Source organism: Lissotriton helveticus, chromosome 6 (genome assembly GCF_964261635.1).
Source record: "Lissotriton helveticus chromosome 6, aLisHel1.1, whole genome shotgun sequence".
Classification (NCBI taxonomy): domain Eukaryota; kingdom Metazoa; phylum Chordata; class Amphibia; order Caudata; family Salamandridae; genus Lissotriton; species Lissotriton helveticus.
The window spans coordinates 1,537,129,774-1,537,201,862 of NC_136067.1; positions in this window are offsets into that span (position 1 = coordinate 1,537,129,774).

The window sequence follows — 72,089 nt, forward strand, 5'->3', positions numbered from 1 at the left end:
TCCAGAACTGGGGGTACCATCACAAGGCCACTCTGCATGGCATGAACATTAGTGAATGCATGCACACATTGAGGTTCCTAGTCTCCATGATAATCACACTAAAGCATGATGCTTCAACACAAATGCATCGACAGCACTGTGTAATTCAGAAATTGTACAGGGCACTGATGTGGCATATCCACTAATCAGTGTGAAGCAACTGCAGCATGTAAGTAGGCTGATGTTCAATGTTTGACTGTGCAGCCACTGAACCTACTCTGTGGGTCACACTGACTATGACTACAGGGGCACCCTGAAATGTCATCACAAGCGTACACAGTCCTGGCATCTACAAGGCTAACAACCGTTGGTTATGTTTCCCCGAAAAAGTAGCACAACCCACTCACACATACAAGTACAGGCCTAGGACAGAGTCACAATGCAACACACACACTCCCACGACCTGGAAACAGCTTGTCTGTCAGTGTTTGTCAGCAGCCCACATCCAAAAGCACATACTGCAGCATCATGACTGACACCACCCTGCCCTACTGCTCCCTTCATGGTGACTTACCACGACATTGGGGCCACCAAACAGGCGTGGGTACTGTGCCAGCACCTCGTTCACAAGGACATCCAGCTCCTCACTCGTGAATGGACTGGCACGGATCTTATCTGTTCTTGACATCCCTGTGGATATGGCAGACCTGTGGCGGAAGTGAGTTGTGAGGGGTCCCAGGCAGCAGGCTCTTGAAGCAGCAGGACAGGGTCCCAGGCAGCAGGCTCTTGCAGCAGCAGGACAGGGTCCCAGGCAGCAGGCTCTTGAAGCAGCAGGACAGGGTCCCAGGCAGCAGGACAGGGTCCCAGGCAGCAGGCTCTTGAAGCAGCAGGACAGGGTCCCAGGCAGAAGGCTCTTGAAGCAGCAGGACAGGGTCCCAGGCAGCAGGACAGGGTCCCAGGCAGCAGGACAGGGTCCCAGGCAGCAGGCTCTTGAAGCAGCAGGACAGGGTCCCAGGCAGCAGGCTCTTGAAGCAGCAGGACAGGGTCCCAGGCAGCAGGCTCTTGAAGCAGCAGCAGCAGCAGGAGATGGTCCCAGGCAGCAGGCTCTCTGAGCAGTGGGAATGTGAGGCTCACTCCCACCGATTTATAGCCCCCTGGGGTCGTTAGGAAGCTTAAAATCTGCTACAATTGGTTGTCCGGATCTGCCTTATTCAAAAGCATCCAATGACCGCCTCCGCGGCAGCGGAGCACAGCTTCCGCGATTTTCAAATCTGCATCATGCCACCGCGATCATCCATGCCATTGGCTGTTTGCAATGCTCCACGGCGGCGACGCACCGCGGGTGCCCGGGATGCGCTACCGCGATGGTGCATCATTCAAAAGCATCCAATGACCGCCTCCGCGGCAGCGGAGCACAGCTTCCGCGATTTTCATATCTGCATCATGCCGCCGCGATCATCCATGCCATTGGCTGTATGCAATGCTCCACGTCGGTGACGCACCGCGGGTGCCCGGCGGTAGGTACCGCGACTCATGCGGCGGAGCATACCCACCGCCATGTGCACAAGTCCATGTGCCAATGGCTACCTTGGCTGGGTAGATGGTGGTGCTTTGGGTCACACCACCGGGACCCGGCGGTAGGTACCGCGACTCATGCGGCGGAGCATACCCACCGCCATGTACACAAGTCCATGTGCCAATGGCTACCTTGGCTGGGTAGATGGTGGTGCTGGGGTCACACCGCCGGGGCCCGGCGGTAGGTACCGCGACTCATGCGGCGGAGCATACCCACCGCCATGTACACAAGTCCATGTGCCAATGGCTACCTTGGCTGGGTAGATGGTGGTGCTGGGGTCACACCGCCGGGGCCCGGCGGTAGGTACCGCGACTCATGCGGCGGAGCATACCCACCGCCATGTACACAAGTCCATGTGCCAATGGCTACCTTGGCTGGGTAGATGGTGGTGCTGGGGTCACACCGCCGGGGCCCGGCGGTAGGTACCGCGACTCATGCGGCGGAGCATACCCACCGCCATGTACACAAGTCCATGTGCCAATGGCTACCTTGGCTGGGTAGATGGTGGTGCTGGGGTCACACCGCCGGGGACCGGCGGTAGGTACTACCATTTTAGTACACATTGCTGTGTATGTCAATCCTGGACACTGTATCAGCACCCTGCAGCTACATGGTGTAGGGCACATCATTGCACACACGATGCCACACAGCCATGTCATCCACAGGAGGGCGCACGTTCATTGTGAGCCACTTTTGCCTGTGTTTCTGCCATTTTTGTAAGGGTTTTGATGGCTGATGATGATTGACAGACGTCAGGTGCTCTACATTGATGTCGTGACGTTTAATGTGTTGTTGGTCAGTGCAGACCTTGACCTGGCTGGTGTCACTGCATTGTATCGTTCCTGACTTGTGCATTCACAACTGATCATGCACACAAACGGAAGTGTCCCTGCTACTGTGATCATTGTGTTAATGAATGGTTGCAGAATGTACCTGATGCATTGAGGTATGGCAGGTACAGCAGATGGGTATGACAGACATGTTAAGTCACATTACATTGGCTGGTCTTGTTGCACCATGTCTGCACATGTCAAATGTTCAACCATTATATCCGCATTCACATTCCCCGATGTGTTACTGTCACTTGGGTATTGTCACTGGAGAGGCCTGCCCTCTGTGTGTAGCTATTGGCCAGCCATGTAACCAGATGTGCCATGCATCTCTCTGGCCCTTGTTCTTTTCCCATTACATCATTGATGCTTTGTGCTATGGCCATCTCATGATGCTTGTCACTGACCTATTCATTTTACTCCTCAACTAGGAGGAGGCCGAATCTCCTACGTCAGTTGACTGTGCTTGAGGACATGGAGAATGAGGCAATCATCAGGAAATTCAGGCTGGACAGACCAACATTGAAGATCGTGTGTGATCTATTGGAGCCCCACCTGCAGCCTCGCCGTCACTATCCTACGGCATTCACACCCACCTACAAGGTGATGGCAGCACTACACTTCTTTGCGACTGGTTCCTTCCAAGAGACCGTGGCAAACGCTGGGGGGATGTCGCAGTCCATGGTCAGCATGGTGCTGAGGGATGTACTTGAGGCCATGATGATATATCGCAATTGCTACATACATTTCCCCAGGGGACGTGAATTGGCTGCCGTTAAGGGGGACTTCTATCCACTTGGGCGCATCCCACATGTAGTCGGTGCCATAGATTGCACACATGTAGCTCTGGTGGCACCGCAGGCGACAGAGCACATTTATCAGAACCGCAAACACTACCACTCCATGAATGTGCAGGTGGTGTGCCTTGCGGACATGACAATATCACATGTGTGTGCAAAGTATCCCGGTTCGGCCCATGATTCGTACATTATGAGGAACAGCATGGTGCCACGGATGATGGAGAATCTGCATCCCGAACGTGCCTGGATTGTGGGTGAGTATCACTACTGCTATCACGTGCTGTGTGTCACTGGCTTTACTGTGGCCGTACAACATTGCAATGGGTGTGTATCATTCACAGGTGACTCTGCATATCCCAGTAGGCCATGGCTGATGAGCCCACTCCGAAATCCCCGGACACCAGCAGACATCCGCTACAATGAGGCCCATGGCAGGACACGACGGGTAATCGAATGGACTTTCGGCCTGCTGAAGTCAAGGTTCCGGTGCCTTGACATGACCAGAGGCGCACTCGCATACTCGCCTGGGAAGGTGTGCAAGATCGTTGTGGCATGCTGTATGCTGAACAACCTGGCCATCCACAAGGGGGTCCCCTGCTCCTGGACGATGGTGAGGAACCAAGGCCACAACATGCTCAGGGACCAGAATCCAGTGATGAGGACAGTGGAGAGCAGGAAGGAGTTGACCTACGCCAGCAGATAATCCAACGCTACTTCACTTGAAGGTGTGTGACGAGTTACAACGTGTACATACTCTGGTGTGGTTGCTTTTGTTGTGAATGGATATGCGCAGATGTTCCCGATAGCCACATGTTCTGTCACCTATGTATGGTATTGGTGGAATTGACGTTACGTACGGAGATGTATGCTGGACCATATTTGTGCGTATCTGCTATACAATGTGTAGTATGCCTGTGATATTTTGGATATTTTTGGAGCAGTGATCTGTGTGTGTTGCCACGATGGGACCAGTGACTGTAGTTCTGTTGTGTCTCCCTAGGTGCTACAGAGTGTTCCTGCCCTGAATACTGTACATCATGTTTACACATCATGGACATTATCAACAATGTTAATACTGCACTAAAGAATTCACTACACAAAATCTGGAGTGTCAGGTATTTTATTTTCGGAGTGGACATGTGAATTGTGCGGGAATATTTACAGGAAGGTGGGGAATGAGCAGTGAGTTGACAGTCATGGTCGCAGAGATGCAAGAGTAGACACCACATGGATGTGGTGACCCAGTCCAACAGACAGGTGCCATTGCCAAGGCAATGTGGGGAAAGACAGTCCAAACAGTGAATGCTGTTGGGGAGAGGGTTGTCTTCACGGCTGGCTCCGTGACTGGCGTGTGGCAGGTGCTTTGCCTCCAGAGACTCCCAGGCTCTTCTTTGGACGCCCCCTAGATCTTTTTGGCGGTGGGGGGCCTGCTGAATGGCCAGCGGCGTCAGAGGACTCGCCCCTCTCTGTTGGCGCAGGGGAGGATGGTGGACTGTCATCCTTCTGCACAACAGGAGGGGACGGCGGTGGTGGTTGGGACACAGGCCTGTCCCTCTGCAACACCACTTGCTGGCCCATGAGGTCCACCATCTGTCCCAGGCGGTTATCGATGGACCTCATCAGCAGGATGAGCTCCCTTAATAGTTCATCCGACCGGCCACTTTATCCCTGGACCTCTTGGTAGGCCTCCACAACTCTGGTGAAGTGGTCCAGGGATGGTGTCCACTCCTCCTGAGGTCTGGTGTTTACCCTGGCCCTCCCACCTGCTCAGCTGCAACGGACCTCTTCCCTCGCCACTGGTGCGCCACGCACTGCCTCCTTGCCCTCCACAGGTGTTGCTGTGGGCTGGTCATCCCTAGGGACAGGGAGGGTGCTGCAGGTGGTACTGGTGGTAGTGGTGGTGTTGGTGGCAGTGGCGGCGGTGGTGGTTGCGATGGAGGCAGAGGCCGTGACAGCAGGGGTCTGCTGTGTTGTTGTTGCAGCAGAGGTGGTGTTGGCGAGGATGGGGGCCTGGGACCTCTGGGTCTGTGGCACACCAGGTGGGCCGGCCTGGAGCTCATCGTCCAAACTGTCCTGGGAGTCCGCATCTGTGAGTCCATGTGCCGGAGGTGGAGACTGGCTCGGCTGGTCATTAGTGTGGTCCCCAGCAGTGAGTTCTTCATCACCTGTGGAGTAGATGGGGAGTGGTCAGTGTTTCCGTCATCTGCGTATCATCATCTGTCTGTACACTTGTTATATATGCTGTCATCAGTTGGACAATTCATGGCAACACAGTGTTACATTTCATAGTGCACAGTGACATCATGGAGTCTTACAGGTTGAATGTCAATGCATTGCTTCCTATAGTTATTTGATTTCTACACACACACACTTCATGAAGAATTGCGGTTGTTACATACCTGTAAGGTGAGTGTGCAGGGTGCAATGTCTGACACTTGCTCCTAGGTGGGGGAGGCCTCCCTGCTGCTGGGCTGTGGGCCAGGGGGCATGCTGGGAGTAGTGGTACAGGCCTCCCATCACACACACTCCCAGTGAAGATGGCTACCAACCTGTAGGTTTGTTTGTTAAACAGTGTAATGGCTGACACTTGCTCCTGGGTGGGGGAGACCTCCCTGTTGCTGGGCTGTGGGCTAGGGGGTATGCTGGGAGTAGTGGTACAGGCCTCCCACCCACAAACACCCTCCAAGTGAAGATCGCTACCTACCTGTAGGTTTGTTTGTTAAACAGTGCAATGGCTGACACTTGCTCCTGGGTGGGGGAGGCCTCCCTGCTGCTGGGCTGTGGGCCAGGGGGCATGCTGGGAGTAGTGGTACAGGCCTCCCATCACACACCCTCCCAGTGAAGATGGCTACCAACCTGTAGGTTTGTTTGTTAAACAGTGCAATGGCTGACACTTGCTCCTGGGTGGGGGAGGCCTCCCTGCTGCTGGACTGTGGGCCAGGGGGCATGATGGGAGTAGTGGTACAGGCCTCCCACCCACAAACACCCTCCAAGTGAAGATGGCTACCTACCTGTAGGTTTGTTTGTTAAACAGTGCAATGGCTGACACTTGCTCCTGGGTGGGGGAGGCCTCCCTGCTGCTGGGCTGTGGGCCAGGGGGCATGCTGGGAGTAGTGGTACAGGCCTCTCATCACACACCCTCCCAGTGAAGATGGCTACCAACCTGTAGGTTTGTTTGTTAAACAGTGCAATGGCTGACACTTGCTCCTGGGTGGGGGAGGCCTCCCTGCTGCTGGGCTGTGGGCCAGGGGGAATGCTGGGAGTAGTGGTACAGGCCTCCCACCCACAAACACCCTCCAAGTGAAGATGGCTACCTACCTGTAGGTTTGTTTGTTAGACAGTGCAATGGCTGACACTTGCTCCTGGGTGGGGGAGGCCTCCCTGCTGCTGGGTTGTGGGCCAGGGGGCATGCTGGGAGTAGTGGTACAGACCTCCCACCCACAAACACCCTCCAAGTGAAGATGGCTACCTACCTGTAGGTTTGTTTGTTAAACAGTGCAATGGCTGACACTTGCTCCTGGGTGGGGAGGCCTCCCTGCTGCTGGGCTGTGGGCCAGGGGGCATGCTGGGAGTAGTGGTACAGGCCTCCCACCACACACCCTCCCAGTGAAGATGGCTACCAACCTGTAGGTTTTTTGTTAAACAGTGCAATGGCTGACACTTGCTCCTGGGTGGGGGAGGCCTCCCTGCTGCTGGGCTGTGGGCCAGGGGCTATGGTGTGAGTTGTTGTACTGACCTTCCTCCCCCATACAGGCCTCCTCAGCAGACTGGCTGGCTACATGTTGGGTAGGGATGGACAGTGTTTGGTGGTTGGGTATTGCAAGGAGGTAAATCTCAATGTGGTGGTAAACATTTGTCTGTACTTACCAGCCTCCGCTCCCCCGGCTACTCCTGTGAGACTCTCAGGTAGCAGGATGGCAAGCACCTTCTCCTCCCATGGTGTGAATGTCTTCTGTGGGATGGGAGGGCCACTGCCAGTCACGTTTGCCAGAGTCCAGTTCTTGCTCCTCTTCTCCTTGACAACCCTCTTGAGATCATGCCACCGCTTTATGATCTCCTTCTTGGATCTTGGGGTGGCCCCAACTGCATTCACCCTTTGGACTATCCTTTCCCACATTTGTGTCCTGGTGGCTAATGGTGTCTGTTGGACTAGGTTACCAAATAGTTGTGGCTCTACTCTCACAATCTCGTTGACCATGACTGTCAACTCACTCTCGGTGAATTTTGGAATTTTTTGTGATGTCATGGTATGTGGGGGTTGAGGTGTTTGTGGGTGCAGGGGTGTGTGGGTGCAGGGGTGTGGTGATGAGGTGTGTTGTGTGCTGGGGGTTTGTTTGTGATGGTGTGATGGTGGTGTTGATGGTGGTGGTGGGTGGGTGTGGTGTGCTATTTTGCCTCTCCTCTCAGATGTGGTGTATGGCCTTCTGTTCTGGAAAGATGCAAAGGATTGTGGTGAGTGGAGGGGGTGGCTTTGTACTCAGCTGTGTGGGTGTGTCCAATTGGATTGTGGTTGTCAGGTGTGTTGTGGGTGTGGTTCTGTAGTTTTGTATATTTGTTAGAGTAATTTAGGTATCTGTGTGTGTGTGTGTTGTATATTTTGGGGGCAGGGCTACTTTGTTTATGCAGTATTTGGCATCACTGCGGTGCTTTCACATCGACCGCCATGTATTTCATGTTCGTCCGCTGCGGTGGCTTTGCTGCTGCTTGTCCGCCATTTCTCCCATTCACTCCTGGCTGCGACCGCGGCGGTCGGTGTCGGCGGTCCCGCCCGCGACACCCTCGGGGATATCGTAATTTCCCGTGCGGTGTCTCCGCTTTCCCTGTGGACGGTTTTGTCTTTTCCGCTGCTTTTCCGACCGCCGCGGTCGGAGTTTTGGCATCACCGCACACGTCGGGCGGTTTCATTTTCACCGCGACCGCCGCGGTCGGTCTGTAGTGGCGGTCGATCCTAATTTGACCGCCGGTTTAACCGCCTCCATGGCGGACGGTTGTTTTCTGCCTCCATGGCGGGCGGGGTGGTTTTCCGCCCGCTATCCTAATAGGCCCCCAAGTATTTAAACTTACAGTACTTATAAAATAACCAAGATACGGTGCCCCAAGTTCTTTATGTACTATATATGTAGGGGTGGAGTTTGTTACAGCAAGCAATCTTCGTAAGAACTTAGGGGCATATTATCAAGGGATCTATCTCCGCTTTTTTGGCTTTAAAAGCCAAGAAAGCAGAGATAAAATTATCTCCCTATCAGCAACAGGGTGCTAACACGCAAATTCACTTGTTGGCACCCTTTTTCTCTACACTTCCCCTTGCATCTCTAATGAGATGCAAAGGGGGCGTTCCAGAGAAAAATAATAGGAGAAATGTTGTTAAGCGACATTTCTCCTGTTATCAAGGAGTTCGCTAACCCTGTTAGTGATAAAAAAAAGCAGCGCTAACCGCGGTTAGCACTGCTTTTTTTACACCTGGTATTTTCCTCACTTAGCCATGATATCCTATGGAAGGTGGATATCATGGCTAAGTTTGTGAGCCCCTATTATCAAGCTAACGCCAAACTTCGAGAGATTATCGTTGGTTTTCCAGCGATAATCTCTCATTTGGCAGTTAGCGCGAGGATTTTTATCACTTCTGAGATAAACCTTGCTAATAGCAAGTTATCTCTGCGATAATTTCCGCCGATGCTTAGCGTTAAAAAATTCGTTGCTAAGCATCGTTAGCGATAAATATCGCTAATCGTTGGTAATATGCCCCTTATTTTCTTGGGTTTGGAGGGATGAACAATTGCCGCCCCCCAAAGTGCTGCTCCGTAACAAGTTACATTTACACATTTACTACTATATAAGACTGCCTGTGTCGACCTTATAAGTTTTAATTTGCATTGTTCAATCTGGGTTCTCCAGTGTCCTTGTGCGTTGTAAACTAACCGCAGATATACAAATGAATTTGTTTCTTTAATAGGAACATTATTTACATGGTGAATCTTTGTTTTTGATTTCCCTTGTCCACACACCATCAAAAAGGTTTTATTAAAGTTTAATGCAAGGTCCCTGTCCTGCATAAATTCAGCACATTTTTCTATCAGGGACTGTAATCCATTTGCAGTTCTTGATAAAAAAAAAACTGCGTCATCCACATAGAGTAAAATTGGAACAGAGCATTTACCTACTCTTGGGGTGTCAGCATTTGTATTTTCTAACTCTGCATCCACTCCGTTTACATATGAGGAAAATAAAAGGGGGGCAAGGACACAGCCCTGTCTAATTCCCCGAGTTACCCTAAAACTTGATGTGCGCTCTCCTGCAACCCCGTAATGCACTCTAGTACTCAGACGACTATACAATTGTGAACGATAATTCACAATGTCATTTGGTGCCCCCATGTTAATCAATGTTTCCCATAATTTAGAGTGATTTACTAGGTCAAAGGCACATGTGAGGTGATGTAAGTGACCCTTTTTCGCAATTAGTCAATTTGCTGCTGTTTTCTTTGTTTTCTGGATTTCCTGTGAAATGGAGATTCAACCTCATAGATCGATTCTCCAAGTCCTTACGCTTAGCCTTGAGCATTTCCATTTGCTTTTCATATTTCTGTATAGAGACCTGCTGTCAAATTTCTGCATCCTAAAGATCAGAGACCTGATGCACCACAATTTCCACACGTTCTACAAACAGATTAATTACTGTCCCAAACCTTATAATTGATTTGTGATGCTAATTTTTGGCTGGCGAAACAACTGCTTGATTTCCTATAGTTTGTACAGATTTCTTCCAAGCACATGCATAATTGGTGGACTTCAACTGCAGGCTCCACAATTTGGAGCTTTGTGTGACACATCTGCAGTTTTTCAGCAAGCAGGTACTTTATGAGGGCTTAGATATTAAGGTGGCACAACAATCAATACAGGATTTAAGCATTAAGAAATTAACAGATTAGTGTAATGCCAGGTTATTTTTGGTGTGACCATGAAGTAGGTGGGGAGGTAGAGGAGACACAAGTTTGGCTGAATCCTGATGGAGGACATAAAGTGTAGGTTAAATGAAGTAGGAAAAATGCACATGGAGTCTTTACTCTTTCACACAATGCACATTATCAGATATTTTGCACTTTCATTTTATTTCATAATTTACTGTGACGCGCAGTGTATTTTTTAGGTAGGTTCTACTTCTATTTTCTTTTTTTTTTTAACATAGGATGAAATTGAAAGGCTCTAGGCTAAGAACGAATCTGGAATATAGCATAATAGCATTCTGTATGTTTCAGCAATACAGTATTAAAATTGAAGGAATTATTTGATATGAATAATTTAAAAGTGTTTTCACTCGATGAAAACAGTTTGAATAATGGCTTTAAATTCATGGAGGTTGAGTACTGCTGATGTTTTACAATCCAGCAACAATTTTCTTTTAAGGATTCATATCCTGAAAAGCAGGCAGCAGAATGTTCCCATGCTTAAATACTGGGCAGAGATCACATTTTGTTAGGCTTGTGTATAATCGTCATTATGCTGGTATAACCTTGCATAATTTTGGTATTTTTATGTTACCCTTGTTGCGCAAAGTTCACAAAATTATGCTAATATGACAAGTCAGGAAATTAAAAATTTACAGCTGACATGCCATAGGTGGTAAAATTCACTATGAACAATGAGAACAACAAAACTTGAGCAACATTTGTTTGGGATGCTTTTGTTCTTTTTTCAGCGCAAAACGTATTCTAGCGTCCACAGTGAACACGAGTTTGCATTTCACACTAAAATACAGTCCAAAATACCAGTTTCCCATTTTATTTAAATAAGTGTAATTTCACAAAATTCGGCTGAAATGTTGCTAAATTACATAAAAGTAAATTATACAAATTTTGCACATCCCTATTTTTTTCTTTTTCAAATGCCACCCATCGAAGGTTCACAATATATTTTTCAAAGACTTCAGATTTGAAAATATACAACTGTTTGGATGATAAAGAAGGGTACTGCTTACAGGTTAATTGCATTATTTTGATTTAGCAACCGACTCTGGCAAATTTTCACACACTTTTAGAAGATAAACCTTCTTTTTTATTTTTTTTTCATTAATGTACTGAATGGGAAAATAATCAGGGGAGGGGATTTCAGTCTAATACAGAACCCAATAGTAGATGGACTTTATTGTTTCTATGACTAAAAGGTTAATCTGGTATCATAGGTCTTGAAGTGCTTTTGTCTTGGCAACTAATGTCTTCTAGGAGATAAGCTCATCTAAAATCAGACAGCTTTCCTTCTGATTATAGGCAGCTTTTGAAATATGGTCACAATAGTATTTGGATTTCAGCAATTGAAGTTTGATTTTATATTTTTTATGCTCTTCACTGTGTAAAGTGTTGAACTTTGATGGTATAGATCTACTATTCTCACTCCAATTTAATCAACATTTGGAAAGTGTTAGACTTTAAACCATGTAGATTTACTTGTATCCCTCTAGCATAGGCCATATTAGGGAAAGCATTGGACTTTGAGGGAATAGATGTACTATTGACCCTCTTGTTTAAGCCACACTTGGGAAAGTGTTGGACTATGAGGGGTGTAAATATACTATGCAAACTCCAGTTTAAGCCACTTTGGGGTAAATGTTGACCTTGAGGTATATAGATTTACTAAAACCATTCAATATCAGCCACATTGGAGAAAGTGCTAGACTCTGAGTGGTGTAGAAGAGTAACTCATTTGATGGCAGCATGGAAAAAGCTTCATTAAGCATTACAGCTTTGTTTGCAATTGCAAAGAATGATACCGTATGTTGGCCGGTAGAATGCATGTCATGACTGTCATTGCCACAGGGTTGGAAACCCTACCTAAAAATGACTGACATTGACCACCTTGGATGGCACATTGGTCCAATTCTAACAGTTAACCAGGGAGACAAGGGTCATGATGTTTGAAGACATCACCTAGAGGATGTTCCTCTAGCCCTGGTTAAGCTTCAGTGCCATGAGGAGAGGGATGGGAAGTGTTGTTCCAACTGGTGGGAATTTGCCAGTCCCTACCAGTACCTGTTTGACAGGAAGAAAGCTACCTCTTTAAAGCTACCTGTCCTGGTCACTACTTTCTCTGAACGCCAGAATCATGGGAGCCCCATTCCCCACTGAGGGGAAAAGCAGCTCCTAGGCAGGGTCACTTCCGATTGGGAACAGCCAGAAAAAGATGAGCACACAGATGTGCTGTCTGAAGGGAACTCCGAGGATCTGGAAACTCCTGTTGGTTTGAACTGCGACAACCAGTCGGCATTTGTGGGGGCCAGAAGAAAGAACCAGTAGTGGCCCAGCTCTAGGTAAGGTAAGCTGAAATCTAAGAGTGCTCAGCATGGGTTTCACATGTCTAAGTACAAAGTGCACTGGGAGAATTACTTTATTAATAGTGAGCCAATTGAACTGTCTCTGAAAAAACCCCACCATAGATTGACAGTTTTTAGCAGCTATCAATCTGAGATTCTCACATTAGGCACAAGATAACCAGGCCACAACCCGGAACAGGGTAAAACTAGGGCCTTTGCTTTGTTCATCACCCAGAAACATAGTTCATTTGGGCTTGTAATACGTGTCAGCTGTTGGGGAAAAGCAGGACGGAAGTCTAATGTTCTATTAGTTCTCCTCCCTGTGAATGGGGTGCCCTTCCAGTTGGTAGAATTGGATATCGTTCATCCCTGGATCTCCCCAGTATCAATGGCATTTATTTTATATTGGAAGCTGTTGGTTCCATAACAAAATTCCAGGAGGTTATGGTCTTGTGTTTTATCACCAAACAATTAGTGACGTTAGATCTGAAGCATGTGTACTGTAGTAGTTGAATTCCAAGAGGTCATTTCAGACTAGGACACTAAGTTTATTTGTGAACAGAAGAAACACCCTAGCATTAGTTATCATTAATAAACCAATGGGCTCTGTGAAAGGTTAACTGGGACCTTGAAGACAAATCTGGGGCCTTCTTTAAAAAGCAGGGCAAGGCAGTGGGAGAAGTATTTATCCTACTGCTCTCTGATTTTTGCACAATGCCATATGATTCTCCTGGGTTCATTCACTTTTAATTCCTGTACAGCTGTTTGATGAAGAGGTATCTCCAGTAAAGCATGGCTGACTGTGAAGTATTGTACCAAAAATCAGAACCAAACTATTCTGACCGAAATACATTGTCCTAAATATAAAAAAGATTGCCCCTTAGGAGTTAATAATAGAAAAGCTAGACACAATGGAGAAATAGTTCTGTGAAAGCTATTTAGGATACAACATTTCTGTCAAATTATATTTTTCCTAAGAGTATGTTAACATACAACCAGCTGAGGGTATAAGCATAAAGGCAAGATTTAGGAGTCGTCACCTATGTCTTTGACCATACTGAAGCACCATAAAGATTTCAAGTCCTTGGTAATAGGACGCTTGCAGAGGTTCACCAGAAGCAGAACTTTTGATATGACCGCCATGAACATAGCGATACCAAAGGGGATGATGGACGGAGCGTATGAGAAAATCAAACACTCACCCCCAGTCAACTGATCTGGGTTTAATCCATGCCAGCTTCTATGCGGAGAGACAGGAGGTTTTGTTGCAGGATAACATGCAAACTGCTTTGACTGGGCCACACAAAGTGATGGAAAAAGTATCATTTGAGCATGATAAAGGTGACTTGAGGAGACCCTGTGTGTCCACTGTCAAGAAGCCCAGATGAGGAGGTTGAACAGTAACTTGACCTCCTGGAAAGCTGCTGACAGAGTTCCAAAACTGAGTCTGTAAAGATTCAAGGATCTCACCATGCCCCAATTGGAGGGAGTCGCAGCAGGTGCTCCACATATTCAAAGACACTTTGTCTAGCCAGAGTGACATAGTGAAGGGCACTGATGACAATGCTGACAGTGGTGGTGTCATACCACTACATTCTCATCCTTACCAAGTATCAGCTCGATCTCTCATGGACATGAAGCACACCTGGATACCCTCACTGGTGACATGCAGTGCTCTACAAATCTACTGATTGCTTGATTGCCTGAAGCAGGAGATAGAGGATAATTTGGCCTGTGGGTTATCATGAAGTCCAGCACTGACTGGGCAAATCCAGTTCTACTTCCCAAGGCAGATGGGACTACCAAGTTTTGAACAGACTGAAACAATTCACCAAGGCCAATGCCTGTCCCTTGCCAAAGGTGAATAATTTAATAGAGTCTCTGTGACTATCCTAGATGATCTTTATAATGAACTTGACTGAGGTGGAAGGTTAAGCTCACTAATCAACACTGGTCATGTACACTTTCACTTATCTTCTGGAACTGTTTGTGTACACTGCCATGATGTTTGGTATGAAAAAATCCCCTAGAAGTTTCCAGAGCCTCAATATCCATGTGCTATCTAATCTGGAGCCCTTGCCTATATAAATTGTGTTGTTTGTCTCAGCCATTATGGACAATCCTATTTTTCAGCATATCCAAACTATATTCAACATAATCAGTGCAGCAGTACTGGAGAAGGTGAAATACCTTGGCCATGTAGTGGGTCGGCCTATCTGTAGACAATATAAACAAAGGTGGAAGCGTTGCAGTGCCTCACACTGGGTAAGAGGTTAGGACTTTTTGGGGAATAACAAGCTTCATTAGAGGGTTCATCCCATATTTATGCTCTGTAGCAGCACATCTGGCAGGGCTGCTGGAGGAGAAAATGTCCTAGATGGTAAAGCGGAACTTGGCTTGTCAAGATAAAGTTAATTGGGGCTATCATGGGAACTCTCTTTTGGACTTCTAGCCTCTCAACCCCAATACAAGAAGGTCATTTATTATTATCTAGACTGATGCATCTGATATGGGCATTGGGGCAGTCATTAGCCAGTAAGAGAAGACGGACAGGAAGAGTGAATTGTGTAGCTGTCCTGTAAGCGACTGCTCAGGAAAGAAGCTTGCTCAGTGTCTGAAGCTGACCATGATGATGGACTTGACGAAGCTGCAGCCCTATTAATGTGTTCAGACTGACACCAGCTCACTGACATGGATAGACTCATTATTCATGAGAGGCCAATTATGCTGTAAGGGCATAAGTTTACTTTAGAACACTGCCCGGGCAGCAGGTATGCCAATGCTAAGGAGTCTGTCACACAGTTCACGGGGTTGCTGGTAGGAGCTCAAGCCCATAAGGGCCTCACCTTTGCCCAATTCCAATCTGGGGGGGGGGTGTCCGGTCACATTCTATGTGTCTGGAGTTCTGTCCTTAAAGTACTTTACTCTCTGTTTGCTGTCCACTAGAAAATGTCAATGGGCTATATTTAGAGGTTAGAGGACAGGATACTCCATCACAAATGTGACGAATATCCCCTATGCAGTATTACAGATCCCGTAGGAAATAATGCACTTGTAATACCGGCAACAGGATATCCATCATGTTTGTGATGGAGTATCTCATCTTCTGAACTCTAAATCAGGCCCTATGTCCATTTCTAACTATGTGTGAAATGTTTACAGGCCTAGGAAAGGACAGCATGTCTCCTTTAAACTAAATGTAAGGTTTGGACAAATGAGAGAGACTCAGGCTTTGTGATGAAGGGATGTCTAGAGTTATTTGGGCTTGTTTTGTATCTTGTACCACTTCTCCATTTTGGGTTTAGCAAAACCTGTTCTCCACTGAGGTAACAAAATGGAGGTCAGGTAAGAGACGGACGGGTAGGAACTTTCTGTCATACACATTTGTAGGGAGGGGACCCACCACTATGTCCACACTAGAGTAAGCTTGCCTAATGAGAGTTTAGGATGTCACCCCCTGTGAGTCTCACTTCTTAGCCCATCAATACTCCATGGTGTTATGGTGAACAAACTCACTCAATGGTATATCTTGCTTTGCAAGGCATGTAAGACTCTCTTGGTCTTCCAGTATTTTATTGAAGAAGGGACAATGTTGTCTGTGCTTCCTCGCAGTACAATTCCCTGGCTGTATTGCATACCCTATGTGCTCTGCGTGGTAGGAAAGCTAGCTTGGGGCCTGTAAACCATGCCCGTCTTTATATTCCCATGTATGCAATCTGATTCATTATTCACAATTATATGTCTTGTGATTGGTGTTGGAGCTTGAAATATAGAGTATATTTTTGGGGAACCGAAATGTCTGCCCTATTGCCTGTGTTTATTCCTTGTTGGTTGACTTATGATTTTGCAGAGTATAAAGGAAACTTTCTTAGAGATTGGTTGTCCCATGACCTCAAGTACATTTTATGTAGCACAGACATCCGTCACTCTAGGCATCTGGCTCAAACGTAAGGTTCTTTTGAACATCACTGTACATGTTCACTAATATACAGCTTTGGTATGCTTATGTGTCCTACCCATCACCAAATATGTGGTGCAACCTAACCAGTTAGTCTGTCATTACCCGCGGACCAGAGCAGATATTACTTCAGTGTGTTCTCTGAACACAACCCTATTAAAACGCATTTAGCATTTGGAAAATAAGCATATTCATATTAACAGGACACTCTTTCATTTCCATGACTGTAATTTGTTTATATAAGAAACACAATAAAATATTGGGCTAAATGTTTGTAATAAAAATGATGTAATCCTAAAATGTTTCTTTATTCACTTAGGCAATTTGAATCAGTCCCTGAAAAAGTGAATACTAGGCACTTTTTAGACTGTGAGCCAGACGATGGAAATGACTCACTTCAGGAAGGTGGGGATAATTACATACTTATCTTATGGTTGGCCAACCTCAAAGGATTCTGCATGGCCTCGCCTCTGTTGTATTAGTGAGTGAAGGAAATTCTGTGTCTAGTCCATACTTCAAAACGGAGTCATGTGCGTTCTCTTGTAATCTTTAGTGTGTGCAAAATATTCTGTTTTGTAAGACGTGGAAAAAAGGAGACTGGAGTCCTAAATAGATGTTTAAACTGTTGAAGGTTGCCGCAAGAAGATTTAACTAAAGGGAAATAACATCAGAAGCCACTTGCCCGCTTTTCTGGAAGAAAATGCGTTTATCCAACGCCACTAAAGTTGCAAACTCAGAAAAGTTTAAAGTTGTTTTTGAATTCTGGTTTGCACACCACAGCATCTGTTCAGTAGATTGGAATATAAGCCTGAAACAGATAAAGATTTGCAATGCAAATATAGAAATGATGCAGTTTACGGAAAACTTCCTTTAGGACCAAGCCGGAATCATGATGTGCCTTCACAGTGGCGGCAACAGAACTAAAGCGTCTTTAGCCCACATTCGTTCAGCACGCAAGTCATTACAATAAATTGCTTCAGGGGGCTCATTGGTGAAATTGCGTTTGATTTAAAGTCCAACACCTTCCATACTGTTGTGCAGAGTGGAGTTGGAATAAAACTATTCCAAAATCCTGCGCCCCCCTAAGGCAAGTCGTTATAATGACTTGCGTGCTGAACGAATGTGTGCTAAAGAAGCCTGTGTTCAACACGTGGAATTCCTTCAGACACTTGCAGTTTACTGATGCTCACTGAATTTTGGGGCATATTATCAAGGGGCTTTATCTCCGCTTTTTTGGCTTTAAAAGCCAAGAAAGCGGAGATAAAATTATCTCCCTATTACCAAGCTGTCGCTAACACCAGTTAGCGACAGCTAATAGGAGAAAGTGACCATCTTGGGCCCCGCTTTGCATGTCAGTGATATTTATCACTCATGACATGCAAAGTGGGCGTGCCAAGATGTTAGCGACTGAAAACAGTCGCTAACATCGCTATCTCCTATTACCAACTTTTGGAGATATTTTCGCTAAGCGCGAATATCTCCAAAAGCTAACACTTGCCCAGGAGCAGTTCTTAGCCATGTTATCCAATGGGAGGTGGATAACATGTCTAAGAGCATTTGCTCGATAATGCATGAATATCGCTGACTTTTCAGCGATATTCATGCATTGCGGCCGTTTTTTATCGCATTTGCGATAAACCTTGCTAATAGCAAGGTTTATCAGCGATAAAAATCGCCGATTTGCGGCGATAATTTTTGTCTCTAAATAAGTTAGAGACAAACATTATCTCTATTGCCCCTATGTCTGTTATTTCCTCTCATTAAAGGGAGACAGACCTACCAAAGAAATGGACTAGTGTGGGGGATCATAACCTTTTGACTTCTGTGGATCCCCTCTTAATTATTTCCGGAATCTGGGGGGACCCCCTCAATCATTATTTGAAACTGAGGACCCACCCCCTCTATTGAGTCTTAACTGGAAGGAGAGGAACAAGGACTAAGCAATATTGATGTCTTGAACCTCATAACAATACACAAATGTGCAGATGCACACATTCATCAAACAACAACACCAATTATGAAATATTTTTTATTAAATTCAAAAACTAAACCAACGAATGGGCTCTGTGAAAGTTCAACTGGAGCTTTGAAGACAAATCCAGGGTCTTCTTTAAAAAGCAAAATTGAAACTTTAATTTTAATAGCAAGGCTGAAGCTTTTCAAAATTTAAATCAAGCCATCCAATGTCCATATTATCCCCTGTTTGATGCACTTGCACTGGCCCCATGAATCAATCTGAGGATACAAAATTAGGGCCTTCTTCACTAAAATAAACGTAGATGTTTGTGCAAATTTATGATTGTTTGCTGTTTATTTTATGAGTAGTACCTTTATGACTGCAGAGTGTACATACATAAAAAGATAGGCTAGTCCTATATTTTTATGTGTGGGGACTCGAGGAGTCTTAAAGATACGATTGTTAAAATACATTTGTGACTGGCAAACAATCGTAAACTTACACAAAAGTGTACGTTGAGTAAGGCCTTTAATATTTTGCCTCAATTTTCTAATTCCTTCACATTTAGGGAATGTTTTAAAATGTAGTCACAGACCCCCTGAGTAGGCATCATGGACCCCAGGGGTTTCCGTACCACAGGCTAAGAGTGCTGGAATAGAGGCACTCTCTGCATTAGAAGCTAAGTTGCAAGGTGTAAATGTAACCAGTTGTCTCAACTCTACTCTTGGGGGTTGTTTAGAAACCCCAGCCATTGCTTTTGTGCTGTTCTGATGGCATTGCTGGAAAGCAGATATTTTATTTCAGTAATGATGAAAATATTTCAAGTATATTTATTAACTTTGTTATTAACCTACAATATTAAGCTTACAAATCATCATGAGAGCAAATCACAATCTACACACACAGTTAAAGACAAAATGTAAACGTTTTAAAACATCTGCAATAGTTTCTAATAAGATAAAAGAAAAATTCAGTATTGGTAATCAAAGCTATAGCTTCATTGAAATTCATAACATTAGGGTGCAGAAATAGCAGCCACAGGAAAGTGTGATTTAGTTAATACACCTTGCGGTAAACAAACAGTGCATGGACAAATGATTTAATAAAACTGTTGGACAATAGACATAAACATTCTTTATGCAGCTCATATGTAGGATATCATCCCAGCGGTTCAATTTGGAATGCCTCATTCTATTTTATCTTCTACTATCAGACAATTTCATGGGTCCCACTTGCACTTCAGATACCAAACACAGGGGCTGATTACAATGGTAGTGAAGCCGCCACCGTCAGGCTGCTGGTGGCGGGTTCACCGCCATTTTAAAGCCAATTACCTCCCACCAGATTAGGATGGTGTGTCTGGCGGGCGGAAAGCCCGTCCGCCATGGGTCCGACCACACCGCATCCATAGAATGGTGGCGGTGCCTAAAAGGCACTGTCTGCCAGATCAGGATGCTGGATCCCCGCCCGCCTTTCCATGGCGGTTGAAGCTGGCGGGGATGTACTTTGGGGGCTGATTGCATGCCCGCTTTGTGCAGGGGAAGTTGGTGTGTGCACTTGAGGGGCATCTATGGTGCCCACCTACATTTTGCTGCACGTAATGCAGGGAAATGTAAACAGTGCTTTTTTCAACATTGCCGTGGGTGCTGCAGCAAGCAGTACCCACCATAATGTTAAACTTGCCGTTTGCGGCCGCCGTGGTGGTAGTCCCATCCTAATTTAATTTGCGGGACTGCTGCCTTATAGGCGGGTGGTCCCCGTCTCCGGGACGATGGCGGACGGACTGAAGTCCGTCTCCCATCATAATGACCCCCACAATCCCTGGTTATGACTATAAGAGCTGTTTATCGCACCTAATAAGTAATTATACCATGGGGTATGTTATTTATTGGGTACAATAAATTACACCTATTACAAGTTTCTAGGAAATAATATGAGGGTTTTGGTTTTAAATGCAACAAAATCTGCATGCTACAGTAATTACCTTACACATTCCCCTGTTTGACCTGTCAAAATTTTACAAAGAGTGAAGTTTTTACCGCATCCAATAATATTGTATACAATTCAAAATTGTGACCTGTGCATAAACAGAGGTTTATGCACAGGTTGGAAAACACCAACGCACTAGCAATCAAGCTTAATGCATGACAAGGTGGTTAGCACAATATGCATCAGTATCTGTCATGTAAATTTGAACAACATTCTTAACAATGTCTGTGTTTTGTACCTACTGGTTTACCCTGTCAGCAACTACACCCAATGCAGTTGCCCAGTATAAAGATGCTTATTTTTTTAGGTGAAACTGAAGCCCATTGATTGGTAACTAGGCTCACACCTAAAACCTGTTTGAGAATCGAATCTGAAGTGATCATTAAAGGATGTGAAATCTCTCACTACAGAGCATGGGTAGTTGCAAATCTGTGAGCTGAAAGTAAGCCTATTATGATGTGGGGTCGATCTCCTCTCACAGGCTGTCCGTAGCAGTCAATCCGACAATTTGACTCAACTGTCTGACCTCCACATTATGATGCATTCAATCAGACTGTGTGGCCTGGGGGAAAGACTACACCTCCAATAGGATCGGAGATTCCATTGGGGTGTTGGTTGGACAGATAATCCCCTAAAGGAGGCAATGCCTGCTCAGGCACCACGATCAGGATTATGATGTCTGTTTCGACAGCCTATCCATGTCAGCCTTTCTGGCACAAGGCTTGGGGGGACCTGTGGTGCCCACAAACATATATGTATTGTGTGGCAGGCAGCCCATGGTGCCTGCCACATGGTGTATGGATGTTTTAAAAGTGTATTTTTTGTATTGCAGCTTGTGCTGCAGCGCGCAGCACAAGCCACAATAGAAAAATTACACTTTTAGACTGCTGTGAAGGTTGGTGCATCGTAATTATGGAAGCGGGTCCACCGACTCCTTGTCAGGCGGTCCTGTTTCCACTATGATGTCGGTTAGATGCTCATCTGTCTGACATTTTAATGGGCTCCAATATTCTTTTTAACTCAGTAGTGACTTATTGAGTCATATTACCTCTCTCCTTGGGTCTGATTCACAAGGGGCAATCTTAAATATTGGTCATTTGACCCAGCAGAATTAGTCCTTCTTTGCTGCAAATTTTTGACTTCGGGGATTCACAAACAATCTCAGACGCCCTAAAGGAAATCTAAGCCATTTGTAGCTATCCTGATGTAACTCAATGCATAAAATATGTACATGTGGATTTATCACCATGTTGAAAATTTACAATTGTAAATATTGTGTTCTTACATAGTTAACATTTTAGCGCTTCACAGAAATGATGTGAGCCTAACATTATAGCTCATCCTATACATTTCTCTTGAACCCGAGAACTTTGGATCTGCCCAGAGGCGATAACTCACTGAAGTCTCAATGGCACTATTCTTGTCTGTTCCATAGTAAGGGTCAGTCCGGAGAATGCTCAGACATGCAAGTGTACCTACAGGGTCATTTTTAAGGGGGCCGCCAATTTGGTTCTGATAAATCAAGAGCTAAAAATCGCTCTTATACACAAATCTGGTGTAGGAAAATGTAAATGAAATCTAGTAATAATTACTAACACATTAGCAGAGGTGAATGGTAAAACTGAGATTGCAATGAAAATACCCGTCTTACAAAAACACCCCTCGAATCCTGCATTATTTCTGCGGTATTCAGAAAAATATACTCAGCCCTACTCCCTTCTATATTGTTTGCTGTAAGAGCAGCAATCTCATTTTGTTCCAGTCTAAGGGCCAGATTTATATACTGGCAGACGGACTATTGTTCATCCAGGGTGATAGAATAAATTACTCTGCCGCCCTGGTGGAGGGACTGCCCGCCAGATTTGTAAACGACTTCCAAGCAGGCAATCATTTATGAAGCACCAGTAGAAAAACCTGTCAGGACAGTTCCTGTCAGTGTATTTCGCAGCTTAGTGTAGTACTCCTTCAACATGAGAGAGCTATGTACCAAACAGTTTTTTTAATATTTTTTTTTCAAAACAAGAAATGCCAAAAGAGGATTTTCTTTTTGAAAATAAAAAAAGACAGTTCTCCCCTCACCTTGGGAGTCCTCTCCAATGCTGAGCGGATCATTTAACAGTTTTCACTACACCTTACCATCAACGCTTTCTGTCCGTGATTGTCAGTGAAAACTGACCTCTATTTCTGCCCATCTAAATTTGATGGGAGGAATAACAGGTCTTCCTCTGAACTTCGTTGGGCTGTTGGAGCGATTTAATCTTGACAGCAATGGAATATTCTCCGCAGTGATTGATCCTAAACTCAGCCTGCCTATCAATTTGGCGGGTAGACCATTATTTTGATGATATGTACACTCTATCCCCATTGTGATGGATTATACATACCACCAAGATATATATGAGTCCCAAGTGAGTGGGATGAGCAATATGCAAAGAAAGAAGCTAAAGTTCCTAAAACACAATCTTGGATTTTCATGGAACCCTGCAACAGACAATATTTTTATATGAAATATCCTGTCCCTGCCTCCCATTTAATAAGGATTATTTCACTCCAATTCCCACGAGGAAAATCTTTGTGCTCCTAACGCTGACATTGAGGAGAATTACCTTCAATCCACAACTTCCAATTTAATAGGTGTTCCACTGCTCCTGCAAAGCAGCCTTTCTGCACATGCTCACAATGTCAGAATGTCTCCTGCATTTTTAAATATGTAAGATCAACCATACTGGCCGATTTTTTAGGGCTAATAAATAAACTGCATAATGCTAAAATTCAATATATCCCACCTATTTCTGTGAATCTGAATACACAAAAGAGTGTCCTTGCAAATTGCTGTTTTTACACACATAAGTGGAACCTGGACGTACAGAAAGTTTTGTTAATTTTGTCAGATTTGCAAATATTCCTAATGTTTGAAAACCAATGCAATCCTAACTGTGTGATTTTGAGAATAACAGTGACTGAAGGCTAAAGAATAACATTTTGAGAATATCGATGGTGAATGTTAAGAATTACAGTCGTCAATCTCGCGTAGGGGTGAGCTTTATATTGATACTCCTAATACAATATAATAGGGCCACTCCTGTAAGTTGTGTCTAAAAATTTCAATACATATGACTCAGTAGAAAGGATGTGCCTGGCGCCAAAAAAGCTAAAAAATGTTAACTAGATTTCTTTTCGGATGTAACTCCATATTTCAGCCCATTCCACCGAAAAACAAGAAGGAGCCTATTTATGAAAACACCTACTGCGAATGTCAGAGTAGCATGTGTTTCCATTATAACAGACATGCGTTACATCAATAAATTCACATATGGTGAACTATTAATTTTACTTGTGTAATTAATGAGGTTCCCATTCTTGGTAACACCTAGACACAAAGAGAGGCCAATAAAAAAAAAAATGGTAGCGTAATCATATTTGAGAAAAATTACAGTACTTTGTAAAGTATATCACAATGATATTCTAAATATTGAACATGATATATATTCCTGCGATGTACTTTTACTTGATTTAATATGTTTATAACTATAAATACCAATTACATTTTAATGTTAAAAAAGCATAACAAGTTATGAACACAAAGGCATAACCGCCACAACTTCTTTAAAACTTACAAGGGCATACATCAACAAAATAAGGGGGAGTGTTAGTAAGGATTCATAGTGATTAAGTATCGGGCGTAAAGCTGCAAAATGTATGTGCAAATCGTAAAGACCTTAGTTTATTTTCCTCTGACATTCCGTTCGCTTGTCATGTGATCGTTGAATGTGTATTATTAAGAGACTTGTGGTTCTAATTATATGAAAACTGTTTTGCTTAAAAGTGGTTTGTCAGCATACGAGCATCTAAAAGTTTTTAGGACCCCACTGCAATGATCTACCAAAGATACACTTCAGTTAGTTAGAAATGCGTCATTACCATCCTACGTCTTTTTTTAAATAAAAAGGGCAGCATAACTGTGAACTAGTTTTCACCGCGAAAAGTCCCTATAAAAGGAACTTTGGCGCCCAGAGTGTGAACATTGTCCAGTAAACGGCTGCTGAGCAGCACCTGCCGTTATGCGCCTTCTTCCAAGAATGAAGGTCGATGATTAATGCTTCTTCACTGGCCCTGAGGGTCGTTGCGGGTGTTCTTTTCGTTATTTCCCGACAAAAGTCTTGTGCCTGTTTTTCGCACATTTGCAGCAGGTGGCAGTGTTGCGGTGGCACTCTGGTTCAAGCCTGCTTGATTGGAGAAAACTGCCTTTTGTAACATGAGGTGTACATTGCAGTCGAGCTGTATGTATCTCGGTTAAAATTGGGAATCAGCAAAATCATTTATGAAAATCAGTTACACACAACACAGTGTGCCTTATATGTTATCTTGGATTTCAGATTGTCTAAACTGACCCCTAATAAATAATAACAACATAGGACAAAATAAATAGTTATAGTTTAAATAATAAGCTCATTATAGTCTTTTTTTTATATAGTACTTGTAACCACAATTGTGTTGTTTCCTTGGGATGTATAAATAACATCTAGTCAGGCATTTTTTTTTTCTCATCTGTATTGCATTCTTTATTCTACCAGCCTTGGAAAAACGTAGAGTGTTGAAAAAATGCAAGTATTTAGAGACCTGGGCAGCAGCATGATTGCTGAAAATTCAAATATTGTGCACCACAATCTTTGTTTCCTGTATGAGCTTTGCTATGGCAAGCAGTCCTTAATTTGTGCAGGTGGTGCCAGTTGGTGGGCATTGGATACATTTTAGGGATTGGGACTTTTTTAATCAGAATTTGGCTCAAATAAGAGAAAGAAAAGAAGAAGGAAGACAAAGGTAGAAAACCAGTCACAAAGGGGAAAATTGTGATGAAAGAGAACCTGCAGGAATAAGGTAAAGGAACAGGAAGCTTATGTTGGTGGAAGAAAGAGGCATGAGGTGGAATTAAGATTAGGCAGCCCTGGTATTCAGCAATACGCCATTCTGAAGCCCTGGCGGTGAGCTCCTAAAACCTTTTGCCTGCTGTGGTTTTTCCTTTCTTTTCTCCTCTTCTCTTCTTTTTTTAATAAAAGAATCACTGGCAACAAGCAGAAAAAAGGATTACTCGATGTTTCATGAAAATGTTTAAAAAGCCAATATTTATTTTATATTTCTTCATTTATTTTGAATAAAAGTTAACTGAGTAATTTATATTAAGGTATGATGAATTATTGTGAATTATTTTAACGACTAGACTTTAAATGTGTCCTATAACGTTCAGAGAATTCACTTGCAATGGTTCTAAAAGCTATTCTCAACAAGCACACCATTTTTTCACTTTCTTTATAGAGACTTTCCAGCAGCCGCAGTCGGTAGGGGAGTACCTGCCGGGGCGATGAGGTGGGGAGGGGGAGGGGCAAGGTGGGGGTAAGTAATGTATGGATAATGGAGGTTTGCAGGTGAGCAAACATTTAAATAAATCAAACGAATTTCGTTGGGCGCACTGCATCCCCAAATGCAATGCAGTGCGCGCAACGAAATTCATTTGATTTATTTAAATGTTTACTTACCTGGAAACCTCCATTATCCATACATTACTAACCCCCACCCTGCCCCTCCCCCTCCCCACGTCACCGCCCCAGCAGGTACTCCCCTACCGACCGCGGCTGCTTTCCAGTCAAGTTATTTAATAGTCCATACAATTTAATAGTCCAAACAATATCAATAGCAGAGTAGATTTTTGCCTACCCATCAGCAACCAGTGTGTTCGCCAACAAAAAGATTTACATATTTTCTTTCATTATGGACACTTTCTTATTGCGCTGGTGTCTTTACACCTTATGGAAATAAAAAAAAATGAGACAATGAAGGTAAGCAATGATAAACAATGGCAAGCACAGCACATTGAACTGTTTTTCCCCCAAAGAAAGTGTTCTAATACATAAGCAAGCAATATTTAGAAAGATATTAGTTAAAATATTTGGCCTCATTGTAGTGCTCTGTAATTAATTGCTAGTTACCATACATGCAAAACACAAAAAAACGAGTGACAACTAGATGACAGCCCTGTAATACAACTAAAAATGTTAAAAGATGCTTTAATTAAAATCTCAAACATAGGGGCATATCAGCAAGGGCCGGAGTTAAAATTATCACTGCTTTAGCGACTGTTTTCGGACAAAAAGCTGCGATCATTTTAACGCCCTATTAGCAAGGACACACTAATGAGTGAATCCATGCTTCTTCGGCCTTTCCCTTAATGCCCAGCTTTGCATCTCTAATGAGATGCAAAGTGGGCGTTCCTCCCCAGGATAACGGGAGAAATGTCGCTAAGTGACATTTCTCCTATTATCAAGCCTCACGCAAAGAAGCATGGACAAGGCAGGGTTGCCCTCTGTCCCCACTGCTATTAGCTCTGTATATAGAGCCATTTTTGTGTACATTAAAGAACTGCATACACATTAAATCATTGAAAGCGGGTACTATTAATCTTAAAATTACGGCTCATGCCGACGATATCGCGGTTATGCAGTTAATCCGAATGAAGCTGTTATAATTAAGACCATTAAAGACATTGTACATATCTGGCAGGCAATGGCTACAAGGTGTAATCTACCGATATTTCACAAACATTACCCAATATGGGGCAATCCAGTTTTCCCTGCTGTGTTTCATGATCTAGTAGGTAAATCCAGGGCAACCTATGGAATAACTAGTTTGGGTGATCTATATAATGATAAAGGGCTCAAGTTATTCAAAGACTTACAGCTAGTTTATAAACTCCCGGATCATTTTTTGTTTAAATACATGCAGATTAAAGACTATCTCACGTCAAATGTGGGAGCAAATGAAATTAAAACATCAGATATCTGGGATTGCATTGAAGGGGGGGGGAGTCCAAATCTATTATTGGCTCAATGTATATTCACTTACATACTTTTAGGACAGAGGGTAGTGTATGCTATATTATACCCCGGCTAGAATAGCTAAATGGGCCCTGGGAAACAATACGGGGGATGAGGTAAATTGCCCAAAATGCGGGTTATATGCGGCCAACTTTAAACATATGTTCAAGGAATGCCCAAAATTAAGGGGATACTGGAATAAAATCGAACAAATACTTCATTTTAAATTAGGACTGGGTCAACCGCTCACTGATCTTGAAACTATGTTGGGATATAAGGATAATGCTCCAGCAATAGCACGCCTTTTTACAATTTTGATAGCTGCTGCCAGGCTGGCTGTTGCCAGGGTTTGGATCTCTGATACACCCCCTGTGGCTGAAGATTGGTGGGCGATTATTAGGGATATCTATGGTTTAGAAGCAGCTCTAGCGAAGGCAAGGGGAATTAGATCAATGGTTAAGCTAGAGAGGCTATGGGAACCATTGGCTTTGGATGGAATATAATTTGATTTGTTTAAAAATGTAGTAATATGCCCTCCTAAAAAGTTTCTTTGTACACATCATGTTACTCTAAGGTTTTCTACTTTGTTTATTGTATATATATCTTATCACTCCACACATCTAAGTATATTATTTAGTTTTAATGTTTATTAATGTGATTTTCCGTATGATGTTCAAAAATTATGCTAATGTTTAAATGTATGCATATTGTATAAAATATGCCCTTTATGATGATGAATAAAAAAATGTTTTTTTTAAAAAGCATAGCGACAAGAAAAGTAGCGATAACCTCTGTTATCGCTACTTTCCTTACGCCTGCTTTGAAACTGACTTAGCCATGATATCCCATGGAAGGTGGGTAACATGGCTAAGTATTTGTAGCCCTATCAGCAAGCTCTCGCCAAAAGTTGTGAGATTATCGCTGGATTTCCAGCGATAATTGCACAGTTGGCTGCTTGCGCTCTGAATTTTATCACTTTGGAGATAAGCGTTGCTGATAGCACGCTATCTCCGCGATAAAATTCAGAGTTGGCCGCCGATAATTATCCTAGCGCTAAGTGCGCCTAGCGATAATTGTCGCCGTCCCTTGCTGATATGCCCCATAATTTTTTTAACTCCAGTAGTCCTCCAATTGAATCTACCATAAAAACAAATCATAGTGTTTGATATAGTTTTTTTCTTTATTAGCGTATCAGGTAACATTCAAAAACAGGCATACAGCTTCTTACACTATGGCAGCTCACCGAGGGAGTGTTGTGCGGCGGGGGGGCAGGGTGGAGGGTAGTGGAGTCCGACATATGACGGACAGGAGTCAGGTAAGTAATTAAATAAATAAAACAATTTACCTTGCGCGTGCTGCATCGCCAACTGGCAAGGTAAATTGTTTTATTTATTTAATTACTTACCTTACTCCTGTCCTCCGCATGTCGGACTCCACTACCCCCACCCTGCCCCTCCCTGCCCCAGCCCACCGCCCGCAGCACTCCCTCGGTGAGCCGCCACTGTTCGTACAGTGTACGTTGGTAAGGCACATACTAGTTACACTTAAGACAAATCATTGTTTTCTCAAACCAAATAATAAACAATAAACCAAAACAAGATGCGGCCGGAAGAAATAATCAGATGCTTTTTCAGACAGAACATTTAAATCTAGCATTCATAAAGATTTTTCCTTCTGGGATTGGCACATAACAAGGTAGGAGTTGTTATCAATTGCAGAGCACAAAGAGGTGAACATTAACATATCCATTTGGATAGGTATTTACCATCAGATGAATGCTTTTCTTATCAACATCCATTTTTCTATTTTATTCTGACCTTCATGTGCATTTACTGAAGATATCTGAAGATTTAAGTATGAACAAATTCAGGAGCACTTGGCATTTTATATTGGTTATCCATTTTAGCTGTCTACAATAAATGATATTCTCAAAGGCTCGTTTAGTACCAGTTCATGCTCTATCATCAATGGACTTGACACTGTCCCGAAAAGGGTTGTTCTACAAAACACAGGTTTTTTTCAATGCTTTGCCTATTTTGGCTTTGTTGGTTCTTTAACTCCACTGTAGCCATTGTTTTTAAAAATGCAAGTGAAGGCTGGTATGGCAGTCTGGCCAAAGTACCCTCTTCTTCCTATTCCAAGTAAAAAAGAGTGCATTTTGGAATGTCTTTCATCGCTTCCTGTCACAATGTGTTTAGTGAAAAGATAGCATAGTTATTATATTTGTGCAAATTAATGCATCAGGCTGTAGAGATGGGAGGCACAGCCCTACTTGAGAGCCCTACGTTGTAGGCCTATCATTCCAGTCAGCAGAGGATTAATTTACCAGTGTTGTCAGGAAAAGAAAAAAACCTCAGTGCCAAAACGGACCCAAATGCTTTATTGCATATGAAACACAAATAAAGCTTTCAAAAATCCAATTCTTTTGGTATTCATATAGTTTGTTAATTTATAAAGTGTTTATTGTATTGTATTGTGTTGTACTATATTGTGTTAGAATTCATGTAGCGCTTATCCCTGATAAGGTATTAAAGCACTTTACGTTGAGCAGCAAGCTGATCCTGAACCCAAGGATATCCGTTCGTATGATTACTAGTTACTGTTTGCAATTGGGACCAGTAGCAAATCACTTTTATAAAAGAAAATTCTTAATTTCTTAAAACTTTTGCCACCGTAAGCTACGGAGTCAGCAGTCTATGGTCTAGCTCGTTTGCTTTTTCATATGTGGGCAAAATGTCTTCAAGGACTGGAAAATTCCCTGAAATCCGCCCAACAGAACCCACTCACCTATCAGCTACATAAGTAATAATTCCAGGGAAGTGGATCTCTGCAAAACAAAAAAAAAGAATCACCTACAGTAACCTGCTACGAAAACTGACAGAATTCAAAGTAAACAAATGATTATACCCGGTCCCTGAACCGTTGCCTGATACAGTCAGTGTGAGGTACCAAATCCAAGGAAACCTAACAATCACGAATCAAAATGTAGGAGAAAGTGTACCAGCATTAAAGATATTCCCTAGTGTTGCATGTACTTCAATTTACTGTGTACGTTCAACATGTTTTGGCTAGCAGACCTTAAGCCCTCACACCAACCCCAAATCTTTGATTTTCAAAAGAACAGCCAACAATTGTATTGGAAGGTTTTCTCGCTTCATCAGGGTTGCAAAGAACAATTAGCTTCCATGTATATTTGTTTTTACAGAAGCATCAATTAAGGTACAAGTGTTGCTTTAGATTGTTCATCTTTATCTGAATCGTGTTGAAAATCTCTCATAAATGTGACAAATGTCAAAGTCTCAGAGAGCAAAGGTGATGTGCCTAATTGGACGATAGGATCTTAGACTTTCAACAAAGTGAGATTTTAATATAGAGGAAGGAAAGCTTTAAAGCACTAGATTAGTGAGCCCAAGGATCTCATTCTAAATTGATCCTCAATAACATACAATTACAAAGTGCATGTTTATAGTAAAGCAAGCAATGACCACATTTTATGCACAATTGGCGTTAATCTGTGGCATATATTAATTTATTTAAATAGCCCGCTCTTCAAACTAACAGTTGCTGAAAAGATGGTCGGATGACTCACAGCCATATCTATCTAAATCTGTTAGCACTAAAACTATTGTAGGCCAATGCAAAGATTCAAAGCCCTAACACAGATTTTGAATAGAAGTTCATATACTGTTGATTCCTTTTAGTGAATACAGCTAATTGTGTACCTAGTTTTTTTCACGTTGACAATGAACATGTGGGGCAAGATCAAATCCAAGCTGTGGAATTGATGTACACATATTTATATCTAGTTCCATGTTTCACCTCGCTTGAGGCAAGGCCCCTCCTCCCCATTCAAAAGTTGTAATAAATAGCAGATTGCATGCACTCTACCGATCTGCACATGTGTTTTATGTCATGCCATTTTTTCCTGGGTTTCTATTTTTAAAAAGTATTCATTAAATCCTGGATGCAAGGGGTTGAAGTTGTTCAATATGGTAAAATCACAACTTAGAAACCTCCTGACTAGTAGGAGCGTACTATCGAATTTTAAAATGATTGTAAGTTTCGATCGTGAGGCAATAAACACTGTTCTTCACTTGACAGTTTCTTTCTACTGTATTATTAAACTCGAGTTTGACTTTTGCACTGTAGTAATAAATGTGTGAAAATGAGCTTATTAGTACAGTTGCCCTAAATAATGTGTTAATCGGCCTCATTTAATTTCACGACCATGGCATGCACATGCATTCCATATCCCACAGCTAATGGAAAGAACTATGAGCGGCATTATGAGAGTTGACAGACCCCAGTAAAGGGCTGCGAGGCACTAAGTGGAGTGGAAAATTGGGATAAAAAATATTTAAAAATTGCCGCTGTAAAATTGGGACTGCACTAAAAATTACAATTACACTGCCACCATTTTGTATTGCGAAATAGGCACAATTTACCAAAACTGGGATTATCATGAAATTTGCATTAGTTACTAAATCGAAAGTAACATTATTAAAACTATATTTGAGTGAAGAACCTAGTGGGATGCATGAGCAGGTGCTGCAGGGCCAGGCTGAAGGTCATACCCCATGGCCAAAGGCCACTGCACACAACCACAGACAGCACAGCATATGCATATGGCAGGTGAATTAAATGCATCATAAACAATCCTAGAAATTCACTGAGAAACAACAGTCAAAGGTTAATTATTGTTTAACGAACAAAAACCCCCAAAAGCCACAATGCATCCATTAACTTAACCCTCATGCTCACTGCAGCACTTTGCCAATGGTAGAGAAGAAAGAAGGCTCTCTAACAAATGTGAAACACAGTGGCCAGAGCGAGTCATGGTGTGTGTTGTGTGTTGCATACCATAACCAGAGAATTTCGGGTTTTTTGATTGCTCTACCTTAACTCACCTGTAACTGCTGTTTTTTGCTTTTGTTGTTACATATATTCAACATCTGTATATACTCACATATATGCACAAACACAGCACATACATCTGCCTCCTGGAACACCAACTAAAGCACTGCAAATATGCACTCAAGAAAGTGTTTCAAGGATTTTATTAAGTGGCATGGTGTTTCACCCTTATGGTCTTCATCCAGCCCTATATACATATAAGTTTGCCACTATGTACATATAGTTATAGTTGGGTCAGAATTTCCATGGGAAAAACAGTTTTTGTTTCACTAATATATTTTGCGCCATTTTAGGAATCTTCACAAAACGTTCCCAAAAAAAAGTTCATCCACCTCAGTTCCTTCCTGGAAAGCTTTGGGCTGATCAATCAACCGGGGCCCGAAAAAAGAGAGTGGTCTGTTTTCCCCTATGTAAATTCCCATAGGATTTTGGGGAAGTGATACAGAATAAGAGCTGAATAGAATTGAACCAACAAATTCAGGAAGCTTAATCTCTACGCAGAATGTGTGCACTTTGTGATTTGGTGAAAATCTGTTCAGCTGTTTTTTGAGAATTTAAGGTTCAAAATATTTTTTTGTCTCATTCACAAATTTTTGCCATGGAAATTGCATGTGTTTTGGGACTTCCCCTTTTTCTCAGCCCCTTCTTGGTGTATCACCCCAAAACTTTCCAATAAGCAGTTAGGGTGGATGAACAAAGGTTTTGTGAAACTGTGACAAAGTTATTGGCAAAAAAACATTCTTCCTTTGAAAACTCAGACTCACCTATAACTACATAGTGGCTGCCACCACTGTGTAACAGATGCAGATTACAAAAGTGCTGTATTGTGAGACAGCTAAAATCTAGAGCAGGTTAATGTCTTTTTGGTTGGGAGAATGGTCAAATTAGAAGGAGCTCTATGTTGCATGGAATGGCATTTTCTGCATTCAAGTCAGAGTTTTATGGACTTGAAATAAAATATGTTAAGACAGATTTAATGGATGATCAAGTTGATACATAGACAAAATGCAATGTGTTACTTGTTTTTAGTGAAGTCTACTGCTGCAAGTTATACATTGGACAATTCTCTTCACAGTGCCATGAGACAAAACATAATGGGTACATTTTAAAAGGAAATAGCTCTGAAATTGTAAAAGACATATGTAAATTAAGAAATATAGATGAACTGAAGAAGCAAAAGTATTGTTGATACTCTAGTGCGAATTTTATACTGATAAGTATGATGTAGATTTTGAGAATTATGAAATTATGTTTTCATATTGTTTTTTTTTTTTTGCCCTAATGAAGACTAGAAAAAGGTGCTCAACTCTAAACCAGATATAGCTCAGATATCATTTACTCCGGCACACTGACTGTTATGAATTCCTTTAGCCAATAAGCTCTGACGTATGAACTTTCATAAAGCATAGGCTTCTCGGAAATTTCAGTCACATCTCATCTTAATCTTCCAACTTGAGGCGATTTTTCATAGACGCAAAAAATGTTCGCTCCCTGGCATTATAGTTGTCAGTTACTGACAAATATTGGATCGAAACCATGAGCAACAGTGAGCACCTGTTCCTGCTTATTTTAGTCTTTTAGCTATGTTGGCGTTTTCAGTGGATTTATTATTGCAGGTGTCTGCATCGTCAGTCTATTATGTAGTACACTAATATTTCTGCTCATTATTCATGTATTAAATTTACAATATATATGCATGACATTTTATTGAATATATTGGCAGAGTTACCGTTTAACTCCAAGTTTCAGAATAATATTGAAGCCTTTAGCGCGCCATCCCTCACATCACAACACCCTCCTTAACCCCTTCGCTGCTAGGCCTTTTCCCCTCCTGTGCTAAGGCTTTTTTTGGCGTTTTGGAGTAGTGCGCGCTTAGGCCCGTGTAACTTTTTGACCACATAAGGTATCCGCCCCAAATTTGCGTCCTTTTCTTCCGACATCATGTGGATTCTAAAGGCGCCCAGGGTTTGTGGGTTCCATTGGAGGGGTCCCAGAAATTAACCAAAATATAGTGATTTTTTTGTTTTTTTCAGAAAAATGAGAAAAACGGGCTGCAAATGAAAGCCTCTGGGTTTTTCCCTGAAAATGGTATCACAAAAGGGTTTGTGGGGCTGAAATCTCCATTTTCTCAGCTTTCAGGGAATGACAGTCTTTTGTCAGAGAACCGAAATTTTTCACTCAGTTTTGGCATTTGTCTGGGACATAGCCTATTTTTGCTATTTTTAGAGCTTTCCACCTCCTTCCAGTTAATGGTAGAAATGAGTTTGAAAGAAATAATGGATCCTGGAAAGCTTTACATTTTCGAAAAGTAGACAACATTCTGAATTCAGAAAGGGGTCATTTGTCTACATCCATGAAGGTTTCGTTATAGAAACTAACAGTTAAATATTGGAATATTTGAAATTTTGTTGAAAAAAACAGCCTTTTGTCTCAACGTTTTCACCTATAACTTTTTTTAATTTTGTCAGCTCTTGGAAAACAATATACCGTTACATTCGTTAGCCCTTCCTGGTTGTGGGGATATATAGGACTTGTAGTTTCACCAAGAACCCGACGAACCCAGATCCAAAAACTGAGCAGCAACTTGCAATGGTATTTTTTCATTTACTGGGTATAGTGCACTTTGTCTTGGAAAATGTATACATGGAATAATCTGTATGAAAGACACCTATGTATTTCTGAATTGGGTACAAATTATAGAGTTCAGAAACAGTATATCATTGCACATTTTCAAAGTTGGGAATACTCATACTAGCATGAGAATTATTGGTAATTTTTCATAAAGATTTTTTTTTTACACAATGTCTTTCATTGAAAGGGAGAAAGCATGAAAGCTCAATTGGTAATAACAGTTGATTTACAAATCTGAATTACCCTAAGTGTCCCGATAAAAACGGTACCTCACTTGTGTGGGTCGGACTTGTGCCTGCGACAGGAAACGGCCCAAAATGCAACGTGGTCACACCTAAATTTTGCAGTTACAAATTGACCCTTTTTTGGCAAAGTGCCTACCTGTAGTTTTTGCACCCTAGCTCTGCCGGCACCTAGGGAAACCTAGCAAACCTATACATTTTTGAAAAGTAGACACCCAGGGAAATTCAGGATGGGGTGACTCGACTGCCTACCACCAGGTTTTGTTACCCAGAATCCCTTGCAAAGCTAAGATTTTGACCAAAAAAACACATTTTCCTCACATTTCTGTGGTGGAAAGTTCTGGAATCTGCGTGCATCAACAAATTTCCACCCACCCAGCGTGCCCCCAGGTCTCCCAAAACAAATGGTACCTCACTTGCGTGGGTAGGCATAGTGGCTGCGACATGAAACAGCGCAAAACGCAGCATGGTTGCACCTGAATTTCCCAGTGAAATTTAGCACGTTTCGGACAAAAAGACTACCTTTTGTTTTTGCACCGTAGCTCTGCCAGCACCTAGGGAAACCTAGCAAACCTATACATTTTTGAAAACTAGACACCCAGGGCAATTCAGGATGGGGTGACTCGTCTGCCTACCCCCAGGTTTTGTTACCCAGAATCCCTTGCAAACATAAAAATTTGACCAAAAGAACACATTTTGCTCACATTTCTGTGGTGGAAAGTTCTGGAATCTGCGTGGATCAACAAATTTCCACCCACCCAGCGTGCCCCCAGGTCTCCCGAAAAAAATGGTTCCTCACTTGCATGGGTAGGCATAGTGGCCGCGACATGAAACAGCGCAAAACGCAGCATGGTTGCACCTCAATTTCCCAGTGAAATTTAGCACGTTTTGGACAAAAAGACTACCTTTTGTTTTTGTGCCGTAGCTCTGCCAGCACCTAGGGAAACCTAGCAAACCTATACATTTTTGAAAACTAGACACCCAGGGCAATTCAGAATGGGGTGACTCGTCGGCCTACCCCCAGGTTTTGTTACCCAGAATCCCTTGCAAACATAAAAATTTGACCAAATAAACACAATTTCCTCACATTTCCGTGGTGGAAAGTTCTGGAATCTGCGTGGATCAACAAATTTTCACCCACCCAGTGTGCCCCCAGGTCTCCCGAAAAAAATGGTACCTCACTTGCGTGGGTAGGCATAGTGGCTGCGACATGAAACAGCGCAAAACGCAGCATGGTCGCACCTCAATTTCCCAGTGAAATTTAGCACGTTTCGGACAAAAAGACTACCTTTTGTTTTTGCGCCATAGCTCTGCCAACACCTAGGGAAATCTAGAAAACCTATACATTTTTGAAAACTAGACACCCAGGGTAATTCAGAATGGGGTGACTCGTCTGCCTACCCCCAGGTTTTGTTACCCAGAATCCCTTCCAAACATAAAACTATTAAACCAAATAAACACATTTTCCTCATATTTCTGTGGTGGAAAGTTCTGGAATCTGCGTGGATCAACAAATTTCCACCCACCCAGCGTGCCCCCAGGTCTCCCGAAAAAAATGGTACCTCACTTGCGTGGGTAGGCATAGTGGCTGCGACATGAAACAGCGCAAAACGCAGCATGGTCGCACCTCAATTTCCCAGTGAAATTTAGCACGTTTCGGACAAAAAGACTACCTTTTGTTTTTGCGCCGTAGCTCTGCCAGCACCTAGGGGAATCTAGCAACCCTATACATTTTTGAAAACTAGACACCCAGGGCAATTCAGGATGGGGTGACTCGTCTGCCTACACCCCGGTTTTGTTACCCAGAATCCCTTGCAAACATAAAAATGTGACCAAAAAAACAAATTTTCCTCACATTTCTGTGGTGGAAAGTTCTGGAATCTGCGTGGATCAGCAAATTTCCACCCACCCAGCGTGCCCCCAGGTCTCCCGAAAAAAATGGTACCTCACTTGCGTGGGTAGGCATAGTGGCTGCGACATGAAACAGCGCAAAACGCAGCATGGTCGCACCTCAATTTCCCAGTGAAATTTAGCACGTTTCGGACAAAAAGACTACCTTTTGTTTTTGCGCCGTAGCTCTGCCAGCACCTAGGGAAATCTAGCAACCCTATACATTTTTTAAAACTAGACACCCAGGGCAATTCAGGATGGGGTGACTCGTCTGCCTACCCCCAGGTTTTGTTACCCAGAATCCCTTGCAAACATAAACATTTGACAAAAAAAACACATTTTCCTCACATTTCTGTGGTGGAAAGTTCTGGAATCTGCGTGGATCAACAAATTTCCACCCACCCAGCGTGCATCCAGGTTTTCCGAAAAAAATGGTACCTCACTTGCGTGGGTAGGCATAGTGGCTGCGACATGAAACAGCGCAAAACGCAGCATGGTCGCACCTCTATTTCCCAGTGAAATTTAGCACGTTTTGGACAAAAAGACTACCTTTTGTTTTTGCGCCGTAGCTCTGCCAGCACCTAGGGAAACCTAGCAAACCTATACATTTTTGGAAACTAGACACCCAGGGCAATTCAGAATGGGGTGACTCGTCTGCCTACCCCCAGGTTTTGTTACCCAGAATACCTTGCAAACATAAAAATTTGACCAAATAAACACATTTTCCTCACATTTCTGTGGTGGAAAGTTCTGGAAACTGCGTGGATCAACAAATTTCCACCCACCCAGCGTGCCCACAGGTCTCCCAAAAAAAATTGGTACCTCACTCGCATGGGTAGGCATAGTGGCTGCGACATGAAACAGCGCAAAACGCAGCATGGTCGCACCTCAATTTCCCAGTGAAATTTAGCACGTTTCGGACAAAAAGACTACCTTTTGTTTTTGCGCCGTAGCTCTGCCAGCACCTAGGGAAATCTAGCAACCCTATACATTTTTAAAAACTAGACACCCAGGGCAATTCAGGATGAGGTGACTCGTCTGCCTACCCCCAGGTTTTGTTACCCAGAATCCCTTGCAAACATAAAAATTTGACCAAAAAAACACATTTTCCTCACATTTCTGTGGTGGAAAGTTCTGGAATCTGCGTGGATCAACAAATTTCCACCCACCCAGCGTGCCCCCAGGTCTCCCGAAAAAAATGGTACCTCACTTGCATGGGTAGGCATAGTGGCTGCGACATGAAACAGCGCAAAACGCAGCATGGTCGCACCTCAATTTCCCAGTGAAATTTAGCACGTTTCGGACAAAAAGACTACCTTTTGTTTTTGCGCCGTAGCTCTGCCAGCACCTAGGGAAATCTAGCAACCCTATACATTTTTGAAAACTAGACACCCAGGGCAATTCAGGATGGGGTGACTCGTCTGCCTACCCCCAGGTTTTGTTACCCAGAATCCCTTGCAAACCTAAACATTTGACCAAAAAAACACATTTTCCTCACATTTCTGTGGTGGAAAGTTCTGGAATCTGCGTGGATCAACAAATTTCCACCCACCCAGCGTGCCCCCAGGTCTCCCGAAAAAAATGGTACCTCACTTGCGTGGATAGACATAGTGGCTGCAACAGGAAATGGTTCAAATCGTACGGTGGTGAATTTACATTACCTTATTGCAAAACTACCTTGATTTTGGGGGGGGGGGAATCTGAGTTTGTGGCCCGGGGCTCGGTGGTATTCTTTGCAAAGTAGCAAACCCAAACAGTTCTGAAAACTAGACACCCGGGGGAGTCCAGGGAGGTATGGCATGCATGGGTCCCCCAATGTTTTCCTACCTAGAACTCCTTGCAAACCTTAAAATTAGGTAAAAATAGCACTTTTCCAAACTTTTTGGCGTGGGATCGCCGTGCCGGCAAAAATGTCCTACCACCCTGCGTTCCCCTTGTTCTCCCGAGTAAAAGGATACCTCACTTTTGTGGGTGCCCCAAAGCCGAACACGCCAAAAATGAATTTTGAAAAAAATAGTTTTAGTCATATTTAAGTTTTACAAATTAAGCACCCCAGCCTGAGTCACATGCCTTTGGCCCACCCACACAAGTGAGGTATCATTTTACTCGGGAGAACAAGGGAAACGCTGGGTGGTAGGACATTTGTTCCGGCAGCGAGATCCCACCCAAAAAAGTATGGAAAAGTGGGTTTTTTGACCAAAATTTCAGGTTTGCAGGGGTTTCTGGGTAGGAAAACATTGGGGGACCCACGCATGCCATACCTCCCTGGACTCCCCCGGGTGTCTAGTTCTCAGAACTGTTTGGGTTTGGTAGTTTCCAAAGATGCCTGCCAAGCCCCGGGCCAAAAGCTCAGGTGACCCCCTCAAAAAATAAGATTATTTGGCTAAAGGTAATGTTTTGGTCTCCACAGTATGAATTGGGCCTTTTCCTAAAGCAGCCGCTATGCCTACCCACGCAAGTGAGGTACCATTTTTATCGGGAGACCTTGGGGAACGCTGGGTGGGAGGTAATTTGTGTAAGCCCAGTGATGCCATGCTTTCCCACACTAAAACGTGTGAAAAAACGGATTTTTTCCAAGCAAAAAATGAGGTTTGCAAGGGATTCTGGGTAAAGGAACGTTGGAGGATCCACGCAAGCCATACCTCCTTGGAAGCCCCCGGGTGTCTACTTTTCAGAAATGTGTGGGATTGGTAGGTTTCCCTAGATGGCTGTCTCGCACGGGGCCAAAAACCCAGGTAACCCCTCTTGCAAAAGCTGGTGGACTTAACATTTTCACCATTGTTAAATTTACCAGCTTTCGCAAGAGGGGTTACCTGGGTTTCTGGCCCCGTGCGAGACAGCCATCTATGGAAACCTACCAAACCCACACATTTCTGAAAAGTAGACAACCGGGGGCTTCCAAGGAGGTATGGCTTGCGTGGATCCTCCAACGTTCCTTTACCCAGAATCTCTTGCAAACCTCAATTTTAGCAGAAAAAAATCAATTCTTTCACACGTTGTAGTCTGGGAAAGCGTGGCATCACTGGTCTCACACAAATTACCTCCCACCCAGCGTTCCCCCAGGTCTCCCGATAAAAACGGTACCTCACTTGCGTGGGTAGCCATAGTGGCTGCAACAGGAAAAGGTCCAAATCGTACGGTGGTGAATATAAAATACCCTGAAGCAATATAACTTTGATTTTGGGGGGGGGGTCTGAGTTTGTGGCCCGGGGCTCGGTGGTATTCTTTGCAAAGTAGCAAACCCAAACAGTTCTGAAAACTAGACACCCGGGGGAGTCCAGGGAGGTATGGCATGCATGGGTCCCCCAATGTTTTCCTACCCAGAACTCCTTGCAAACCTTAAAATTAGGTAAAAATAGCACTTTTCCAAACTTTTTGGCGTGGGATCGCCGTGCCGGCAAAAATGTCCTACCACCCTGCGTTCCCCTTGTTCTCCCGAGTAAAAGGATACCTCACTTGTGTGGGTGCCCCAAAGCAGAACACACCAAAAATGAATTTTGAAAAAAGTAGTTTTTAGTCATATTTAAGTTTTACAAATTAGGCACCCCAGCCTGAGTCACATGCCTTTGGCCCACCCACACAAGTGAGGTATCATTTTACTCGGTAGAACAAGGGAAACGCTGGGTGGTAGGACATTTGTTCCGGCAGCGAGATCCCACCCAAAAAAGTATGGAAAAGTGGGGTTTTTGACCAAAATTTCAGGTTTGCAGGGGTTTCTGGGTAGGAAAACATTGGGGGACCCACGCATGCCATACCTCCCTGGACTCCCCCGGGTGTCTAGTTCTCAGAACTGTTTGGGTTTGGTAGTTTCCAAAGATGCCTGCCAAGCCCCGGGCCAAAAGCTCAGGTGACCCCCTCAAAAAATAAGATTATTTGGCTAAAGGTAATGTTTTGGTCTCCACAGTATGAATTGGGCCTTTTCCTAAAGCAGCCGCTATGCCTACCCACGCAAGTGAGGTACAATTTTTATCGGGAGACCTTGGGGAACGCTGGGTGGGAGGTAATTTGTGTGAGCCCAGTGATGCCACGCTTTCCCACACTAAAACGTGTGAAAAAACTGATTTTTTCCAAGCAAAAAATGAGGTTTGCAAGGGATTCTGGGTAAAGGAACGTTGGAGGATCCACGCAAGCCATACCTCCTTGGAAGCCCCCGGGTGTCTACTTTTCAGAAATGTGTAGGATTGGTAGGTTTCCCTAGATGGCTGTCTCGCACGGGGCCAAAAACCCAGGTAACCCCTCTTGCAAAAGCTGGTGGACTTAACATTTTCACCATTGTTAAATTCACCAGCTTTCGCAAGAGGGGTTACCTGGGTTTCTGGCCCCGTGCGAGACAGACATCTATGGAAACCTACCAAACCCACACATTTCTGAAAAGTAGACAACCGGGGGCTTCCAAGGAGGTATGGCTTGCGTGGATCCTCCAACGTTCCTTTACCCAGAATCCCTTGCAAACCTCAATTTTAGCAGAAAAAAATCTATTTTTTCACACGTTGTAGTCTGGGAAAGCGTGGCATCACTGGTCTCACACAAATTACCTCCCACCCAGCGTTCCTCCAGGTCTCCCGATAAAAACGGTACCTCACTTGCGTGGGTAGCCATAGTGGCTGCAACAGGAAAAGGTCCAAATCGTACGGTGGTGAATATAAAATACCCTGAAGCAATATAACTTTGATTTTGGGGGGGGGGCATCTGAGTTTGTGGCCCGGGGCTCGGTGGTATTCTTTGCAAAGTAGCAAACCCAAACAGTTCTGAAAACTAGACACCCGGGGGAGTCCAGGGAGGTATGGCATGCATGGGTCCCCCAATGTTTTCCTACCCAGAACTCCTTGCAAACCTTAAAATTAGGTAAAAATAGCACTTTTCCAAACTTTTTGGCGTGGGATCGCCGTGCCGGCAAAAATGTCCTACCAACCTGCGTTCCCCTTGTTCTCCCGAGTAAAAGGATACCTCACTTGTGTGGGTGCCCCAAAACAGAACACGCCAAAAATGAATTTTGAAAAATGTAGTTTTTAGTCATATTTAAGTTTTACAAATTAAGCACCCCAGCCTGAGTCACATGCCTTTGGCCCACCCACACAAGTGAGGTATCATTTTACTCGGGAGAACAAGGGAAACGCTGGGTGGAAGGACATTTGTTCCGGCAGCGAGATCCCACCCAAAAAAGTATGGAAAAGTGGGGTTTCTGACCAAAATTTCAGGTTTGCAGGGGTTTCTGGGTAGGAAAACATTGGGGGACCCACGCATGCCATACCTCCCTGGACTCCCCCGGGTGTCTAGTTCTCAGAACTGTTTGGGTTTGGTAGTTTCCAAAGATGCCTGCCAAGCCCCGGGCCAAAAGCTCAGGTGACCCCCTCAAAAAATAAGATTATTTGGCTAAAGGTAATGTTTTGGTCTCCACAGTATGAATTGGGCCTTTTCCTAAAGCAGCCGCTATGCCTACCCACGCAAGTGAGGTACCATTTTTATCGGGAGACCTTGGGGAACGCTGGGTGGGAGGTAATTTGTGTGAGCCCAGTGATGCCACGCTTTCCCACACTAAAACGTGTGAAAAAACTGATTTTTTCCAAGCAAAAAATGAGTTTTGCAAGGGATTCTGGGTAAAGGAACGTTGGAGGATCCACGCAAGCCATACCTCCTTGGAAGCCCCCGGGTGTCTACTTTTCAGAAATGTGTGGGATTTGTAGGTTTCCCTAGATGGCTGTCTCGCACGGGGACAAAAACCCAGGTAACCCCTCTTGCAAAAGCTGGTGGACTTAACATTTTCACCATTGTTAAATTTACCAGCTTTCGCAAGAGGGGTTACCTGGGTTTCTGGCCCCGTGCGAGACAGCCATCTATGGAAACCTACCAAACCCACACATTTCTGAAAAGTAGACAACCGGGGGCTTCCAAGGAGGTATGGCTTGCGTGGATCCTCCAACGTTCCTTTACCCAGAATCCCTTGCAAACCTCAATTTTAGCAGAAAAAAATCTATTTTTTCACACGTTGTAGTCTGGGAAAGCGTGGCATCACTGGTCTCACACAAATTACCTCCCACGCAGCGTTCCCCCAGGTCTCCCGATAAAAACGGTACCTCACTTGCGTGGGTAGCCATAGTGGCTGCAACAGGAAAAGGTCCAAATCGTACGGTGGTGAATATAAAATACCCTGAAGCAATATAACTTTGATTTTGGGGGGGGGCACCTGAGTTTTTGGCCCGGGGCAGGGTGGTATTCTTTGTAAAGTAGCAAACCCAAACAGTTCTGAAAACTAGACACCCGGGAGAGTCCAGGGAGGTATGGCATGTGTGGGTCCCCCAATGTTTTCCTACCCAGAACTCCTTGCAAACCTTAAAAATAGGTAAAAATAGCACTTTTCCAAACTTTTTGGCGTGGGATCACCGTGCCGGCAAAAAAGTCCTACCACCCTGCGTTCCCCTTGTTCTCCCGAGTAAAAGGATACCACACCTTAACAGAGTTACTCAAAAGTCAAACATTCAAGCACGGCTATCTATTCCTCAAAGACACACACATACAGGTTGGATTTGGCACGAGGGCGAGTGATGGGTTAGTACATAAAATTTTATTAACAAGATATTTCAAAAAAATGAAATGCTCTGTCAATAAATAAATGCATAAAAACTGAACCAGTGACTTGCAACTCGTGAGCTGTAAAGCCACGACAAGGCACCAACCGTTTTACAGGCCATTCACGCACCTTTCATACCTGATACAAACCAGACCATTGACACCATCCGAATGGAAAAGCAACACATAACAACAATCACAATAAGGGGCAAGGTACACCCTACTGCAGAAAGAGAAAAAAAACAATTATTACTGCACACCCATCTAATCCGCAAGCACACACACAAACTGGTTGGATTTGGCACGAGGGTGAGTGATGATTCAGTACATACAATTGTATACGCAAGTAATTTCACAAAAATGAAATACACTGTGTATAATTGAAAGTATGATCAACTGAACCACTGACTCACAGCTCGTGAGCTGTAAAGCCACGTCAAGGCACCAACCTCTTTACAGGCCATTCATACACCTTTCGTACGCGTGACACATACAAAACATTCACACCCCCAGCCGCGGACCCATCACATTCCAACACTCACACCAGCAAACAGCGCCATTCAAGGGCCCATCACTTTCACACGCCCACATTTCGGACACTGCAACTACACAAAATGAAGGACTGTGTGGAGTGTCACTCAACTAGCAGTGTGTGTAGTGACCAACAGAAAGTAACTACTCACACACCGCCTGCCGAGCGCCAGTCCACCCACACCACCATCCAAGCACCAGACCATGCACACCACTGGCCAAACACCACTCAGCGCACACTGACAGCCAAGTACCACTCCACACACACCACCAGCCAAGCATCACTCCACGCACACCACCAACCAAGCGCCACTCCACACACACCGCCAGCCAAGCACCACTCCGTGCACAGACAGCCAAGTACCACTCCATGCACACCACCAGCCAAGCGCCCCTCCACACACACCACCTGCCAAGCGCCACTCCACAAACACAACACCAGCCAAGCACCACTCCGTGCACAGACAGCCAAGTACCACTCCACGCACACCGTCCAGCCAAGCGCCACTCCACACACACCGCCAGCCAAGCACCACTCCACACACACCGCCAGCCAAGCACCACTCCATGCACAGACAGCCAAGTACCACTCCATGCACACCACCAGCCAAGCGCCCCTCCACACACACCACCAGTCAAGCACCACTCCACGAACACCACCAGCCAAAGACAAATCCAAACACAACACCAGGCAAGCGCAAGAGCACGCACACCGCCAACCAAACACCAGACCACGCACACCGCCAGTCAAGCACCAGTCCGCAGACACCGCCAGACAAGCACCAGTCCACAGACACCGTCAGTCAAGCGCCAAACCATGCACACAGTCAGACAATGGACACTACACGCAAACCAACATCATACTTTAGTTTTTTTTTAAAACAAAAGAGAAACAAAAACAAATTGCAAATTGATACAAATCTACTAACTCGACAACTAAATCTAAAGAGACTACACAAATACAAACTTTGAAACTGAACAATAACTATTACAGAATAAAGACCAACCAGTTCACTTTACCACTCATTGATACTCCCAAAAATTCTTTTGCGTGTGGTACAATCTAAAACAAGCAGGTACACACAGCCCGGGGTTTGAAGGGCCGTCGGGGCAGTACATGCGAACCTCCTTCCGCAAACCTCTTCGCCAACAGACTCTACATCTCCGACTGGGAAAGTCTTTTGAGGTTGTAGGAGGAATTGTATCAGGAAAGTAGCGATCTTTCAATCTGGCAACATCCTCCACCACTCCAACTCTAGGAACACTTGCCTGTTCCACTAAAACAAGGGTGCCTATTACAGACTCCTGAAACTTTACAAAAGTCAACTTTGACTGGGGACAAGATTTCTGGAACACAATAAAAGCATTAAAGGTTGCCAAGTGGAAAAGATGGATAGCCAACTTCTTGTACCAAATGTAAGCCTTACGAAGAGCAGCATACGGTTCCAACCTCTGATCAACTCTGTCAACACCACCCATGTACTTATTGTAGTCCAGTATGCACACAGGTTTGCGCACTTCTGCAACCTGACCCCAAACATTCCGCGGTTCAGTGCTTTCATCATGTGTTGTAGTCAACATGTAGACATCTCTCCTGTCTGTAAACTTCACAGCTAGAAGCTCCTCACAACGCAAAGCACTGCACTGTCCCCGAGCAAGCTTTCGACAAACAAGTTCTTTTGGGAAACCTTTACGGTTTGAGCGAATTGTGCCACAAGCAACAGTGTCCACTTTGGCCAATTCCCTGAACAACCGCACACCAGTGTAGAAGTTATCGACATACAAATGATGGCCTTTGTTAAAAAATCCACGACCAAGTTCCCACACAATTTTCTCAGTCACTCCAAAAGTCGACGGACAACCAGGGGGGTTAATCCTGGATTCCTTACCAGTGTACACCCTGAAATTAGAGACATATCCAGTCTCACTGTCACACAGCATATACAGTTTGATTCCATAGCGTGCCCTCTTACTAGGAATGTATTGCCGAAATACCAAGCGGCCCTTGAACAACAGCAAAGACTCATCCACTGCAATTTCTTTCCCAGGATAAAAGATCTCAGAAAATCGATCAACCAAATGATCAATGACAGGCCGAATCTTGAAAAGACGGTCACAATCAGGGTGATCTCGTGGCAAAGCAAGACTATTGTCAACAAAATGCATCATCCGCAGCAAGAGCAAATACCTATCACGACTCATGACTGCCGTAAATATAGCTGTTGCCATCAAGGGACTAGTAGACCAATATGAAGCCATTGATGGTTTCCTAAGCAAGCCCATCAAAAGAGTTAAACCCAAAAACTTTTTCATCTCCTCCAAATTGGTGGCACTGTTCACCCTCAAAAAATTTTCAGCATACAAATTAGTCTGCTCTACAATCTCTGCCAAAAACACATCATCCATAAACAACTTGAAAAAATCAATAGGCAAAAAGTTTTCAGTGTTCACCCTACACCCTGGAACACCAGTAAATTCAGGCAATGCCGGCTGCACCATGCCTGGTGCAACCCAGAGGTCAGAACTTTCATCGTCAAGTCTTGCAGCCGCAGGCCACCGCCCAGCTAACTCTTGTCTCACAACACCAACTGGAAGTCTAGCAGCCCCAGGCTGCAGCCCAGATGTCTCTTGCCGCACAATTGGCACATCACTGTCCTCCGCAACCACAGGCACAACCATGTCCTCCAAAACCGTAAACACAGCAATGTCCTCCCCAACCACAGGCACATCATCCACACCAAAAGTAGTTTCATCAGCACTCAAAGTGTCTTCATCATCAGATGAAGCCATGTGTAGAGAAAACTCACTACCTGAATCTTCACCTCCCACCTCTGGCTCAGAATCAGAGTCAGACTCTGGACCATGGTCAGAGGAAGAATCAAAAAGCATTCCAACAACTTGCTGAGCAGTAATCCGGCGGCTAGCCATTATCCTTACAAATAAAGGAGTCTGCACAAACAACTCAACAACCCCAACACTGCGCAAAGTAAGATAAAAATGTAAGACTTTTCACCCAAAAATATATTTAGAAAAAATATACAATTCACTTACAAGACACAACTACACTCACCAGCACCTACTCTGCAAAGACACAGCAAATAGGCAACGATATCCCACTAGAAAGAAGAAAAAAAAACCTTACATCTACAGAAGGACACATCAAAAACAAATGCAAAACATGTTTTACAATCACAACAAACAGCAACAACACATACTCGTATTACTACACACTTTGCAAAATAAACAATTACATTACAATTGAACAAAAAAAGGTCTCTTACCAAACACATGCAACTACAGAAACAGCAGAACAACAGAACCACCAGTAACAGAACCGCACACTGCAACAATCTAAAGAGAAAAAAAACAATACACATTAGAAGAAACAAAAACAACACACATTACAACAGGCTATGTCACAGGGTATGTCACAAATGGGGTGTCTGTCCCCAAGGGGGGAAGATTATAAATCATTATAAACGTGGGCCCCCTGGAAGCAACCCTACGGAGGGCAGAGAGGCCAAATAAAGACACGGCAGAACATACTGAAAACAAATGGGCCCAAGGAAGCAACCCTTGGCCAAGGGGTCGCTCCCTATAAAAAAAAAATAACCCTGGAGTCTAGTGGGCTTTTCTATTCCCCCCCTGGGGCAGAAAAGTCTAAAAAAATATTAGGGCCACTAGGAAGCGACCCTTCCCCAAGGGGTCGCTTCCTTTTCAAATAAAAAACAAATCCCTGGTGACTAGTGGGCTATTCTGCTCCCCCTGGGTGCAGATCGGCCGAAAAAATGGCCGATCTGCCCCAGGGGGGGCAGAAAAGTCTGAAAAATATTTTATCCCCCTAAGGAAGCGACCCTTGCCCAAGGGGTCGCTTCCTTTATAAATAAAAAACAATCCCTGGTGTCTAGTGGGCTTTTCTGCTCCCCCTGGGTGCAGATCGGCCGAAACAACGGCCGATCTGCCCCAGGGGGGGGCAGAAAAGTCTGAAAAATATTTTATCCCCCTAAGGAAGCGACCCTTGCCCAAGGGGTCGCTTCCTTTATAAATAAAAAACAATCCCTGGTGTCTAGTGGGCTTTTCTGCCCCCCCTGGGTGCAGATCGGCCAAACAAAACGGCCGATCTGCCCCAGGGGGGGCAGAATAGTCTAAAAATTATTTGGCCCCCTAAGGAAGCGACCCTTGCCCAAGGGGTCGCTTCCTGCACACAAAAAAAAAAACACAAGCAATCCCTGGTGTCTAGTGGGCTTTTCTGCCCCCCCTGGATGCAGATCAGCCAAACAAAACGGCCGATCTGCCCCAGGGGGGGCATAAAAGTCTAAAACATTGTTTGGCCCCCTAAGGAAGCGACCCTTGCCCAAGGGGTCGCTTCCTGCACACAAAAAAACCAAACACAAGCAATCCCTGGTGTCTAGTGGGCTTTTCTGCCCCCCCTGGGTGCAGATCGGCCAAACAAAATGGCCGATCTGCCCCAGGGGGGGCAGAAAAGTCTAAAACATTATTTGGACCCCTAAGGAAGCGACCCTTGCCCAAGGGGTCGCTTCCTGCACACAAAAAAAACAAACACAAGCAATCCCTGGTGTCTAGTGGGCTTTTCTGCCCCCCCCCCTGGGTGCAGATCGGCCAAACAAAACGGCCGATCTGCCCCAGGGTGGGGCAGAAAAGTCTAAAAAATAATCTGGGCCAAAAAGGAAGCGACCCTTGCCCAAGGGGTCGCTTTCTGCACAAAGTTATTGCCCCCAAACACATCCCTGGTGTCTAGTGGGGCATTCCTGGTGCACGATCGCGACGCTGTGCGCGATCGTGCACCAGGAATGCCGTGCATTGGGACATCAGGGGAGAGGAAACACAGTTTCCTCCCCCCGATGCCTCAAGGCACCGAAAAACGGCCCCCCCGCCCCACCGGAGCAGCAAACACTCACCTCTTTGCTGGACGCGCTGGAAACAAATGGCTTCCAGCGCGTCCAGCGCTTCCTGATGACGTCGGCGCGCGCTGTGCGCGCTGACGTCACCAGGAAGCGTGGGGGGGCCAGGGGGTGGCAGCGGAAAGTCTTCCACTGCCACCCCTGCAAAAAAAAAAAGATCGCCGCACAGGGGGGGGGGGGAGCGCCAGCGCTCTCCCCCAGGGCTGTACTGATGACGGAGCGGTTCCGTCATCAGCACAGCCCAACCGATGCTGATGACGGAACCGCTCCGTCATCAGCATCGAAGGGGTTAAAAGCCTCCTGCTGACTTCGTTCTGGAGTCTAACTTGAAGCCTATTTCAGCACTCTTCCTTTAGACAACGTTCTAGAAACTTCGCGCACTGCACTGTTCCCTGACTGGAAAGGACTACTCAGTGAATACCAGTTTGCTTTCCAACCCTATTGTTGTATTAAAACGATTCTCATGGACAGTAGAGAGGTGCTGGAAATGGCCACAGAGGGCAAGACGACAAGTGAGCACAGGGGTGCATTGGTCATTCTGGTTTTGTCTGCAGTCCACCATTTCATGTTGCTGCACCAGTTTGTATTCGTTTTCATTAATAACGTTAACCAGGTGAAATTAGTACGTTTAGGTTCTCAACAATAAACAAACCAAAAGCAAAACAATTCAAACACAAAATAAAATTGTAACTGTGAAAATTCAATAGTAGCTGAGGACTTAGATATGAAATTTGTACGGTTTGTAAATGCTAAGTTGTTGCACAAACTGAGTAATCGGACGTGACATAAATATAAGATGATACAGTGACTATCTCACAATGGATCGATGTTTCCCTGCTAGATAGATTGTTTGCATTCATATATAACATTTTGGATCACCGACTGACCACAAAGTGCTGTTACATGCAGGATTGCACACTTTCTAACAAGACCTTATCACTCTTCGTAAGGACTTCAAAAATGTATTTTTCACAGTCCTAGTGATTGCTAACATTGTAAAGCAGGTGCTGTGCAATGTCTCTAATGCAATGTAACAGTGACACAGCAAAATGAAAGCAATGGGGGCAATTGGGCCACGACCCTTTTTCACCTCTCTGCAATGAAGCCACCCTGGCGCATAGTGGAGGTTCCTGGTGGGCTAGTTGGCTCCCAGGGACCCACAGTATTCAAGGGGATTTACTTCCCCTTCTACAAACGCGCCAGGGGGTGCATTTGCAGAGTGGTGCAGGGGGGCTTGAGGTGACAGATTGCACCACTCTGCAAACGTGCCCCCCGGCGTGTTTGCAGAGGGGGAACTAATTCCCCTTGAATATTGGGGGTCCCTGGGGGCCAACTAGCCCGCCAGGAACCTCCAGTATGTGCCAAGGGGCTGCGCTGCAGAGACGTGTAAGGAGGCCACGTCCCTTTTTACACCTCTCTGCAATGCAGCCCCCTGGCGCATACTGGAGGTTCCTGGTGGGCTAGTTGGCCCCCAGGGACCGCCAGAATTCAAGGGGACTTAATCCCCCAACTTAGAATGCTCCAAGGGTGAGTTTGCACAGTGGTGAAGGTAGGGGTAGGGCTTGCGGTGATGTGCATGCAAACACGCCCTGTGGCGTGTTTTAAGTTGGGGAATTAATTCCTCTTCAATCCAGAGGTCCCCTAGGGGCCAACTAACCCACCAGATACTTCCAGTAAGCGTCATGGAGCTGTGTTGCAGAGTGTTGTAAAAAGGGGCGTGGTCTCTGAACACCTCTCTGCAATGCAGCTCCCTGGCGCATACTGGAGGTACCTGGAGGGCTAGTTGACCCACAGGGGACCTCAGGAATGAAGAGGAACTAATTCTCTAACTTAATACGCGCCACAGGGTGTGTTTGCAGACATGTCACCTCAGGCCACGCCCCCTTCCTTCATCAGTGTGCAAACGCGCCCCTTGGTGCGTTTTAAGTTGGGGAGTTAATTCTCTTTCAATACTGAGGGTCCTTGAGGGTCAAATAGCCCAACAGGTATCTCCAGTATGCGCCAGGGAGCTGCGTTGCAGACAGGTGTTCAGAGGCCAGGCCCCTTTCTACACCTCTCTGCAACGAAGCTCTGTGGTGCTTACTGGAGGTACCTAATGGGCTAGTTTGAGTATTTAAGGGGACTTAATCTCTCAACTTAGAAGGGTGACAGGGCGCGTTTACACAGTGGTGAAGGGAGGGGACGGGGCCTGATGTGATGTGTGCAAACACGCCCTGTGGCGCGTTTTAAGTTGGGGAAAAATTTCAACTTCAAACCTGAGGGACCATGGAGGCCAAGAAGTCCACCAGGTGCTTCCAGGAAGTGCCACTGTGTTGCAGAGAGGTGGTGCATGCCGTGCCCCTTTTTACATCTCCCTGCTACGCAGCTCTGTGGCGCTTACTGGATGTAGTACGAATTCCGATTTACTCACCTGTTATCGGGAGAGACCTCAGTGCTGCATCTTTCAGCCCACTACTGATCCTGAAAAGTAATTGTAACCGTACTTACAGTATCTTGAATTTCCTTCCTTAGGCTAACATTGACTGGTTTCACTTGGAAATTCTTCTAAGTGTGGAGTTTTGGAACTTTAAAAAATTCCACTAAAATCAGCCGAACTACAAATTCCGATTTACTCACCTGTTTTCAGGGGAAACATCAGTGCTGCATCTTTCAGGACACTACTGATCCTGAAAAGTAATTCTAACCTTATAGTAACTTGACTTTCCTTCCATAGGCTAACATTGACTGGCTTCACTTGGAAATTCTTTTAAGTGTGGAGTTTTGGATCTTTAAAAAATTTGTCTAAAATTAGCCGAACTACGGATTCGGATTTACTCACCTGTTATCAGGAGAGACCTCAGTGCTGCATCTTTAAGTCCAGTACTGATCCTGAAAAGTAATTTTAACCGTTCTTACCACTAACTTGAATTTCTTTCCATAGGATTTCATTGCCTGCTATATAAAATATATATACATTGAAAAAAATATAAAATAAAAAAACAAATATTACAATTTCAATATTTTAAAACACATTTTTTTCACTTTATATTAAAAATATGTAATGTAATTAAAAAAATAAAATATCTAAGAATAAATTGTTTAAAACAATGTCGTAAATCAGTATAAAAAACTATAACAATTAATACACTTAAAAATTATCATTTACAAAACCTTTGAAATTCACTGAAAAAACCATAGGTTTCAGCCACGTTACAGTTAGGAATTAGCATTTAAAAAACCTTAGAAATTCGCTGAAAAAACATAGGTTTAGCCACGTCATAGTTAGGAATAAGCATTTGAAAAACCTTAGAAATTCACTGAAAAAACCATAGGTTTCACACATATTATAGTTAGCTGGATATTTCACTCATACAAAATCATTGAAATCCCCCGTTATAGTTAGTTCAGCTAACTATAACTCACGCGCCGCAATCCACTGCTGATGACGTCACATATTACATCACTCATGACATGGTCAGTATGGTTTTGTATGAGTGAAATGTCCAGCTAACTATAACATGTGTGAAAACTATGGGTTTTTCAGTAAATATATATATATATATATATATATTACCTACTGGCAGTCGCAAGTAGATAGTAATAGTTAAAACCTAGTTTCAATAGGAAAAGCATTGTTTCATTTGCTAATAACTTTGGCGTCGTTTGACGAATCTTCGCGAAATTCTCCCCCCCCAAGCCCCGGGGACCGCCACCCCCGGGGCTTTTATTAATTATTTGCTGGGGCACACTGCCCCCGCTGCCCTGGGGACCGCCATCCCCGGGGCTGTATTAAGAAATAATAAATAAACCTGTGTGGCCTCAGACCACCTCCCTACAACGCAGCTCTGTGGTGCTTACTGGAGGTCCATGGTGGGCTAGTTGGCCCCCAGGAACCCTCACGATTCAAGGGAAATTAGTTCCCCAATTAAAACTCACCACGGGGTGCGTTTGCACAGTGGTGAAGTGACGGGGCGAGGCCTGATGGGACGTGTGTGTACTTATGCAATCACTCCACCAAAATCTAAGCACTTATAAATTCGCCATGCACTCTCTTTGCAGCACTCCAATCTTCCAGTCACTACCCATGCACTCATGCAATGATCCATGCACTAACTCATGCACTGCTACAATACCCTGAGCAGTACCCATGCAGTCCAGCCATTGCCCTGTCACTATCCATGCACTCCTCCTATCACCCAGCGAGCACCATATACGTATCCAATCACTCCACCAAAACCCAGGCACTTATAAATTCACCATGCACTCTCCTTGCAGTACTCTAATCTTCAGTCAGTACCCATGTACCCGTAGAGTGACCCAGGCACTAACAAATGCACAAATCCCCTGTGTACTACCCATGCAGACCTCTAACCACCTACACAGTACTGATTCACTCCTCCAATTACCCAGGTTGTACCCATGCACTCCAGAAATCACTCTGTCACCACCTATGCACTCCTCCAATCACCTATCCAGCATCATGTACTTATCTAATCACTCCTCCAAAACCCAAGCAGTTATAAAATCACCATGCACTGTCCTCGCTGCACTCTAATCATCCAGTCACTACCCATGTACTCAGGCAATGACCCAGGCACTAACTCATGGTAAATACAGAGAAGGTCATGCTCATTACAGGGGTACCACAATGCATAGTGTTCTCTAGTGTATTTAGGGGTTTTCACTGTATTCTAAGTGTCTTTTAGCATAGCACTGGCTCCAGTCCTGGTTAGTCAGAGTCAGTTACCACCAGTACCCATCACTAAAAAAGTTGGGGGCACAGGAGGACTTTCTGCTCCTCTGATGGTTCTTTCTTCACATCTCTTGTGGCGCCGCGGCCAGGGCGACTGACGTTGGAATCTGGGGATCAGGGTTCGATCCCCGGCTCCGGCGGCAGGTTAGCCCAGCACCATGTGACTCTGGGCAATAGCTTGCTTAATCTTCCCGACGGCCCCTAGAGACCCTTACGGGTGATTGTGCGCTTTACAAATGTGTATTATTATTATTATTATTATATTCCTGCTTTTCTTCATCTTTCTGGATTTCTGTTGACTCTTTCTGCATTCGTCTTGCTTCTTATCACGCTTTTCTTCCTCTTTCTTCACATGTCCTAACTTTGTAGGCATAGTTAGAAATTAGCATTTAAAAAAACATTGAAATTTACTAATCTTTGATACACCGACTGTATAATACCATTTTCCAAACCATCGACACACCAATACCAGTTAGTATTCCTAGGTAACTAACTGATTCCTAGGTAACCCTTGGCGGTCAACTACACTAAGCTCACAAAGTTTGTGCTACTTCGCTCTACACGAATTGCAAGTAGCACAGTGCAAAATCGCGTAGCGTAGTTGGCATTTTTTGCTCGCTCGCGGTCCTTAACGTCAACTTGGTGACTGCGAGCGTGCAAAATGACATCCCGGCGGGACTTTTGCCTCGTTTGCAATCAGCAACATCAAGTGGGAGATCGTGAATAAGGAAAATAAACCTCCAGGCAAGATTCTCAACGCGGGGAGGACAGGTTTCTCATTGCGAGTGGTCGCATATGCTCGTCAGTGTTAAGAAGCTGCTTGCGAGATGCCGTTTTCAATGATTGCACAGTGTGGACAAGCATCCGACACTGTGCAAACTTCACGAATAGCGCACTATGCAGTTCACGTAGCGCTACGCGTAGCTCGCAAAGTGCACTTTGCGTAGCTACGTGTAGCGCAACTACGTGAACTACGCCCAGGGTTATTCCTAGGTCTACACACACACATCCACTCATTCACCCATATAATCACTCATACATACAGTCACTCATCAATACAACACTATCATATGCACTCATACACCTATACAGACACTCACACACCACCACTCATCCATGGAGTTACTCACACACCCAGTTAGTCATGCAAAGAATCAATCACTCTCCCATTTCCTCACCTATACAGTTATACACACACCACCTCACTTATTCAAACATATACTAACACATACTTACTCTCTTATACAATCACTGATACAAGTACACACTCATCCATACAGCCACTCTCACAATCACCGACTCTCACGGATAGTCATTTATATACTCCAACTCTCAGATACACTGCCTTTTACATATGTAGTAACTTGTACATGTACCACTGAGACATCCGTTCACTCACCAACACACCCATACACACACTCAGCCACCCATACAGCTGTTTCCACATGCACTCTTGAGCCCATACACCCAGTGAATAAACCACTCAGACAGCTGTGCACACAGTCACATACCTCCCACCCACCCACACACACACACTCAGTCTCCCATACAAATACTCAGGCAACCAATCAATAACCCATATAGACACTAATGTAGCTACTGACCAACCCATGCAGCAGCTTACACAATAACAGACAGACTGATGCAGACATTCCCACAGTTTTTTCACTAACCCATACATTCAGTAAGACACAATTTACCACTCACTTATACAGTCAATCATGCACCTACTAAATCCTTCATCCAGACACTTATACACCCACTCATTCTTCAAAACACCTTGGCATATATATACAACATTTTTAAACTTTACAGAAACACACAGTCACTGGATGATGTCATCAGTGAGGTCATCAGTGATGTCATTTGAGATGTCATCAGTGATGTAATCAGTGATATCACTCACCATGTCATGAATGATGTAATATGTGACATCATCAGCAGTGCATGGCGGAGAGGGTGTTACAGTTAGCTGAACTAACTATAACGGGGGAATTTCTATGGTTTTGTACGAGTGAAATGTCCAACTAACTATAAAGTCCCTGAAACCTATGGTTTTTTCAGTGAATATATATATCTATACCAGAAGGAAACTCCCAGAATGTGGCCACCTTTGTTATGTTGTTTCAAATGTTTCACACCAAGCTTTGGGGGTTTGTTTATGTAACACAAAATAATCCATCTCCATGACAAAGCAGTCTGGCAGGCATTACATTTATGCCAAATGATCACGTCAGGTTGGAGGGAGCACATTGGGCAACAATTACCCACAGGTACTGCAGATAATTTTCTCAAAAAACTAGGGGTAGAGGTAGACCTGAATCTGGATATATAACTATTTGCAAAAGCAATGGCTTAGACGATCAAATTCATACGAATACACCTTTTAAAGGAAAATGCAACATGTTGAATGAGTTAACAACAACATTATAGTGAGAGTAACATTGTATTGCAGCATTTCATAGAGAAATTCGAATCAGTAATCAAACACGTTGAAAGCGAAATACATGACGAATATAAAAAAAAAAATCATAAGAGACAAACAATTCAATGACTGGTATGGTTTCCGTTTAATGTTTTTATCAGTAGAACCATCCCAAGGTTATTCACTGCTTTTGTCCACTTAAAATAAATAGACATTTTGGCCCCGAATGGCTTAATAGTCTGCTGCCCATTATCTGCACTGACAAATAATTACAGAGAAAAGCAGCTTTTGGGATATTCACTGATCTGATATCACTGAAGAGTGTTATGGAACATCTCATGTTTCAGGAGCTGAATGAGCCTAATAGTATCTCCAGTGGCGGCCTGTGCAAGTAAGCACAGTGGTGCGGGGCGGGGGTGGTGGGGTGTGAAAGTGACAAAACTACGGAATAGGTAGGATAAAATAAATAAAGAAATAAAACCACTTACCTTGCGCTCGCCGCATTGCTAGGTCAGCGATGCAGGGAGCGCAATGTAAGTGGTTTCATTTATTTATTTTATCTTACCAATTCCTTCATTTGTCACTTTCACCTCCCACCTCCCCTGCTCCGCCTCACTACGCTTACCTGCTCGGGCCGCCACTGAACATCTCACCAATGTTATATTTTCAAAATGCCGATCATTATTGAAGGCAATTCAAAATGGATGAATTATATCCCCCAGGCATGGTTTCACTCTGTATTGTCTAATGTTGCTCTCTTTTTTCTGTGTGTCTATCTATGTTATTAACAATAATTGATGTTTTTATGGCATTTTTCCAAGGCATATGTGGGAATTTAGTTACATTTTTTTCTTGGTGTGATACCTTTTAGATGAAGAGTACCAGACAACTTAGCTTCAATTTGAAATAAATGTTCTGATTCCTTTGCCTAATGCATGTAAAATGTATTATCTGAACATGTCTAAAGTTTTAATTACATAATTAGCCACCTTAGGGTTTAACTCTAATAATTCCTCCACTATTAGCATATTCAAGTCCATTGAAAAGCCAAATCAAAAGCACCATTGAAATTAAGAACATTAACCCAGCTACTGAGTAGTCACATTGAATGTGTAATTGCTATCTTGTTTGCCTAGGTTAACTATCTAATTGCTTCAGGATTCAGGGAGATGTCATTCTCTTATAAAATTGCATTAAGATCAGAGGGAGATTCAGTCACTAATTTGTGCTCGTCTTCAGACACAAAAAAACTGATGTGTATTTTGTTGGTTTTTCTTGCCCATCAGGGGTTTTATGATTTTTCTCAATGAAGACTTGAATAAGAGCTAAAGACTGAAGTACTTGCCCTTTACCCTTCTGTGGTTGACCATTGCCCCTCTCCTTTGTTCACTGCCTTATTTGGGGTCCCTTGCTTCCTTACACTGTGACAGACACGCATCACTGGGAACTCTACACTGTCAAGGCAGTATTCACTTGGCAAAAGAACTAGTAAATATTAGATGTGAATTTATACTACAAGGCTGCCAAGTGTATTATCCTGCAACAGAGTTCAAATAATGCAGCAGAAAGGTGTCCTATACATTGGGTCTCACCAATATTTTCAGTATTCGCACCTATGCCAACATCAGACTGCCACTGGCTATGGACTTGCACAAAGATATGCTGGTACTACTAGCTATGTATCTGCTACATAAAGTTTCATATGGCAGATTGTACCTATTTGTCCACACCTTTAAAGACAGAGTGCCGCGTCTACGTTAACCTTTTTCAGTAGTGTTGTAGCGTATTAATTAACTCCTATGAAGGATCTTAAGTTGCACGAGAGGGAAGCATGTGCATATGGCCACTTCACACAGGTTAGTAAAGGTCTCAGACCACTCATCCTCCTCTATACTATCAGGCCTCCCTCAGTCAGATCAAAGTGTTGGGGAAGTTGTTCAACAATCTGTGTTCGAGAGGGGAGGACTCAGGAACGACTTCCCCCCAGGGGATCGCTTTATACAGCGCGTGGCAGCCCTGCAGATATGTATAAGCCTATGCGGATGGCAACTGATAGTTGCTTTGCAGTTCGGAGTCGGGGAGCACCTCACCATTTTTCCACAATTCACCCATGTGGGACAGCCCTATAAGATCCCATTTGTCAAATCCCCTGTTGAGAGCCAGGGTCCCAAGATGTGCAGTGTCCCACAGGGGTGTAGCTTGCGTGATCTCCCCCCCAGCCCATGGCCGCCAGAACCACATGCCAGAGGGAGACAGTGATAGCTGTTAGGTTAAAAAGGGGTGTGCAGGTCTCCCCCCATAGATAGCTCACTGGTAGCCTTCTGCTTGCATGTTTCTCCTTTCCATACTGTAGGCCGGCTCAACTCCTGGAAGGTGCACCCAGTGATTGACAACGATTAACTGGGACACCGAACAGTATTTCTGTACATCAGGAAAGGCTATTCCCCCAAGGAGTTAGCCCCAAACCGGTCCCACGATGCTTGTTTCTGGTTCAGGGAAAACCTGGTTTGGCAGTTCGGGCTGGACTGTTTCCATGAGGCACAGGGTCAAGACTGATTTGCAGATAGCTGGGCCTGAACTGAGGTGGCGAAGTGAGCTAAAGAACCATGATGGATTCATCCCAGATCTGTGACTGAGGGTGAGTGTCTGAAAAGTTTCAGCGCTCCATCCATCACCTCCTTGTACTCCATTTAGTAATAAAGCATATAAAGACACATACATTTTCCAAAGAACAGAAAGAGCAGGTCATGGTATGACTTCTTTATTGAAAAATTATATTTTTCTTACAAAAAGTGCGGAGTAGCCAAACACGAGGTAGCCAACGCGTTTTGTCCTTACGGACTTCTTCAGGGCTACAAACAAATACATATAAACACATTTTATTTTTAGACATTATATACAGCACATTTTATATACACAATATATACATTAATACAAAACTATACATTTAAAAATGCAATATTGAAAAAGTTTATTAAATAATGGGGGGTCAGCTCTACATAACCACATGAAAACACAGATCAATTTTCTTTCCATAGAGCCTATAGCAAATAGTGTGAGCCACAAGAAACCTAATAAGTTCCTACTTACAAAATTATTTACACCCAATTTGGACCTGCTGATTCTAGATAATATAAATTACATTTTCAATTGGAAGATAAAAAGAGAAGAAAAAATAGAGAGGGTCAAAAGATCCTAATAGATACTAATAAAGTTTCATTCATATCAAGTTCACAAGATTTGATTGTAGAACAACATTTTAGGGAAAACAATTCTTAATACTAGAGGTCTGCAAGCTATAGCATGAGGTACACTGGGAGAAATATCTAATGGCACCAATCCTCAATATCTGACTATGGATCTCCCTATTTGATGAACTACGGATAGAGGCTTACAGATTTTGGTTCTTCAAATACGTCCCTTTCAATCGGTAATATCCACATGAAACCAGTAATTGTATATATATTCCCAATAACTTCTATGAGACAAATGTCAGTCATGTAGTGTATGTCAAATTTTATTTTTAAACAGCAAAACATAATTATAAATGGGCCGACATAGAGAGATGCACACACCTCAATAAAATAAATAGGAAGCCTTGTGTACAGTAATAATAAGTCCAGAGGTCACATCCATCAATATTCGCAGTGCTATGTTTGTATGTTTTAAACCCTAGGAATATCAAAGGATTTGTTCGGAATACATTTATTTTGATAAAGCCTATACACAAAGTCTATCGTTTAAATCAACATTTTATTCAAGAGTAATCGTGAAAGACTTAATACACGGGATGATTTGTAAAAATGGATAGGCTTGTAGCTTTTAAACGGGCAAATGTATATTTACAAATAAGTCTCATGGGGGACTTATGAGACCATAGAAATATTGTGAATAATTGAACCTATTATATACAATCCAAGGACGGAAGAAGGAACAAACACTCTGTTAAGCCCGAAATATGAGCCAATATATGCAGAAAAAGCATGGAGCTATAGGATATTCCAGACCGCTGATTTTAAAATTAACGGCAAGATGCAAATGCATGGAAGCATCAAGAAAGTACAGACAAATCACAAATCCCACCGTTTATGATGCACAACGATACATACCGATGCGAAACACATTTTCCAAGTATGTAGGGCGCTTAGTTTGAGGCAGATTTTAGGCTTAAAAAAGTTTTTAAAAGTTATAACATAAAATACATAGGACTATGGGCTACATGTAGGTAATTCTATTTTACCACTTCTTAAATACCGAATTTTACCGATTCGGTAATTAAGAAGTGGTAAAATAGAGGGGGGGGTTGTTGATATTTCTAAATCGGTAAATACCGAATCGTTAAGATTCGGTATTTACCGATTCTGTAAATACCGATTCGGTAATGCCCATTGATTCCTATGAGCATTGAAGCCTATAGGAATCAATGGGCAATACCGAATCGGTATTTACCGATTCGGTAAAGACCGATTCCAGCAAGGGTGCAGGGGGTGTCACTTTGACACCCTCTAGCACCCCAAATACAGGCATGTGCGCCATGTGGCACACAGACATGCCCTAAGGGCATGTCTGTCTGTCACATGGCATAGGTGTGCATGCACAGATGTGTATGCGCACCTGAATTCGGTATTTTACCACACAATAGGATTGTGTGGTAAAATACCGAATTTTGAAGGCCTGTAGCACTGTAAACAGTGCTACCTACATCTTGGATTTACCGAATCGGTAAAATTACCGATTCGGTATTTTACAGATTCGGGAATTTTACCGATTCAGTTAATTTACCGAATCTGTAAAATGATGCCCCTACATCACAAATACCCATTTACCGGTCGGTAACGGCCTAAATCGGCCGTTACCGGTCGGTAAATGGCCTCCTACATCTGGCCCTATATGTTTTCGCAATCCGTTGTTGGTAACTTTGCGAGCAAGTTTACTAAAGGTTTCTTATTTTTAGGGAAATCATAAAAGGAGGCATCAAGGGACCACGGAAATTTTGTGATTTCCACAGTATGTAGCAAACCTATAATCTAACAAAATTATGAACTCCATGTCAAAGAATGTAATACAAATCACGGTCCCCAGGTTAAATAGGCCGTTTAATCTAAAGGCAGATTGTCATATTAGAAAGGGACAAAATATGCATATTTACTTATATTTTAATGTTCCCCCAATACCGCTTAAACAAGTGAGAAGCTAAGCCCTGCCCCAACATCCAAAAACTTACTGCCAGTCCAGCACCCTTGTGAACTGGTCCAACGTCACGGCGGCATTTTACTTGCTGGCAAAATATGAAAAGGACGGTGTTTAAATAGCCCGCCTGAGCTCACAGCTGTGAGCGCTTACATTTAACGTGCACCGTAAAAACTCCCTATAATAGTCGCCATCTTATAATGGTGTATTTCAGAGGTTATAACCCCGCACTAGACCATTATTACAGATAAATACGAAATTCAGAGAACACAAGGTGTCCCTATGATGACCTCTTGTACTTCACGAATTTCCAAAAGGTCGTTTATATCGTGCGTGTCGAAGCCCCAATGAAAGATTAATGTTAATGTTTTACATTTTATCATTGCTCCAATGTAATATTTAGAGCATACTAAAAGAGCTGATATGCATTAATAGTAAATACCATGATTCAAAGACAAGATATAAAGACCGGTTACTCGCTTATAATATTAGTGATTTTTATATTGCATACTCATGCTCGGGTTTGTATGAGTTCGTATTAGTGCTCCACAGGAGACGGAAGGGTATTGCGTCTCAGGTCCCGGGCACCCAAACCAGTCACTATATCCAACTAAGGAGTTAGGTTATTGCAACATATCCTGTGTGTATATGTTAACCATCATCTCCTTGTGTTTTCTTTGTTTGCCCTAAGTTGTCAGGATATGCCCAGACATTGGTCCCTTACTCACTTTGCCACTGGATTCAAGCTTGCCTGGCTGATGAGGGGTATTACTCCGAAACTGGACCCAGGATGCCTGTTTCCGGTTCAAGGAAGATCTGGCTTGGCAGTTCGGGCTGGACTGTTCTTATGAGGCTCAGGGTCAAGACTGATACGCATATAGCTGGGTCTTGCCTGAGGTGGCAAAGTGAGCTAGAGAAGGATGATGGATTCAAAACAGATCTGTGACTGGGGGTGCGTGTCTGAAAAGTGTCAGCGCTCCGTCCATCATCTCCTTGGGTTTGCTCTATTCCCCCATCATACCAAACCCTTTACAATTTCTGGAGTGCTATGAGATCCTCATCCCAGAGAAACATATGAGCCTCACTATCTATGGCACAGAAATAGGACTACGGTATTGGGTAGGGTGTGTTTTGAAGTGCATCATGAAATTGTGGAAGGATCATCATCTTAAAGAGAGCTGCTTTTCCTAACAAGGAGAGAGGCAGAGTTTTCCAGTGTTTCACATCTCTCGACAAGCGCAGCAAAAGGGTTTTAAGTTTACATGTAAGGCACGTGTCTGGATCTCTCATGATAAAGATGCCCATGTAGCGAAATCTCTCCTTTACCACCCAAACTCTACAGTCATCAGGGGGCTCTCAATGAGAGATATAAATCAGGGATTTGTACCTATTGATAGTGTAGCCAGAGTACCGGTGATAGAGTGTGAACATATAGAGGACTCTGTCAAGTGTGGAGGGGTGATCGGCCACATAAAGCAGGATGTCATGTGCACAGATGGACAGTCAGTCCTCCCAGTTTGCAATCCATCTCAATCCCCTGACCATGGTGTCACTACGGATGCAAGATGCCAGTGGTTCCAATATCAAGGCAAAGATCAAGGGGGAGAGTGGGCAACCTTGTCTGGTGCCCCTCTAAAGAGGAAACAGTGCCAACGTGCTGTCATTCACTACCACCTGCGCTCGAGGACCTGAATACAACAATCGTATCCAAGAGACAAAGCGGAGAATGAAATACATCTTTCCTAGGACTGCGCACATAAAGGGCTATTCCACAGTATTGAATGTCATTTGCGCGACAGCACTAGGGAGTCCTCACAGATCTTGGATGCTCGTCTCAATACCCCCATGCAACCTCTGCATGTTGTGCACTGTATTTCTAACTGGCATAAATCCGGACTGATTGGGATGATTCAGGGATCTGATCACCCCAACCAATCGCATGGTCAAAAGCTTTGCAAGAATTTAACTTCTGCATTTAGCAGTGATATAGGCCTATAGGATGCACAGTCATCAGGCAGTTTATTCTCCTTGAGGATAACAACTGTACTCACTAGCTTCTGGTCCTGAGAAAGTAGGCCGACCTCGCAACTTTTGAGAAACATGCGCAGGAGAGGTGGGGCAATACTTTCAGTTGTCAACTTGTACATTTCTTTTGGAATCCCATAGGGCCCAGCGCCTTGCCCGACAGTAAATTATGTATCGCTTGCGCCACCTATTCCTCCGTCAAGTCCTCTTCCAGGGCCTGTCTATCATCCTGGGAGAGTTCCAGCATTTGAATATCTGCAAGGAGCTCATCAAACTCATTAATTATGGCCGCTTGTGTCAGGAGTGTAATAACATGCAAACAAGTTGCTTTGTCTTGTCTGTGTCTTATCTGATTATCACCATCACAGATTGCCAGGACCCATCCGGAGGCTACTTTTCTCCTGTCCAGCTGGCTGATATTTTTCTCAAGTGATTCCAGTCAACCTTGCTTTTCTTATTTTTGGCCCACTATCAGTGCTATGCCCAGACCCCTGATGATGGTTTAATAGGACTCGTTTTCCAGGAAATAATGCTCTGTGGCTTCTCGCATGGTCTCACGGATACAGGGTCATTTCAGGTACCATGGTTTGAATATTACCCCGTGTCCACCACCAGGAACCGGGGAGCCATAAGTAGCACACACCAGGGAGTGGTCAGAGATGCCCCTGGCGAGGTGCTGTGCCATATGAATACAGGGAAGATCATGAGTCAGGGTAACTATTTAGGCAATTTGTGATAAGCTCCAGTGTGCTCCAGAAAGATGTGTGTAGTGCCGTGTTGTAAGATGGAGAGTGCGCCACGTGTCTGCCGGTCCAAATACAGACAAAAAGTCAACTAGTGGGTGATGCATAGCTCTCTGAGGTCAGGGGGCAGTGATCTATTCACTGCAAACTGTGTTGTTAAAGTCTCCTCCCAGTAATAGGCTTCCATCAGAGAGTTGGAGGAGGAGCACATCCAAGTCTGCGAGGGCAGCGTAGTTTTAGCTTGGGAGGTACATAGAGGGTAATGATATTGAGGGTTTTTCTCTCCCATTGTCCTGTCAATGCAATGTATCTCCCATGTGGATCTGGCCAAGTCTGTAGCACAATAAAGGGGATCAATTTACACAGGAGAATGCCAACCCTCCCTGGACCACATTGTTAACTCCGCATGAAAAAACAGTTTGTATCCCCATCTGAATTGGGCACAGCAAAAGTTACCATGAAGGTGTGTTTCTTGCAGCAAAACCACCTCAGGCAAAAAGTGTTTAAGGTACTGTAAAACCATTCCACATTTAATTTTGTAGCCTAGGCCATTGACGTTTCAGAATAACTCCCTGAAACTGGAAGCATCTATATCATCTGGCATCGGGAACCAGTAGAGAGAAAGACTCAGAGCTTCTTCCGCTGGGCACCAAAAGGGCATAGACATTGCAGCGAGGACCACAACAAGTTTCTTCGAGACACTGGAAACTGGGAGTCGTAATTTACACTGACACTCCCACCTTGGGTGGAACAGAAAGGGAAAAGAGACCGGGCTTAAAAGTGCAGTTTGTCACCCTGGTCATAAAGAGCTGTCACCAGTAAACTGAAAACACATACAAGAAAAAAACATAGTGAACTGTTAATACAATCCCAAACATCACCCTCCCACCCTGTCTCCCTGCAAGATGAACCTAAAACTGCCTGCCCCCCCAACTGTGCAGATTGCCTGTTGCCCCAAAACATAATACAAACTAAAGGAGGTTGTGGGTATTACCATTGGGTCACCCCACCCACCTCTAGAAAAGCGAAATTATTATGTCACCACACTTAACATCACAAAATATAATGATGGATGGAGTGTTGAAACTTTTCAAACACTCACCCCCAAAACCAGTCCCGAGATGCTTGTTTCTGGTCCAAACAGGACCTGGCATGGCAGTTCGGGCTGGACTCTTCCCATGAGGGGCAGAGTCAAGACTGATTAGCATTTGGCTGGATTTAAACTCGAATGGCATGGGGAGAAAAAAAACAATGGATTTAAGCCCAGATCTCTGTACTGGGGTGAATATTTGACATTGTTCAATGTTCTGTCCATCAATTGTTCTTTTTGCATTTGTCACCCGAGTGGGATGCGTATGCCTAGATGTGGGTCCCTTGCTCTCCATGTCACAGGAGTCGGAAATCCTGGCTGATGAGGGGTGAAACCCCAAACCCGGTACTAGGATGCTTTTTTCGAATCCAGGGAGGACCTGGCTTGGCAGTTCGGGCTGGACTGTTCCCATGTGGAGCAGGGTCAAGACTGATATGCATATGGTTGGGTTTAATCTGGAATGGCATAAGGATAAAAAAACAAGGGCTTTAGTCCTTAGTATCTGTACTGGGGTAAATGTTTGTCATTCTTCAACATTTTGTTTATCATTTGTTCTTTTTGAAATTCTTTACAGGACTGGGCCTCTCAATCAACTACGCATTCCATCTATTTTTGATGATCAAAAGGGTCCTGGCCCTGGTCAGGAGTCAATAGACAGCCCTAGTAATAGTAGTCCCTTTCTGATCATCACAAATATGGTTCCATTCTCTTCTGGAATTAGTCCTCCTACCATCTTTTCCCAACCTCCTTCTTGACCCATTGGGTCTTCCGCACAATCCTCACTCTTTCTGCTTGGAAAATAGAGGGATCAGTCTTTCTCTTTTATTTTGACAGAATCTTCAGAGTACATCAATAAAGCCTTGGCCCCACATACCACCAAGGCTCATAAATCAGCTGGGTCTTTTTTGGAAAGCTGGTATTTGGGAAAATGTGTCAATCCCTTTTCAGAGGATATAGTCTACATTGTTTTCTTCCTGGCAGCCAAGGCTAGTGGAGGGAAGACTTATCAAACTATACACCTTTACAGCTCTGCCATTTACATGAACCATCCTTACATCAATGGAAAACTGGGGAGAGAGCATGCGCCGTTTGTCGACTTTGAAAGGGAGTAAAAGTTTGAAGTCCACCTATTCCAAAATACAGTAATTTGTAACAGGTGTTCTTTTCACAGTTCGTAAACATACAAAAACAAATTTAACTACTGTGTTTTACCCTTATTTTCCGGATCAACCTAAACTTAGTGTTGGGAAATGTCTCAAGTTATATGAACAAAACACAATTGATCTCAGAACGTCTTCAGACACCCAACTTCTCAATTCCTTCAGACAACCCCATAAACCTGTTTCTTCTCTCACACTTGCTCGCTAGGTTGGGTGGGTCATGTTTCTGGCAGGTATTGCTACTTCCATGTTTGGTGTCTTCTCTTCCAGAGGAGCAATGGCTTCCAAAGCCTTCTGGGCAGGTTCCCGTTTAGAGGTCTAATGATAATGTTTTCCACATGTTTTATTGTAAACCTGTTCATTCTGAATCGTCTGTTGTAATTAACATGCTTTAAACAAGCATACTAGGAGCCTCCGGTCTGGCAATAAAATGTAGATTTTCCTAGTATTTTTTTAAGGAAAGTCTTAATTTTATTAACAACACAGAGGCGAGTACTATCCCACCTCAACACAGTGTTAACTTGGTGTTTTTTCCCACTCTGACAATTGCTCCAGCTTTACCAACTTCCTCCACGAATATTTCATCATATCATGGCTCTTCACCTGTGAGTCCTTCAGATGTGGATTTATCTGATGCTCCGTATTCTTCTAAGTTTCAGATTGTCAGTTTGGGACTTAGAGTTACAGACTTTTGCCAAGAACTGTCAACGTTTACTTTAGTGAGCGTTTTACCACTGTGTTATCTATATTTCCCTTGTTTTTTAAATATCCTTAATTTCTCCCACAAGGAAAGAGGACTGTTTGCAGTCAAGATGGGTGATATAGGCATTACTGTGATACTATTGGTTGTCATTGATTCTACACTTTGTCTCCCATTGGCTAGCTGTTCATAAGCTTGAGGGGATTTTTTGTTTTTTAAGTTTCTTGACTGCTGCTATTAAATTAAATGCAAGATTAGAGAAGCATAATACTCACCTCTGTGTCTATAATAAAATCAAGACTGTAGTTCATGAATTACTAGTAAAATCTACATTGTTATATAGGAATTCTTGTGTACAATTGAGGAGTTTATTTGTTTTATTTAACTCTTAACTAATCTGTACACATAGAAGAGAACAGTACACAGTTGTATCATACTAAAATTAGCAAATATAACAAAAACAATGATGATAAGAAAACCTAATTCAACTTCTAAATGAGACTTTGTGAGAAAGTGGCTCTATATATACTGGACCAGAATAAGGTACAGTGTGTATAGAGTCCACAAACCCCAGAGGTATAACAGAGGTTAAAGCCAGGTGTTACCTTACTCTCTAAAGTGGTAGCTTGGTCGAGCAGTAAGGCAGTACCAGAGGACAGTGTAAAGCATTTGTTGCACACACTCAGTCAGTAAAAGGTTTCACACACTCAAAGAATGAACTCCAGGCCAATTGTTTTTATATCAAGAGATGTAGTTGTTTTATTTCTAGAACCGACAGGTATCAAAATGTACTGTTCTCCATATGAGAGGTCTCCGATGAGTACTTTGCAGAAAGGCAATTAACTTTGTAAATACAATAGGTACAGGGGTTACAGTAGGCAACACAATTCTACACAAAATTTAGCATTGAGCTCAATGGATTTCCTTATATAAACACAGTTGATTACTTTGTAGATTACTTTGGTAATTCCAGGACTGGCTCCTAGGTTCAGTCCGGGGGTCTAAGCTGAAAACAGTTTAGCAAAAACGTTTTAGGTATTTTAGTGATCTTTCAGGATTAAAAAGCTATTTTAAAAGTTCACACTTAGAAACTTTTCAACAGAAACCTGGCAATGTTATCCAATGGGAAAAAATTCAGGTTGCAGGTAAAGTACGATCTTGTTACTTTTGAAATCCAGTACTGGGCTCCTGGGGCGAGCACTGGGGTCTCAACTTAAAACAGGTAAGTAATTACGTTTCAGTATTTTTGTATGATTTTTAAAGAATATTTCTAGTTTTCAAAAGTAGAAGAAATTTCAGAGCGAAGCAGACAATGGATTCCTATGGAGAAAATACAAGTTACTAGTAAACCCGCTAGGGATTACTTTTGCGGTTCAGTACTGGGCTAAAAGATACAGCACTGGCTTCTCTCCTGATTACAGGTGAGTACATCAGGTTTCGATATTCGGCTGATTTTAGATGAATATTTTAACAGTTTAAAACTTCACACGTTGAAGAATTTTCACAGAAAAACAGTCAATGGTTTCCTACGGCAGAAATTTAGATTACTAGCAAACACGGTTGTGATCACTTTTGCGGTTCAGTACTGGGCTACAAGGTACAGTACTGGCTTCTCTCCTGATCCCAGGTGAGTAATTCGAAATTCGTTATTCGGCTGATTTGAGGTGAATATTTTAAAGTTTCAAAACTTCAAACTAAAGACATTTTGAGTCAAACCAGTCAATGTTATCCTATGGCAGGAAAGTGAGTCATCGGTTTTCAGGTGAGTACTCGATTGGTGAAGTTAAGGTTCCGGGCATAGACTCAGGGGTCCCCCAGGGTCGGGAAGGTACAGTTGGTACACCCTCAGCGGCACAGGGGCGTCCGGGTACAGAGGTAGTTAGGCCCAATGTTATCCAATGAGAGGCAGGGGGCCTTCAGTTGGTGGCTGTTGGCTAGCAGGCCACGCGGCTATGGGAGCTGGGCTCCTGGTCACTTGCTCAGGGCAAATGAGGAAGTAGGATAGGGTACAGGTTGCACTGCCAGGGCACTTGGGCGGCTAGGTACATGGTGCTTTTGAGCCGTTGGGCGCTCAATGTTATTCTACGAGGATCTTGAAAAGGGAACAAAGGCTGCAGGCTCGGGGACGGAGGATCTTCTGGAGCAACCAGCACTTCGAGGGGGAGGGGTAAGTTGGGATCTTGGAGGATAGGTAGGCACCCAGGAGTTGGGCACAGGGGGCCGTGGGGCGCCCGGTGCAGGGGTGTCTATTGAGGTCAGGAAATCTTACCCCCTGCTGGTCACGGTCAGAGGGGTCCTTTGTCCTGTGGCTGCAGGTGTCGTCGGGGTCATTGAGGAGGGTCCTTGAGCACTGGATTCCAGGTCAGAATTGCCGGGGGATGTCCTCGGGGTCTTGATTCACTCCAGCACAGGCCAGGCTTGTCAGGTGCAGAGTGTGCAGGGTTCACGGTTCCGGGCTGATGCCAGGGCTTCTTTCTTGCTTTGAGCAGTACCACTGCTCGTGGGAGACCCAGGTAGTCAGAGTCACAAGGCAGTCAGGTCCTCCGGGGTTTTTGAGGTTGCTGACCACTGGAGATGCCGGGGTTTAACAGGAGCAGGTTCGAGGGTCGACAGGCCGGTAGGGCTGGGGCCAAATCAGTTGGGGCCATATGTATCAACATCCTGATTTGCGATTCTCAAATAGCGATTTTTTAGAAATCGCTTTTTGAGAATTGCAAATAGGGATGTATGAAAAAAAAGCAATTTTTTAGCGCTTTCTTACTATTCCTTAATTGCGATTAGCATATTGCGAATCGCAATTAAGGAATACTTTCCCATTATTCTCAATTTGTGATTCGCAATTTGAGAATCGCAAATTGAGAATAATTTCAAGGGTGCAGTGGTGTCAAAAGGATACCCTGATGCACCCCTGAAATAAGCATGGGTGCACATGTGGTGCACATACATGCCATAAGGGCCTGTATGTGCTTCACATTGCACTTTGAAAAATGCAAAAAAGTGCATTTTTCAAAGAAATCGCAAATTACCACCAACTCGAAGTTGGTGGTAATTTGCGATTCCTTAAGGCCAAATTGCACTTTTTTGGTGCTTCTTACATTGCATTTAAGGAATCACAAAACTTGCGTTTCCAGAAATGCAATCGCAAAATAAGGAATCGCAAATTTTGCGATTCCTTATTTTGCCTTAATACATACCATTTGGCAAAATTGCATTCGCAAATTTCGGCGTTTGCGAATGCAATTTTGCTTGATACATATGGCCCTTGGTGTCTTTCTCTTTTTAGCAGCTGCACGGCAGGTCTTCGTGTTCCTTGATCTTCTTTCTTGTTTCGTAATCTGTATCTGAGGAAGGAAGGTTCAGGGAGCCCCTAAATACCGAATTTAGGGGTGCTACAGGTAGGGCATGGGCACGGACAAATAGGTCCCTGTCCTGGGGTGGGTATACCACCTAGCCTGCTCCTCTCCTGTGGGAGGGGGGCAGGAGCCTAGCTATGATTGGGCCGGGCTCCCTATCTTCAAGATGGCCGGAGCCCAGGGTCGTGCTTCACCTCGTCTCCCCCACCTGAGGAGTGGGGTTTGGCATAGGCTGGCACACCCCCTTCCTGACGTAGTTTTTTCCGCCAGTCTTCCCGCCAGTGTGGAGGGTCAGAACTGGTGGCGGCCAGTTGCTGGGTACAGCAAATGGTCTGGAGAAGCTCACAGAGGTGGCATGCCTTTGAAGCTTCCCCCTTCCCATCCTGGGAGAGGAGACCTAGCACCTCGCCCAGGATGTACATTGTTGCAGGCCCAGGAGAGCGGGGGGCTCTCCACCTAAGGGTCCAGCAACATGTCTGCTGTGTGGCAGCCTCTGCAGCCTCTCAGCCCAGACGTGGATTGTAGGTTAGGTTTTAAGGGGGCATCTCTAAGATGCCCTCTGGTGCATTTTAAATTAAATCTCACACTGGCATCAGTGTGGGTTTAATGTGCTGAGACGATTGGTGCCAAACTTGTCAGTCTTCAGTGTAGCCATTATGGTGCTGTGGAGTTCGTAATGACAACCTCTCAGCACCATATACTCTTAATGGCATCACTGCACTTACAGTGCCCAGGAATGGCCCTGGGTACTGTAGGAGCAAGGGCTCATGCACCTGCGCCCACACCTCTGGCATATTTCACCTAGCTAGTGGGGTGACTGAAGTATGTCAGGGCAGTTGGTTCTGTGGGCATGGCACACAGGGGTGTGTGCCAGGTCGACTCTTTGTTTAGTTCTGTACTTCAACACTCAGCCTGCAAAGGCAGTGTGTGGGTGTCAGGGTACAGGGCCCCTGAGGGTGGCACAATAAGTGCTGCAGTCCTCAGGGGTCTTCTCTGGTCACCATGCCCTGGGTAGCTAGGGTACCATTTACTAGGGGCTGATAGGTGGCCAGAGATGCCAATTAGGTTTAAATTTCAACACAGTTTTAGGGAAGGAACACAGGCCCTGGGTACCTGGTTGGCAGGAACCCAGGGCACACTCAGTCAAAGCACATCAGCAGTTCAGAAAAAAAGTGGGGGCATACCAAGGCAAGAAAGGTGGCACTTTCTCTCAGACTCTAATTATACAAGCTTCAGAGAGAATTACCATGGCCAATGATACATAGTCTCAACAGGGTGCACCTCAAACAAATGAGATCTACCAAAATACGCAGCCCATACAGTCTCAAGCCTCATGTCTGCATGTTGTCACTAATTTGTTTTGCTTTTGCAGGGTGAAGTTTTTTTGCACAACTTGGTGATCCCTCCTGCAGCAGCACCCTCACTCATGATCAGTAACCCTGAGTTCTGCAACAGTTTTCCATTCAAATTCTTAAGATGAAACTGAACACATTCTGATCAAAATTTAGCACTAAATGCTGCAATGAGTGCCAAGAACATAATTTCCCACAGAGCAAATCAATTTTGATGTGGAGGCTCCTCTTTAGTCTGAATGTCTAGCTTAGTGCATACGATCTTTATGGTAAGGTCTATAATTACATCAGGCAAAAAGTCATCTTTATGCCTCAAGTATAAATTTAAACTCTGCCAGTCAAGGTCTTCTGATCATTTGTA